The sequence below is a fragment of the Dermacentor variabilis genome, chromosome 9 (assembly GCF_050947875.1).
Source record: "Dermacentor variabilis isolate Ectoservices chromosome 9, ASM5094787v1, whole genome shotgun sequence".
Classification (NCBI taxonomy): domain Eukaryota; kingdom Metazoa; phylum Arthropoda; class Arachnida; order Ixodida; family Ixodidae; genus Dermacentor; species Dermacentor variabilis.
In genome coordinates this window covers 113,723,787-113,795,875 of record NC_134576.1, presented here as the reverse complement: position 1 = coordinate 113,795,875, position 72,089 = coordinate 113,723,787, and the positions used below count along the sequence as shown (strand labels likewise).

The window sequence follows — 72,089 nt, the reverse complement described above, 5'->3', positions numbered from 1 at the left end:
GTAAGTGGTGGGCATATTGTGTGCAGCATGCAGAGGGCCAAAATAACTCTCTTTGATAACTAATGACTGAGCTACTGAATGAAAACCAGGGTAATTGTTGTTGACTCCTATTAACGTTGTGTGGCCTGTTTGTGTATTAGCCAGTGTTTTCATTTCGTTTGTGTACCATGTCATTCTGTCACTGCGCAGTAAATAATGGACTATGCATACGACTTTAGCTTGGGGTAAGTTCGGCATTCCGCGACGAAGAGATGTACATGCGGACCCCGTAGTACCTCGTTGCAAGGTGCGTACTACAAATATAAAATGTACGTCTTATACAACGGTGTCTCTTATACGTGAACTTTTTCGTAAACATGGCTGCTTTGGGCACGTAGTGCGTCTTATACAAATGTGCGAATTATACACAGGAAAATGCGGCATGTTCTTACTTTAGCGCAAGCGCAACAAATTCAGCAATAGAGAATATCTTCACCGGAATGCCCTTCGCAACTACACATAAAATTTCAGACAACAAATAAGTAAGAGCTTCAAGTGGATGTATCATGTGTGTGGTTTGTCTGTATTATATCGTTTCAACAATGTGTAATTTCTAAGATTCTCAAAAGAGGCGATGCTACGAGGAATTACTGCTGAACCAACGCTGATTTTATTATCCAAAGGAAACGTATGAATGTTATAAAATGGCGAAAGCTTGAAACAATGTCGATAAATTTTACTGCACTTCGGTGAAACAAAAGCAGAAAACATATCCCTAGTCAAAAGCAATATTATTGCTCATATATTGAAAGGTTGTGCCAAAGCTCACGAAAATCTACAACCTAAAAAAAAAACTAGAGTGCAGTTTACCAATAAACTTGCTCAATAACACAACCAGCTACCGTAATTACGAAAGTTTAAGCGGATCCATTTAATCAAGAAAGGTACACCTTACTTAATATGTTTGCAATTCTCAGAGGGTACTGAAAATGCCCTGCTTACAAATCATAGGTGCTTATGAGAGTGTGTACAATATAACAGTTTTTGTCTGCGTCAGATTTCGTAATTGTGATAAAGAGTTATGCACTGGGCATTCAAGTATTTTTTGGAGCTTTCAACAATTTTCGAATAAAAATGACAATTCTGTAAAAACGAAAATTGCCTTGTACAATAACTCTATGTATGTACATGTATATATATATAGATATATATATATATATATATACATATATATATATATATGTATATATATATATGGTTTCTTTCTGGCGCTATGGGATTAATATAAGGTGCAGAGAAGAAGGACAAGAGTAATGGATAGGACAAACGTAGAACACGCGGCATGCAGGCGAATGTATTAAAGACTTGAATTGAGGAGAATTGAGGACAATGGTCCATGAGATCCCGCGTGGTTTCCAAAGTACTTCATTATATGCGCTGTCATCGTGGTTAGGTGAAGAAAAACGAACACCTTCCGCTGTTAACATAAAGACCGAGGCGGTGGAAATAGTCCATTTTTTAGGTACACGGTGAAGATTTTCACTGTGTTCTGCATCTGGTGAACGCATATAGGAAAGATGCGACGGAAATTTGAGAGTCGTAATTACGTGTAAACCATACGCTTAGAGCGCACAAGTTTAACATTTTGCGGCTTTAGTTGGTACAGCAGCCTCTCAAGTGCTAAATAAATCAATTTTCCTTTTGTATTTGTCAGGTCAAGACCCAAATGAATTATGAGGATGGGAACATCTTCGATGACGAATTGGTACGTCAACGTTTCTGAAGACAACAAAATGATGCAAGGGCTTAGAGCTCCGGTTTTCCTAATCACAGAGACGTGTGGCCGAATGCTGTACGATCGAATATGGCAGCAAAGATGTGCTTCCTTCGTTAGTCTTTAGTTATCTTCAATAATTTATGCTGTTTACGTCGCGACTCACCCTTGGTTGACTGTTTAAAAGTGTTCAACTATTCACTACAAGCATCCATGAATCAGAGGTTGTAATTACGATGAGAGACGATGACAATTGCAAGCGTCAAGCACTAAGGCGCATGCAAATGACCTTTTAGTTTTGTATTTCGCTGCTTTCTTCTCTAGTGATCCCTCAATCGACGATTTCTGTAACACGGCACAGAACGACATAACAACGTTTTCTGCGCTGAATCTTGACGTTTCTCAGTTGGCTTCATATTTAGAGCTCATAGTGCTTTCACTGTACTTGTCAGGTGTCTTTATCAGGACAAAAAAAAGAACATGCCTTGAAATTTTTCTGAACGGTAATTACTTATCATGTCAGGCTTGATAAAGCAAACTACACGTAGACTCCTGGTTTACTCTTGATAAAATAAAATTCAGTATCTATATTATTCTAGAAAGGAAAAGGTAACATTAAAAAACTTCCATTTACGCGTTATGCAGCTACGCCACAATAAAAGTACAAGTTGCTCATTCGTGCATCTCGCTTAGCCTTTCGAACTGCTCAGTATTTCTTTTGATCTTACTGATTTGAAATCATTTTTTTATCATGCTGCCCTTTTAAATTTTAATTTCGACCTACAACCTAACCTCCTTGGGTAGTATGTCAGGAATTTCTCTAGGGAAACACATTCAGTTTTATTTAAATCATTTGACACTTCTACTCGAAAAGTCAGGACTACCAAAAACGATCAACTTCAGAAGATGTATAGGCAAAATATGACGATCTCCTAAGTACCAGAAAGTAAATTAGACAGAGCTCAACATAGAGTATATCTAACCAGAAGTAGGCTTAAATGGTACAGCTGGTGAGTCTCGTGTAGTTATTTTCGTTTTCAGGTATCGGGATCTTTTTCGTTTTTCATTTTCCAGAAGCCCGCGGAAAAAGCCCTAACTTCTTGGAAGTTGTCCCTGCACTTCATTAACCTCGCTTGTGTAGGCGCTCTACACATTACAGGTAACAATCCAGCAGAACTTTCCCTCGGAGCCACTGCAAATGAAACGACAGGAACATCGACGTCACACATCTTCTAGGTAAGTAGCAAAAGTTATTGAGCATCAGCACATATAAGGCGCTGTAAAAAGGAAACTGACCCTTTCACGTAGTTTTCTAGCAAGGGAAGGTGGTTAAGACCGGAAGACATAAAAAAAAACACGAGGGAGTAAACCACTAGCAGTTGCCGCAGAGAAAGCTCATCAAACATTTTATACACTATGCATCACAATACTGAAGCCTAGGCACTATGGCCCTGTTCGGTAAACCAGTACACTTTTTTTAAGTTTTGAAATTAATGCACAACCCAAAAGCACCCCGTATACAATCTCCGTGTGAGCTCACGTCAGTGGTGGCGTTTAAACTTGGTCACGTTTATCATAGGGTAAAAAAATGGCCGCTCATTTCCGGGGTGCACGCTGGTCAGGTCCTCGCCCCGGTCCTTTCTAGCGGCGAGCTCGGCGACGCTCAGGATGGGGGCCTCCGGGGGCACGAAGGCGGACGTTCCGAACAGAACCGAGCGCGCCATCTCTCCAAAGGCATTGTCGACGTCTCGGATGTTCGTTTCGGTAAACGTAGCTCCGTGCAACGCATCGTATGGCAAACTCCATCGGAAGCGTGACAGAAGGTGTATGGCAAAAGCGTTCCGCCAATACGGGTAGGCGTGTGCCTTCTACAGGACGTCCAGCATGTCCATTCCGGTTTCCAGGCCATAGTGCATTCGATGGACGAGATGCGGATGCGGTTGGAACAGAACTTTGGCGGGCACCTCACCCGCGTTGTAATACCAGACTGAGTCATTGAACCTGCGCCATGGAAAGTAGGACCGCTGAAGTGATAACGCTGTCCTGCGTCTCTACATGCTTCACAACAAACTTGTTAGAGACTGGTGCGACGCATCTGCGGAGATCTGTACCTCCAGACTGCTACGCACTACCCCTTGGTTTACTTAACGCCGGGCAAGTGCTTATTTTCTTGCTGTAGTCTTGCCTTGTCCTCAGGCCAAAGGTGGCCCATAAGTTGCAAACTTACGCAAGACTTCGAGCCGAGGCAAGGCAGCCGGATGTTATGCCAACGATTACGCATGCGGGGCCTCCTTCAGCGGCCTGTACACTTGCCCCAACTTTAGGCAACCAGTACAACCCAAAACCGAGCACGTGATGTAGGAATGTCGAGTAGGCGGTGTGCTGTGGAAAAAATTTCAGTGTGTCACACACATGTAGGATCCCACCAGTGGGTAGCCTAAAGGAGTGTAACATGGCCCATGAGTCCCTGCTGGCTCTAGCCAGGATATTCGGGCTGTAATACCAGCTGTACATCCATATGCTTGCATTGTGCCTTACATCCCGGCACACATTCACATTCACATTGTTCGTATTAGGCAGAACAGGCATATCATCAATGAAACATCAATTCACCCAATCAATAAGGCTGTGCTAATAGTACTCTTTCAAATCGAGTAGCATACCAGATGTAATAGTACCGAAGCAATTTAAATAAATATCAAATACTTCTCGAATAACTGGCGAATTAAAAACAGTCGCCTTCGCTCAGAAATTTAAAACTGTGATCACAATGTAGATTATTCAAAACGTTAACAAGCTTCTGTCGTTACATTGCACAATATGAAATGTTGTTTATTTAAAGTACAAATGGAGCATTAGGCACAAATTATCAGCACAGTTGTTGCTTCCGGGGACGCACGAATGATCGTGGTTAACCTGGAAGCGTCCACGTCTTTGGGTGCAGTAATGGTGGAAACTATGAGCATTAGTGATAAGGCAAAGGCAATAAAGGCACTTTCAATTAAGGTAGAGATAATGAAGCCACTTGAACGAGCGACCTTTAAATGGAGTAAAGAAGTAATATGAAGTAACAACGCTTTCGAATGAGAATGTCAATGAACTTCTCGAATATCTCGTGATCACCCAGGCTTTCGCCTTCGTCGCCCTTAGCGTATGCTAAGGTGACTGCAAACCTCCTTTTTCTTCGGTCGCTTCTAAGTTATTGCTGCAAAGTATATTGCTTCGTACAACCATTGTTTATGTTATCTGCAGGGATATGCATTTCTTGCGACCAAGTTTTTGCAGTCTTACGCATTCGTAAGACTGCAAATGTACCTGCGAGAAGATGGTAAAATATTTGAAATGAAAAACAACCTTTAGATAACTACGTGAGTGGTCAAGAATGTTACACTCGCAAAGGCACCGCCATGATGGAATTCGCATTGTGGCATGCGCGATTATTCACACATATTCCAACTACTTCCATTGTAATGCAAAAATAAGCATCTGCACTTGATATTTGTATAGATTTTATGTGCGCTTCATCCCGTCTTTCTTTCCTAGAAAGACCCAATATTTTTCTTCTTCTTTATTTAATTATTTGTGTGTGTGAGGGTAAGTGTGCGGACCCCTAAACTAGCTAACTTATCGACTGCCTAAGCTTTTGTGCATTGGATCTTCTCTGAATAGCCTCTCGTCGTCCACGCCTGCTGTTGATTCACACTGAGAACTCAACTTCACCTGCACTGGGCCTTAGAAGACAACCTTCTCAAACACCAGGAGCCTTCATTGGTCCACCTCAATATACAATCCTGTTGCGTATGCTTTTTTTTTTTTTTTTTTGCTACGTTCACGCTTAAGTTGGGCATTCGTCTGCTGAATGGCACACATCAAATTGCTGTATCATGGCGCCGCGTTAGCGGTTTCCAGATCGAAGCATGAGCGCTGTGCGGAAGCCTTTGTTTTTGCTTTCTCCAGAGTCAGTTATGTTGGCTGTGGGCTCCTATACTAGGCCGATACAATTCGCTCCGAACCATCGAACCCGCTTCTCAGGGGGGAAAGTGGTATCAGTAGTAGTAAAGTAGCAAAGTAGTACTACTCGACTTACTGGCGGTAGGTCTCTAGGTAGAGACGAAGGAAGCGCGAATTCTTGTGAAAGAACATCACCATGTTTCCCATGTTGACCCCGTTCTCAAAGTTGAGGCTTGCCTCGTATCGCAGGAACCGTCGCAGGGATTGAATCACGAACACGTCTTTGTCGGAGTAGTATCCTCCGTAGCGCATCAGAGCTCTCAGGCGGAGCACGTCGGTAGCGTGGTGAGATACCTGCGTGAGAACTGCAGGTGTAGAGCACGGAATTCCGCATCGATTTCAGCCCTATACTGCGTCACATTCAAAAAGTAAGTCATATTTAGTCGCTAGTGGCTCGGGTACCATTCAGTCACTCATATAGATAATGTAATGGGGTCTATTGAACAGTTCAGATGGTAGCATCTGTTCGTAACCGAGAAGGTAGGTGACACTTAGCAGGAACAGGTGCTTGCCCTAAGGGCTCCCACTCGTGCTAAGCACTGGCGATCCGGCTGGCCCATTACTTGCACTGCAAGCATGGAAAAGACGATCTGGCCGACCTTGTCCTTGTGCTATTTTTCCTCATTATAATTACCCCCGGTGCAAAAGCGGAGCCATCCTTGCGACGTGCGACGTGGACACGAGCGGGTCATAAAATTGTTTCAGGCGGGGAACGTTAACAACCACGGCGGCGCTTATCGGATGTCGGTGAAAGCGACTGCATGACATGGTTGAGCGGGGAGGTTCGTTCGACGATGCGGTATGGTCCATAATACGGCGACAGAAGTTTTGTCGATAGTCCAGGCGTGGACAACAAGACAAGTGTGCCGGGAGCGAAGTTCGGATTCGTAGCGTCGCCATCACGGTTGGCTTTTTGTCGTTGTTGGTCGGCGGAGGTGAACTTTCGGGCCAATTGACGGCATTTCTCGGCGTATCGATTGACGGCTGAAACGGGAGCAAACTCTGATGTGTCTGGTTTATAAGGCAAAACAGTATCGACGGTATGGGAAGGATTGCGACCGCAAGAAAAAGTATGGAGAAAATCCTGTAGTACTTTGTGCAGCCGTATTATATGCGTACGTGACAAATGGGAGGATGATGTCCCAGCTTGTATGCTCCGATGAAACGTACACGGTGAGCATATCACCAAAAGTGCGGCTGAAACGCTCTATAAGCCCGTTAGATTGAGGATGGTACGCCGTAGTGGTCTGATGAACAATGTAGGATTGAGCAAGCAGAGCTTGAACCTCCTGCGACAAAAACACACGGCCTCTATCACTGAGCAAGTCCGGACGCGGGCCATGACGAAGAATGAAACGATGGAGCTGAAAGGATGCAGCGTCACTGATGGTCTCTGCAGGTAGAGCAGCAGCTTTAGCATAGCGTGTAATGTAATCAACTGTGACTGTAATCCACCATTTCCAAGCGGGTGTTAGTTGTAGTGGACCGTACAGGTCAATTCCCACACGGTCGAAGGCACGAGCAGGGCACGGAAGTGGCTGCAATAAACCGTGGCCCGGATGAGGCGGATATTTGCGGCGTTGTCATTGCTGGCATGAGCTGAAAACTTTTGGACAAAAGCAAACATTCCTAGCATATAGTAACGTTGCCGCATGCACTCATACGTCTTCAAAACGCCTGCGTGTGCACATTGTGGTTCAGTATGGAACGATGCGCAAATGTCGGAACGAAGAGTCCTAGGGATAACCAGGAGCCGCTTGCCAGCATTGGGCTGGTAGTTGCGTCGATACAATAGGTTATCCCGGACAGCAAAATGGGTAGCCTGACGACGCAGGGAGCGGGAGATGGGAGATGCAGGCGAGCCAGAAAGGAGATCCAAAAGAGGGGCCACCCAAGGATCCTTGCGCTGTTCTGATGCGAAAGTGTCGATGTCGACCGAGGATACCGCCTCAGTGGGGGAGAGGGAGTCGTGTCGGCTGGCAGTGGAGAGAGGCACAGAGCGTTAGCGTCAGTGAGCTTGCGACCTGAGCTGTAGATGAGGTGCATATCGTATTCTTGAATGCGCAGAGCCCAGCGGGCAAGGCGTCCAGACGGGCCTTTTAAGGAGTATAACCAACAAAGGGCGGGATGGTCAGTAACCACATTGAAACGCCTGCCGTATAAATAAGGGCGAAACTTCCCGAGTGCCCAAACGATGGCCAGGCATTCTTTCTCTGTGACGCTGTAATTGCGTTCCGCTTTGGTCAGCGCACGACTGGCGTAAGCAGCGACGTACTCGGAGTATCCAGGCTTGCGCTGCGCAAGGACAGCGACAAGACGCATACCACTCGCATCGGTATGCACTTCACTTGGGGCGGTGGAGTAGTAGTGTCGCAGTATAGGCGTAGACGTCAGGAGATGGCGTAAGGTCACGAAAGCGGTGCCGCATGCAGGAAACCGGGAGGATAGGTCGTTGCCGCCACTTAAGAGTTGTGTCAGAGGTGATATAATCGAGGCGAAATTGCGAACGAAGCGTCAGAAGCAAGAATAGAGGCCGATGAAGGCGCGAAGTTCTTTGAGTGCCTAAGGTTTACGAAACTCGGCCACAGCGCGAAGTTTTGATGGGTCGGGGTAAATGCGGTCTTGTGATACGACGTGACCTGGAATCATGAGCTTGCGGGCGGCGAAGTGGCACTTTTTCAGGTTCAGTTGCAGGCCTGCGCTGGTCAACGACGTCAGCACTTGCCAAAGGCGAAAAAGATGCGTGCTGAAATCAGAGGCGAACACAAGGATGTCGTCGAGGCAGCATAAACACGTGCTTCATTTTAGGCCCCGCATGATATTGTCCATCATTCGTTCAAACGTAGCAAGCCCATTGCATAGGCCGAATGGCATCACATTAAATTCGTATAAACCATCTGGAGTAATGAATGCAGTTTTAGGGAGACCAACTGCTGACATCGGGACCTGCAGTAGGATGCAATATGGATGAGCTAGTTCAAGCGGCTGAGGAGTTCTATAGAGATTTATACAGTACCAGTGGCACCCACGACGATAACAGAAGAGATAATAGTCCAGAGGAATTCGAAATCCCACAGGTAACGCAGCAAGAAGTAAAGAAAGCATTGGGAGCTATGCAAAGCGGGGAAGGCAGCTGGGGAGGATCAGGTAACAGCAGATTTGTTGAAGGATGGTGGGCAGATTGTTCTAGAGAAACTGGCCCCCCTCTATACGCAATGCCTCATGACTTCGAGCGCACCGGAATCTTGGAAAAACGCTAACATAATCCTAATCTATAAGAAAGGGGATGCCAATGACTTGAAAAATTATAGACCGATCAGCTTACTGTCCATTGCCTACAAAGTATTTACTAAGGTAATTGCAAATAGAATCAGGAACACCTTAGACTTCCGTCAACCAAAAGACCAGGCAGCATTCCGTAAAGGCTACACAACAATAGACCATATTCACACTATCAATCAGGTGATAGAAAAATGTGCGGAATAAAACCAACCTTTATATATAGCTTTCATTGATTACGAGAAAGCGTTTCATTCAGTCGAGACCTCAGCAGTCATGGAGGCATTGCGGAATCAGGGTGCAGACGAGCCGCATGTAAAAATACTGAAGAATATCTATAGCGGCTGCACAGCCATCGTAGTCCTGCATAAAGGAAGCATCAAAATCCCAATAAAGAAAGGCGTCAGGCAGGGAGATACGATCTCTCCAATGCTATTCACAGCGTGTTTACACGAGGTATTCAGAGACCTGGATTGGGAAGAATTGGGGATAAGTGTTAATGGAGAATTCCGTAGTAACTTGCGATTCTCTGATGATATTGCCTTGCTGAGTAACTCAGGGGACCAACTGCAATGTATGCTCGCTGACTTGGAGAGGCAAAGCCGAAGTGTGGGTCTAAAAATTAATATGCAGAAAACTAAAGTAATGTTTAACAGTCTCGGAAGAGAACAGCAGTTTACAATAGGCAGTGAGGCACTGGAAGTGGTAAGGGAATAAATGTACTTCGGACAGGTAGTGACTGCAGATCCGGATCATGAGACTGAAATAATCAGAAGAATAAGAATGGGCTGTGGTGCGTTTGGCAGGCATTCTCAGATCATGAACAGCAGGTTACCATTATCCCTCAAGAAGAAGGTTTATAACAACTGTGTCTTACCAGTACTCACGTAAGGTGCAGAAACATCTAGGCTTACGAAAAGGGTTCTACTTAAATTGAGGACGACGCAACGAGCTATGGAAAGAAGAATGATAGATGTTACGTTAAGGGATAAGAAAAGAGCTGATTGGGTGAGGGAACAAACGCGAGTTAATGATATCTTAGTTGAAATCAAGAAAAAGAAATGGGCATGGGCAGGACACGTAATGAGGAGGGAAGATGACCGATGGTCATTAAGAGTTACAGAATGGATTCCAAGGAAAAGGAAGCATAGCAGAGGGCGGCAGAAAGTTATGTGGGCGGATGAGATTAAGAAGTTTGCAGGGACAACATGGCCAAAATTAGTAGATGACCGGGGTAGTTGGAGAAGTATGGCACAGGCCTTTGCCCTGCAGTGGGGCGTAAGCAGGCTGATGATGATGATGAAAGATTTGCAACGTGCTCATGGCACTGGGGAACACATATTGCAAACATACGCTGGCCATTCATGAATTGCAAGTTTTAACCGCACGCTCAGAGCCCATTAATTTCTAATTTTGTTGCTACAGTTGGTAGAGCGGCCCCTCTACTACGAAATAAATCTATTTCCCTTTTACATTTTGAAGGCAAAGACCGGAACTAATTATGAGGACGCGAAGATCTTCGACGACGTAATGGCACGTCAACGTTTGTGAAGACAACTAAATGATGCTAAGGCTTACAGAGGACGTGTGGCCGGTCGCTTTGTGATCGAGTATGGAAGCAAACATGTGCTTCCTGTGTTAATGTTTACTTATCTTCGCGACTTATGCACTGGGCGTCATGACTCACTCCCTCTTGTCTTAGCTGCTTAAAAATGTTGAACTATTCACTAAAAAGATCCATGAATCAGAGGTGTTAATTTCTATGGCGATAAAAATGACAAGCGTGAAGCATTAAAGCGCATGAATTATATTTTTCAATTTTTTGCTCCCCTACTCTTGTCGAAAATGGTCCTGCAATCGGCGGTCTCAGTAGCACGTCACAGAAAGTCACAACTATGTTTTCTGAGCTCAATTTCTGCCTTCCTCAGTTCACTTCATGTTTAGCGCTCTTAGTGTGGACACTGTATTTGTGAGGTGTCCTTAAAAAGGCTAAAAATGATATGTCTTGAGAGTTTTTAACAGAAACTACTTATTATGTCATGCTTGATAAAGCAAATAACACTCAGACATCAGGTTTGCTCTGAGGAAAAGAAATTCCATGTCTTTATTATTTTAGAAAGAAAAAAAGATAACATTGAAAAACTTCTATTCATCCTTTGTGCAGCTATGCGGCGTTAAAAGCACAAGTTCGTCATTCGTACATATCACTTCTCCGTTCAATTTCTTGAGTATTTCTTTCCGTATTTCTTTTTCCCTTTTTCTTCGTTGTATTAGCCTTACTGATTTGTTGTGTTGTCTCTTCTTTCTTTTCTTGCCATATTAAAGTATTTGCAATCTGCAACCTAAACATCTTATGTAATACGTCAAGAACTTCGCTAGGGAAAAACCTTCAGGTTTATTTAAACGCTTTGACCCTTGTACTCGAAAGGCCAGATGTAGCAAAAACAAGCAACTTCAGAAGATGTATAGATGAAATACGACGATCACGAAAGTCTCGAAGACGACGACGATCCCGAAGAAAGTATATCAGACACAGATTTCAACAAAGTGTAGATAATTTCTAACCACAAGTAGGCTAAAATGGCAAAGGTAGTGGCTTGCCTTCTTTTTTTTTAGAGCGCAGCTCTTTGGCGTCCGTTCCTGGGTTTCGCGTCGTCGTCGGCCTCGTAACCAGCTCCGCCCCCCTTTCATCCCCCCAGCGCTAGCAGCGACCGACTGATACCGCTGGATGCCGCTGACGCCGCTAGAGAGTCAAGATAACGTGACTGCATAGAACACCGTCGCCGCCATGCAGAAAGAGGAGGAAAGGGTCCCCCCCCCCCTGTTCTTGTGTGGCGGATAGGGTGCTCTTCAGTTGCCGACGCGCCGGTTATTCGTTGTCCCTTAAACCAACTCCGCAGCTGGGGTTGACTCACTATCGGCGTCAGCGGCATCAGTCAGTCGCTGCTATCTCTTCCCTCCTCCCTTTATCGTGTTGTCCGCTTGCTGCGCGCGCTTCTGCCCCCATCGTTTGCCGCTGGGTGTACACGCCGCCCCCCTCCCCCCTCTTCCTGCGAGTCTCCTGTTGTCAAAGCGCCGGCTCGAACTTAATTCCTTTCTTCGCTCCTCCTCCAATGCAACCCCTGTGCGGTGGCAATCAGAGAGCCAGATCGGTGGCGGCTTGACATAAAGACAAACAGCAATTTCCTAACACTTATGCGGGAGAACATCCCGTTCCTCTCGCTCGAAACGCGTCCCACGGCTGTGACAACCTCGCGAGGCACTTGTATAGATCTCGTCGTTGAGAATCAAGCATTGGTGTACCAAGTCGAACATATATATCAGTCTATTTCTCCGACCACAAAGCTTCCTTCATGACTGTCAAGAACTGTTAGTGGAGTCTTTGTTAAAGGAATACGTGTGAAAAATAAAAAAAAAATTCTGTGATAGCGCATACATGTGTTGCTCGATTTCTTTGCCTCAATCTATCAAAAAGGTGAAACAGCTTATTTGCTGCGCTCAAATTTCGCATTAGGAAGTAACGTAATCGTCGGTAATTTTTTTCGTTTTCAGGAGTGCCTCAAGAAGTCACTGGGCTTTTGACTATCCCAGGAAAGCGCTTTAATTTGACAGCATTGGTCAAAAAACACGCAGCAAGATGAAATGAGTGGTGACGCTGAGAAGAAATTCGAGTAAACCACATTCGTGCCACCTATAGTTCCTTCACTGTAATGTATTTCACAGGAAGAACGTTTTGTTTTTTAAGAAACCTGCGGAAAAAGCCCTAACTTCTCGGACGTTGTTTCTGCCCTTGATTTGTCCCGCTTCTGTAGGTGGTCTACACGCTACAGAAAACAAACCAGGAGAACTGTCCACCGGAGTCACTGCAAATGCATCGATAGGAACATCGACGTTACATGTCTTGTACGCAAGTAGCAGAAGTTGCGTAGCTTCAGCACATATAAGGCCACAGGAAAAAGGAAATTGACCATTTCATGTAGTTTTTCGGCAATAGAAGGCGGTTAGCTCCGGTAGACATAAAAAAACGCGAGGGAGCCAACCACTAGCCGTTGTCGCTGCAAAAACTCATCAAACATTTTACACAATATACATCACAACACTTCAGTCTAGACACGCTGTCCCGGTTCGCTAAACCAGAACTCTTTTTTATGTTTTGAATTTATTCAAAATTAAAGAGCACCCCGTATCAATCTGCCTGTGAAGTTGCGTCAGCGGCGGCGTTTAAGCTTGGTGGCGTTTATCACAGGGTAAAAAAATGGCCGCTCATTTCCTGGGCGCACGCTGGTCAGGTCCTCGCCCCGGTCCTTTCTGGCCGCGAGCTCGGCGAGGCTCAGAATGGGCGCATCCGGGGGCACGAAGGCGGAGGTTCCGAACAGAACCGAGCGCGCCATCTCTCCAAAGGCATTGTCGACGTCTCGGATGTTAGTTTCGTTAAACGGAGCGGCGTGCAAGGGATCGTATGGCGACTCCCAGCGGAAACGCGCCAGAAGGTGTATGGCAAAAGCGTTCCGCCAGTACGGGTAGGCGTGTGGCTCGTACAGGGCGCCTAGCATGTCCGTTCCGGTTTCCAGGCCATAGTGCATTCGATGGACGAGATGCGGATGCGGTTGGTAGAGAACTTTGGCGGGCACCTCGCCCGCGTTGTAATACCAACGCGAGTCATTCAACCTGCGCAGTGAAAAGTAGAGCCGTTGAAGCGACAAGGCGCCCCCGCATCTCTACGTGCTTCGCAACAATTTCATTAAAGAGATATTGAATGTAGTTAAGATCCTCTGTAACTCGGAACTGCCGCGCACTTCCTCCTGGTTTACTTAACGGAGGGCAAGTGCTTCTCTTCTGTCTTCAATCTAGCTTTGTCCTCAGGCAAAAGGGGGTAGATAAGTGGCAAACATACGGAAGACTTCGAGCCGAGGCAAGGCAGCAGTGTGTTACGCTCACGACTACGCACATGGCGCCAGCTACAGCGGCCTGCACACCTGCCTCAACTTCATCTAACCAGTACAACATAACATTGAACACGTGACGTGGGAATGTCGAGCAGACGATGCGCTGTGAAAAAAGTACTTCCGTCAGGAACGCATACGAGAAGTGGATATGACCACTGGGCGGCCTAGACGACTCTAACATGGCCCATGAGCCTCTGCTGGCTGCAGCGAGGAAATTCTGGCTATAAAACCAGTTGTACATGCGTCTCCTTGCATTGCGCCTTGCACTCCGGGCACAGTATTCCCCATTGCCATTGTTAGTAATAGGCAAAACAGTGGCATCACTATTGAAAACGTTATTCAACCAATGAATAAGGCTGCGCGAATAGTACTCTTTCAACCCGCATTGAGTACCAAATGTATTATAACCATAACCTTATTAGAGGCTCGATTGCGCAACATTTGGACGACACACACAGAAGAGAAACACACACCACAGAGCGCTACTTGCAACTATCGCTTTATTTCCTTGTCAATGGAATAAATACTGGCAGATGCTCGGAGGGAGGGGGGGCAGGGTAACGACAAAACGAAAAGATTTTGCAAACACGGCCATCCACCAATGCCAAGCCCGCTTTGTGGTGTGATCATTTTTGGCATCGCAAAATGTTCGCAAATTTCTCTTCTGTATGTGTCGTCCAAATGTTGCGCAGTCGAGTCTCTAATATGGCATACTAACACGCCCAGTCTTCAACCTTCTTTGTTAAAAGTACAAATGGAGTATTAGGGAAAAATTATCAGCTTGTTCACATACCCGAAAATCTTCCCGGGAAGCGCGAATGATAGTGGTTAGGCTATAGGCGTCTAGATCCTCGTGGGAACTAATGGTGGAAACCACGACCGTTGGTGTTAAGGCAAAGGCGATTAAGGCACTTTCGATTAGGGTAGAGTTAATTAAGGCACTCGTAACAACGACCTTTGTATGGAGCAAACAAGTGATATGAAGTAACAACGCATTCGACAGAAAATGTCAATGAACTTCTCGAATGTCTCGTGATCGCCCAGGCTTTTGTCTCCATCCAGATTAGCGTATGCTAAAGTGACATGCAAACCTCCGTTTTCTTTGGTCGCTCTCAAGTTATTGCTGCAAAATCGATTATTAAGCACAACCATTCTTTATGTTATTTCCCGCGATATGCACTTCTTGCGACCAAGTATTTGTAGCCTTACATATTCTCAACTCCTGCCCAAGGCCCCTACTAGAAGGTAGTAGAATAATTGAAATGAAAAACAATCTTTAGATAATTACCTGGCCAAGAAAATTACACTCGTAAGAGCGTCGCCATGATGGAATTAGCATTGCGGCAAGCGCGATTATACACAGATATGCGGAAATAAACTTATAAAATGCTCCAACCACTTGCATTTTATTGCAAAAACAAGCATCTGCACTTGACATTTGCACAGATTTTATGTGCGCTCCATCCCGTAGTTCTTCCCTAGAAAGACCCAGCATTTTTTTTCTTCTTTATTTAATTATGTGTGTGTGTGAGGGTAAGTGTGTGGACCCGTAAACTAGATAACTTATCGAATGCCTAAGCTTTTGTGCATTGGATCTTCTCTGAATCGCCTCTCGTCATCCACGCCTGCTGTTGATTCACACTGAAAACTCAACTTCACCTGCACTGGGCCTTAGAAGACAACCTTCTTAAATACCAGGAGCCTTCATTGCTCCACCTCAATATACAATCCTGTTGCGTGTGGTTTGCTACGTTCGCACTTAAGTTGGGCATTCGTCTGGCGAACCGGCAGACAACAATTTGCTGTATCGTGGCGGCGTGCTAGCGGTTTCCCGATCCATGCATCAGCGCTGTGCGGTAGCCTTTTCTTGTCCTTTCTCCAGAGTCAGTTATGTTGGCTGTAGTCTCCTATACCAGGGAAATTATATTCGCCCCGAACCATCGAACCCGCTTCTCAGGGGGGAAAGTGGTATCAGTAGCAGTAAAGTAGTAAAGTAGTACGCCCGACTTACCGGCGGTAGGTGTCTAGGTAGAGACGAAGAAAGCGCGAATTCTTGTGAAAGAACATCACCATGTTTCCCATTAGGACACCGTCCGCAAAGTGGAGGGTTGCCTCGTATCGTAGGAAGCGTCGCAGTGACTGAATCACGAACACGTCTTTGTCGAAGTAGTATCCTCCGTAGCGCATCAGGGCCATCAGACGGAGCACGTCTGTAGCGTGGTGAGATACCTGCGTGAGAAATGCAGGTGTAGAGCAAGGAATCCACCCTCGATTTCCGCACAACACTGTGTCACATTCATAAGAGTAAGTTTATGAATGAAGTAGTAAGTTAGTAATATTTTTTAGCCAGGGTGCATGTTGAGCAGCAGGATTTCATGTTTGCCATCAACCCTCAACTTCTAATATATAGCTTAGCTATAAGTCAGGCTTGGCTTAATTTCTTTAGCTGGTTCTAACTTTGCGCATAACAACACGTTCTCAATGTAGAATAATGCGCTGAATGGCTTGTACGTTTACTGAAGTGTACATTGGGAAATCTACAGCAAAAACGAACACAGTTTTGTGCCGAACTGTCCGGCTACACGACATTCAGTAAGATGTGAATATTTTGAGGAACCTGAGCAATATAGGGTTAATATCTTCAAGTGCTTTTGAGCACATCGCCTAGGCACGCAGTTATTTTTAGTGTTCATCTGTACTGCTACATATTGATACATGCCTATTGCGTGTTTCTTGTGGCAGATGCACGCGGGCGCCCCGACGAAGACGACGAACGCCGTCTGGCTCTCGATTTGCCGGCTGAACTTGCCAGCGCTGTAGCTACGCCTTGTAAATATACTTTGTAAATAGTTTCCAGTCTCAATCCCTAGTTCGCTTAACATTTTGGTGGAGGGTGCCGTCCCCGTCCTCGCCACGGAGCTCCACAGCGGCCGCACCGTCCTGCTTTTCGCCATGGCTCCCGGTGACAAACTCGTCTCCTCCTACTCCAGCAACCCCGACGACAATGTACGTTACCGATCCCCGCGATCCTGGCTCATTTTCCGGCGAATATAATGTCGACGCTGAAGACTTGCTCACCCTGTATGAGCGTGTTAGCCAAAACAACCGCTGGGACTATACCATTATGCTAGCGAATGTCCTATTCTACTTGGGCGGCACTCCTCGTGTCTGGTTCCGAACACACGAGGACGAGATCTCTAGCTAGGATGCTTTCAAGAGAAGCTCACCGACTTCTTTGGAAATCCCACCGGTCGGCAGCGGGCTGCAAGAAAAGAGCTTGCTAGCGGAGTTAAGTCTTCTACTGAATCGTATGTCCCGTACATGCAAGAGGTTCTCGCTCTTTGCCGGAAAGTCGACGTCAAAATGGCTGTGGTTTAGAAAGTCGGCCACGTACTTAAGGGGATCACGGATGACGTGTTGAACCTGTTGATCTTTAACAATGTGTCCCCCATCAACGTCCTTGTAAAGGAATGCCGCCGCTTTGAACTAGCCGAAAGCCCCCGCGTCATTCCACAGTGCTCCCGGCTCCCTAACGCGGCTGCGACGTCGTCTTGCATCGACCGTACCACTACCCCACCCTTAAATGAGTGCGTAACTCGTATTGTTTACCGCGAGCTCGAGGCTACAAGGCCTGCGCCGTTCCATCCATGCCCACTTGACCCCACCATTGACCAATCAGCCCCAGCGATCTCTCTCATTCAGGCAGTTGTGCGGAAAGAATTTTCCAACATTGATTTTCCTGCTGCATGCTCCGTCCCCCGACCTGACGCCCGACCGGTGCCGACAGCTACGAATCACAGCGATCGGTATTCGACTCACAAATACCGCAACCCTACCGAGTGGATAACCCCGGACGACAAGCCCATTTGCTTCCGTTGCCTGCGCATTGGCCACGTCGCTCGCCACTGCCGGACCTCCTGGACGTCGCCGTATTCTAGCTCTTCTTTTCCCCGTCTCCTCGCCCATATGCCTACCCTTGCCGTTACTCGCCTCGCCGTATGCCTGCTACCTCAGGCGTATTCATCGATGCCAGTCGTCGTGCTCGCTCGCTGTCACCGCAGCGCCAACGGTCCCCGCCGTCCCAGTGGCGCCGCTATTCGTCGCCGACCAATTCTGGACCCTCGCGGACGGAAAACTAGACCATGAAGCTCCTGGGGGTAGTGCTGTATTGTCTTCGTCGTGTAGAAATGCTCGATTAACGTTCCCAACTAACCAGAACTTACTTCATGTTCACGGCGAAGAGGGGGGGGGGGGTGTCACTTTGACAGCGTTAATAAATACTGGAGTCCAGGTGACCATAATGAGTTCTAACCTCCCTCGTCGAGTGAGGAAGCTTCTCACGCCTCCTACTACTCGAGCCGTACGCGTGGCCGATGGTAGCATTGATTACGCCACTGGAATGTGTGCTTCCCTTATCAGTATCACCGACCGCCACGTTCCTGCTCTTTTTACAGTGCTGACCAATTGTCCCCATGACCAAATCCTCGGACTGGGCTTTCTTACGGCGCATTCAGTTTTGATCGACTGTTCCACCGGTACCGTTTGCCTCGAACTTCCTCTGCTCGCGCATATTCGTGCCGAACTGCCGAACAACTTTAGTACGACCATCTTCATCCGCCTGCCGCCTAAAGCCATGACTTTCGTCGATTTGCTATCATCTTTCCCTTTGCCCGATGGTGATTACGTTGTCACACCTGTACCTGATGTCCTTTTAATACGCAAAATCACTGTGCCCTTCTCCGTCATCACCGTCGCTGATAACCGGACATGCCTCCCCGTCGTCAATTTTGGCCTGACTAAGGAAATTATACCCCAAGGCATATCGATTGCAATTCAGCGTCCTATAGGTGATGACCACATCACGACGTTTTAAATTGACGTCTGCTCAGGTTCTTCACTATGTCCAGAGGGTGCTATTTGCCCTGACGCAACATTTCGTCCCATGATTGCTGCGTACCTATTGCCTGAACAAGCAGCGCCTCTGTGCCGCCTTTTGGGATCCTACCACGACATCTTCGACCTCAACAATCGCCAATTAGACCAGACTTCAATTGTTAAGCATCACATAAATACTGGTGATGCCATTGCTACTCATCGGCGGCCATATCGAGTTTCTACTTCAGAGCATAGCGTTATTCAAGATGAAGAGAACAAGATGCTTGCAAAGGTATTGTTCAACCGACGTCGAGCCCTTGGGCGTCTTCCATGGTACATGTAAAAAAGAAAGAGGCACAGGGCGTTTCTGCGTAGATTATCGTCACCTAAACCTCAATACAAAGAAAGACGCCTACCCTTTGACCCACATTGACGACGCCCTAGATTGTCTCCATGATGCCAAATACTTTTCATCAAGAGACCTTCGGTCTGTTTATTAGCAAACTTCTGCGGATGAAAAGGACCAAAAAAGGACCGCGTTCGTCGCCCCTGGTGGCTTATATCAATTCAAAGTTATGCCATTCGGTCTGTACAACGCCCCAGCAACGTTCGAACCTATGATGGACTCTTTACTTCACGGGTTCAAATGGTCAACATGTCTTTGCTACCTATATGACGTTCTCGTATGTTCACCTATATTTGAAACACACCTTGAGCGCTTATAAGCTGTTCTTCAAGTCTTCCGCGAGGCTGGGCTGCAACTAAATTCATCGAAATGTCACTTCGGTCGTCCGCAGGTTACAGTGCTGGGCCACTTCGCCCACGCTTCCGGTATTCAACGAGACAGGAAATTCGTGCTGCCACGTCTTTTCCTGTACCTCCGTTTGTCAAAGACGTCCGAAGTTTTGTAGGGCTCTGCTCCTGCATCCGACGCTTCGTTAAAGGCTTCTCAGCGATTGCCCGACCGCTTACTGATCTTCTGAAGAAGGACGTGCTGCTTACATGAGGCTCCGCTAAAACTGCCGTGTTTGCGCAGCTCACCAACATTCTCACCACGCCACCTAAAGTGGCCCACTTTGACCCGCCCTCTCCTACAGAGGTACGTACTGATGCCAGTGGTCACGGTATCGGAGCCGTCTTAGCCCAGCGCCAACACGCCGGGTCAAGATCGTATTATCGCCTACGCTAGCCGCCTCCTCGCAGCAACGGAGCGCAACTATTCGATCACAGATCGTGAATACCTGCCTCTAGTCTACGCGGTTTTCAAATTCCGCCCGTGATTGTATGGAACGCTCTTCTCTGTAATCACGGCCACCACGCGCTCTCCTGGCTTTCTTCACTCAAGGAACCTACCGGCCGGCTTGGTCGCTGGGCTCTGCGGCTGCAAGAATATTTCTATGCAGTAGTGTATAAGTCTTGCCGATTACATGAAGACGCCGAATGTTTCTCACGCTATCGGGTGGACGAACCACCGGCCGACCCTGACCCCGATGCCGACGCTTGCGTTTTCTCCGTTTCTCAGCTGCTACACGTTGCCGACAAGCAACGCCTTGATGCCGCCTTGCACGCCATCATTGCCGGCTTGGAATCTTCGTTTTGTGATTCGTCCCTTCCCCTGCCTGTTCTCCGGCATGGTGTATTATATCGCCATAATGTACGCCCCGACAGTGCTGCCCTATTCCTCGTCATTCCTTAGCACCCCCGGTCAGTTGTTCTCCAAGAACTTCATGATTTAACAATGGCAGGTCACCTTGGCGTCTCCCGCACCTTCGACCAGATTCGCCAACGCTTCTTTTAATCAGGCCTTGCCCGCTCCGTCCTGAAATACGTTGCGGCGTGTGAGAAAGGCCAGCGCCTAAAACATAATCGGCACTCCCTGCCAGATGCCTTCAATCGCTTGATCTAATTCACCAAGCATAAGTATAGGAGCTGGTTATGAAGAAATCAAATATACCCCAAATGTAAACAGACCGAATCCCTTCTTACATCACCATGGCTCCACATCGCGAGAGCTTTCACACTATTAGAAAGAGTACTAGCAGTCTGCTTTGAAAGAGTAAAATCTCTCGGTAATGAGTACAAGACCTCTGTTTTGGGGAGTAGAAACACTGGGCTTGGAGGAGTAGAAGTACTCGTTTTGTAGGAGTAGAAGCACTCTGTCTGGGAGAGTACTTAACAGCGCCATAGTTCTTTTTACTGTTCATTGTGGGAAACACATAAGAGGTAGGGGCATAAGGATTTCTGGCTGAAGAGAATTCATTTACCTTTACGGAAATGCTAACAATCTCAGTGGGGAAACCAGCGGGGAAGAAGGTGAAGTTGAGGCGTTTAAGAAAGCGAGTGTAGTTCCCTACAGAGCCGTAGGGACTACAGTGAACGTATATCTTTTCGGCCGGCGCTTCAAATTCATGGAGTTGAATGCCACCACATCAAAAAAGCCCACTTTGGCCGCGTTGTACCTGTCCTGGGGAGTACTGTTACTGATGTGGAGAGGGTATCGGAACTATGTGATAGTGCACTAGTACTCCCTTGCGGTGGGGTGATAAAACTCCGTCAGGAGGACTCCCCCTGAAAGGGGGTCTATCTACACTCGAAGAGGGAGCAAAATATGGGACAAACAGTTACTCCCTTGAAGAGAGTTCCCAGAACTCTCTTAGTTTTTACACTCTAAGAACAGTTGCACCCTTTCGGGTGCATATTTGTGACACAAGAATAGCCGTCATCTGTCTTGTCCGCATTTCCTTATTTTAACCCTGCGAGCCCGGTACTTCCAAGTGACGAACGACATGCGGGTTATCAGCACGAAAGAGCATTTTAGACAGGAAGGTAACGAGCACAGCGTTTTCACGAAAGGAAACGCAAGCAACACAGATGATGATTATTGTTGTGTTGCAAATTTACACCCTAAAGGTTGCAACTATTTAGACTGTAGAGTGTACACGTAATGCGTATTTTTCTTTCTAGCTTGAAGTGGCTTGGCGCCTTTGGAAATTGATAATTTTCGGTCGGCAAGTATTGCGCTAGAAGTACAATGCTTTCAAGGCTTCATGCGCGCGGAACATACTTCTTATGTGTTCTGAAAACTAATGCAGGCTAAAAATTCTACTGAAGAAATCGTGATAAACACCGCTGCAAGAACGTCGGAAGGCAAAATCACAAATACTAGACAGATACATTTACCAATATGAATCATTGCCATGGTAGCGACACTATAGCAACGCCACAGTTCCCTCTAGTGATCATTTTGGGAAACATATAGGTGGTAGGGGATTCACGCAGTCTGGCTGAAGCGATTTTGTTTACCTGTATGGGAATGCCAAAAATCTCAGTGGGGAAAACAGCAGGGATGAAGGTGAAGTTGATGCCTTCCAGAAAGCGAGTGTAGTTCCCTTGAAAGCCGCAAGGACTGCAGTGAACGTATATCTTTTCGGGCCGCTGGTTGAGATACATGGAGCGGAAGGCCACCACGTCAATAAAGTCCACTTCTACCTGATTGTACCTGCGCAGATACCGAGATGATTGCAGTTAACAGCGAATACCTTTCAAGAGGGCGTTACAAGCTTGGTAATCATGAAGAAAAAATCGCAGAGTAATACTTGACGTGTCATTCATGTTGAAGAGTTAACTGCATCAAATTTGCAACAAGAAAGTCGTGATTTGAGTTGAACCCGCAATTGATTTGATCGCGCTATAGAAAGTAGCCGCGAACTGCCGAAACATACATGCAAAAACAAAGACGCATCACGGCGGCCATTACGTAGTTCCATTTCCTGGAGCAATAAATTCCGATGCTTGCAGCAAAGAAAAGCATGGTGTTCGGTACCGGCATCGGTTCCTCGAGGGAGCCGTTAAGTGTGCCAATTAATTTTTCCACAATTCAGCGTTTCCAGCCTGCTTTGCGATTCAAGTGAGGTATTAAAAAAATTAGGGCAAATTTTCTACCACCCGTGATGCGCTCAAAATTTTCCAGCTATATGTGGGACCTGCAATGCACATTTAATGTCCGAAAACTTGGCGATATTGTCCCGTTTACTTAATAGATGTAATATTAGTAATAGTACATATAGTACATAGTAGTAATAGCAGTAGTAATAGTACATATTAGTAGTAGTAATAAGTGGTAGTATAGTACATAGTAGTACATATAGCACATAGTAGTTATAGTAATAATAGTACATATCAAACTACCGCCGCATGTTGCCAGATGCTTGAGATTGAGTAATGGTTGTCAGGTACACAGTGTAGTGCAGCCGACAAAAACAACATGCTCTGCATATTTCTCGGTCACGTGAACGTGAAGCTTTCGTCAAGCGGTTAAATAAATGCCACGCAACAAAGTATAAAACTCTGCACAGCGTTTTGCACAAACCATGTGGCGCGCGTGACCGCGCTTTACACTGTATTTGTGATTGGCCCGCTTAGCTTCGACAATACATCCTGGCTGGGCGCGCATACTTGACCCGGCCGATCCTGGAGACAGCGCAACAGTAAACAGCGGTTTGCTCGGCGGAAGACCGACTAAAGCGTATGTGCCAAACATAAACCCCGAAAATTCGCATAAAGAGGTTTGCTTTATTGAAGCAATTGTGTTCTTTATTGTGTATATTTCTTGCAATCAGAATACTTAGGTATCGTGCTTTTTGTCACTATGTAATTCCGTAAAAAAGCATGGCCAGCATCGTGGACATAAGCAAGGGTATTAAAGCTGAGAGCGGTGTCGTAGCTGTGAGCCATTACACAGACTGCATCATCACGCAGGCTCGGTCAGGAGAGTCCGGTAGGGGCCGCAAAGAATGATTTACTTTAAACCAAGCTGAAAAACGTTGATATCCCTTAAGTGTCTTCGGTTCTCAGCAGAACAGGGAGCGATAATTTCACTACCGGCCCCATTTGAATAGTATAGAGAGCTGTATCGTAGCCAGAAGTGTTCGGCTTGTCAAATTCGCTGACTTACCTAACCAAGTGCAGTATGTCTGGCACTATATCATAGTTGTACCCTGAAAGTTCGTCCGCGTCATAGAAGCTCTTTGGAAGATGCTCCTGTTTGGGGGTTCCAGTGCGGGAGAACTTCAAAAGGCCGTAGGTTGTCCCGCCAGCCACGAGGAAGGTTATGAGAGCCAGGTCCACGCTAAAACAAAAGAACGAGATTGGAATACATCACAGTCACTGCCCCAGTGTTTGAATAATCAAATTATTGCCGTGACATGTAACGCGTCCTAGATATCCCGAAGCTGGGGCACTTCAATTCATAAGGTCAAGCTATCTTGCCCGAATGCCATAGAAAGCATCGAATGCTCCCGACAAAGCCGCCGTGATTTTAGCGTCACTCTTTGGTCACGACCGGCTTTGGCAGCTGCTCATGCATAGCATACCTGTGCACACTGCTTTATAACATCGTGCTACCTAGACCCAAATTTCTATTGCCCGGTCCAGCCTGACCAGAGCATGGACGTCGAAACCACGGCGGCTTATCAACACCACATAGATTACAAAAGGCCTGTTGCCTTCGATTCATGACGTCGTGCTACCTCGCCCTTAATCTCGAATGCCAAGGCTGGTGTGACGATAGGGCTGACGTCAAAATCAACCCTAGCGTCACACCAGACGATACGATAGAGGGATGCTCCTGTTACTCGGGAGCATCCCTGTAGGATTGAGTGGCAGTGAACAGGCCTTGTGCAATATTGGTGGCGTTGGGCTTACTCAATAGCGTCCCAATTAGATTATTTGGTAAGCGGGAACCGTAGTATTGGCATCAGGGATCGAACTGCACCGGTCTTGTGCTATCTAAGAGGCATTGGCATTTAAGTGTAAATTTCTGTTCTAGGTAGCATGACGTCACAAAGCAGACTGCACAGGCCTGCTATATAAAAGGGTTTGCGTCGAAGCTGCGGCCCTAGTTGGGGATTGAGCAGCGATGGTCGGAAAATTAGTTTTTGCACTACGCTTTTGCCACCATTCTCTCCTTTTAACACAGCTAATTCATCTTTGTTCTTTCCGCACAAATTGAGAGACAAGGATGTTCGTACCTCAGAGGTGTTTTATTTTCAGTACGTTTATGGAAGACGATATGGACTGAAGTAAAGTACGAACATATAGCTAGCTTGCTGTGTACTTGTAGCCTATGAAATTATTTGGAAATATGACACAAGTTTTATATTTCTAATTTATACATAAACCGAATTGGTTACATCGAAAATTATCTTCACCGGAAACTTGAGGTTGAAAATGTGCATTAATGTGTTTATGCCAGTTGCGCTGAGACGTTCGACTACAGTGTTCATCATAAGCTCTAGAATCGTTGAACACTCAAAGTTAAGTAAAGTTGTTTACATTTAATGTACAACAATGTACATTAATACACAAGCCTCTTCGTTCTTTATTGTCTGAAACATGGCAAGGGTATCAGTTCGCCTGTTTGAGGTTGAAAGAACGAGAAACTTGAAAAGTAACTTGAGAATTTTCTCTCCATGGCGTTCTGGTTACATCATAGTGCAGCTTGTATAACATATTTCAGATTTATTCTTACTGTACACTAGCAGTTTATGCAGATAGGTCTGGAGGTATAATGCAACGTCTCCACCAAGTACATAAGTATTCCGGTTATAAACGAACAGTGATACTTCCAAAACTGGTATCTAAAGAACAAAGCAACAAACCGTTAGAGCTATGCATAGGCAAATCTTCGTTGGATTTACCGTTTCGCTCAATGTTTTCAAAATTAAGATTATCATATTCTTTTCAAGTCTGGGTGTTAATTATTTATATATTCAATGAAATATACACGTGTACTGTGTATTAGGACAATTTATGCATACAATGTGTAATTTCAAAATCAACCATCCATTACGTCAGTAGTCAATCACTATTTGTAAATTGAATTTCGTCTTCAGACTCCTGAAAGTACTCATGGCAACCTGTCAACTTCCACATTCGCAAAATTGCGCAAACAAGAACCGAACGAGATCTTTCCTGTTTTAAGCCTTTCTATAGCACTCTCCAGAACATTTTGAATCATACAGATGCGCTTTATTAACAATGATTTACCTTCTGAGGCACCACAACCGCAGTCACAAACTTGGTTTAACAATTAACGACAAGGATGATATTTTTTTTAGGTGACACCGACTTCTTGAGCAACTTTCTTTTTTCTCATACTAACCTTTATGGGAACTTCTCGGTATCAGCTTGTTCGATGAAAGTGTCTCTGGCGTTTTCTTTATAATCACAAGGCTTCCAAATCAATTTTCTAAGAACGACAAGTTGACGTTATTCGCAAACTGAATTTACTATACGTAACACGTTATAGAAAATTCAGTATAATCGCAAAACTAGTTGAAATTGGTATGGGTTGCGAAAAATTTGGGAGACTTGTCAGGCATGCTGAAAGCTAGAAAATTACTAAAGAAATAATTACAAAAAGACCGTCAACAGTAATGCGCAAGGCATTTGACTAAAGTAGGGACACAAATAGATAGATAGATAGATAGATAGATAGATAGATAGATAGATAGATAGATAGATAGATAGATAGATAGATAGATAGATAGATAGATAGATAGATACATAGATAGATAGATAGATAGATAGATAGATAGATAGATAGATAGATAGATAGATAGATAGATAGATAGATAGATAGATAGATAGATAGATAGATTGATCGATCGATCGTCGAAGATCATTTTTAATATGAACAAAAAAGCTTTCTCCCATCTTTACATGAGAATTTAGAGCTAAAAATAGCAATTTTATTATAGCGATTGAGTTAGTTGTGTAAACTTGATGGCTGATGTTCTTTTAAAGTTTTACGACTTCAGGAAACTGTCGCGTAAAAATAGGTGTTTCAAATAAAAATTTATTGCCACCGCTTGCAGTAGGTAGATATTAACTTGTACTCATCAATCTTCCAGGAAAACCTGGAAGATTGATGACCATATCTTCCAGGAAAACCAGTCGAAAACATTACGCATTAAAGAATTCCCCGGAGCGCAGCACAAATTAAACGGCCGGAAGAACGGAAACTTCCATAAATCCTACTCGTTTAGAATCTGACGCGGCTGCGACAAAGCCAGCAACACTTATTCGGAAAGAAGCCTGTGCGCGCGAAAGTTGCTGCCTTGCGCTTGCATAAAATGCAGCCTCCGTAGACTGTCATCGCACGCGTGTCCTCGTGCTGAGTGGCAGAATGCCCTAACGACAAAGCCACTTTGCGTTGTGTAAACAGCTAATAGAGAGAGAGAGAGAGAGAGAGAAGAAAAAAGCGTTTCATGGTATATGACGATGTTGACTTCTCTAATGCACAGTCCTTGTCAAAAGTATACGAGCCATGTCGGTATGCCCGAAGTTTTACCACACTAGGGATTGAGAAGAGCTCCGGCACTCAGTACGCAGAGATAGAGTGTGTCAGGAGCGCCAAGAAAATTGAATCCTAAAAATGCATGGGGAAGGCTCTGCGTAACCCAAATTTTGACGCAAGCTGAACGACCCCGTCAACCTGTGATTGCCACAGTGTTGATTCAATCTGGGTAAATTGGTCAGCTGCTCCCGATTAGGTTAAAGCACGTTTAGGTTTCTCTATATTAGGTGTCTGCAAGTTTGCATCCCATATGACTCTGTTTCCCATCGTTTTTGCATGGGAATCACCACAAAGGGAAAGATGAAGGACAGGTAGCGGCGATTCGATCTTTTCCTTCTTGCTCATCGTCAGTCGTCAGAGTGGCTCTCCGCTTCAATTACCGCAAGTTTCTGCCCTTAACGTTCCTCGACTATAAGAATCAAACAGAACTGAGAAGAACGAATCTTAGTAAACACCGGAAAGGATTTCAGACATACCACAGTAAGAGTACGACCAAACGACTGTAGAGGCCGGCCGGACAAGTCATTCCTTTCGGGAGTCGAGGCAGCTGATTTCGCGGCTCCATGATGGCTACGTGTACTTGTTCTGAACAATTACTGGCACATGCCCACTGCCGGCGCAAACCAGCATGCACGCGGGAAGAGAAAGAAGAAGAAAAAGCAAATATAAATAAGGTCCTAGGATTCAATGGCGTCCGAATACACAGCGAAGTATACAAAGCAACATTGTAAACTTTGAAAACCACACTTCACTGTAATGCTTGCAAAAGAAGTACGTGGATTTTTTAAATTTTTTTTACGTTACCCGAGCAGATGACGCAAAACCGAAAGTAGCACTAAAGGAGCATCGTCCGGAACGCTTTTCTTGCTTGTTTTCATTCATCTAAAGGCTGATACCCTCTAAGAGGCATCAAACTAGAATGGTGTGGAGATAGCTAAACGACCACACAAATGAAATTAGACTTGTTCTTAAAAAGAAACTCCTCTAAACGGGTCAAATTTAACAGTACAATCCTTATAATGAAATCCATCGGGGGGTATGGTCTGAAAAAAAGTATATGGATAAGGTGGAAATTAAAATGTATTTAAATTACAATGGTTTTAAATATTCGCCAATAGAATTTATACTCGCTGATCTTTGTTTCGCTCCAGACGTATGTGCGATGGCATTTTAACAGAAATCTTTTTTTAAATGACCCTGGCAGAATTACGACACGTCGTCATAGCTGTCTCTCACTAAGCTCTTACCTCTCACCACGATGGCTGCTTTGAATAAAAACTTGTTCAATTCCTTCCGCAGTCAACACCTTGATATTGTAAACAGCTCTCTCCAACGAACGTGATCACCAATTTCTTAGAAACTTCTCAAAATTGCGCCTACATTTGCCAAGATTGCTCAATTTCTTGATGGTCGACACGTACTTCCCATGGCCTTCGAGATCCTGCAGCCAACAGGGAGATCTCGAAGGACATGCCGTCGTTTCTGTAGTTAGAACTGCTTCCAGGAGGAGGATGCTGTCTTGTGATGTTCTGCGTTCGTTGATGCGTCGTTGCCATCGTCGGAATACCTTATAGCCGCCGCCGGGCGAAAATTAGGCGGTGCTTAACTTAAACTTACAAAGCGCAATTTCGCAGTGTTTTGCGCTGTGCTAGTAATAACACACGGACGAAAATCGCACACTGAATTTTTAACCTCTTCTGGTTGACCTGTTTTCACGGTTCCGTAACACAACAAATCTCACCTCATGAATCCCCACTGGAGGGCTAAGCGAGATAAATCCTGATATTCAAGTGATGTGGTGTCACCGAGGGAAAACTGAGTAAGCGCATCTCGACTTGGGTTACTGAGTAAACAACCATCCGCGTATGAGGATTCTAACAAAAATGAACATTCCAACAAGCTCATGCGGATACGTGCAATGAAGCACGTATGTTGTACCCAAAATCAAGTCGATACTGTCTGCTTTTCAGCCCAATAAGGTACAAGACGGCTCACCTGCCAAGTATTAATTTGTTCAGTGCGAAAACATTCTAAGGCACTGCTTTGGGCTGAATTCGCGTTTGCGCTGAGCTTTTGGGACTAGGTGACCTGTAGTCAGAACGCCGCTGCTAAAATTAAGGTGCGTGGCAACATCAGTGGGGTGCGGAGTACATATGTTGCGCGCGAGAGTAACTGATATCCCTTCAAGTTGGCGTGACGTGGGTGAAGCCGCGAGGCAAGTGAACGAGGGAAGCGCCTGCATGCAAAGAAAATCGCGTACCGGGTACAGTACGAGGGAGCGATTGCGTGACAAAGCAGCGCCACCTAGAGGACGGTGTAGGTAACCTTGAGCGAAGTGGAGATGGAGACACGAGGCGAAGCGTCGGGGATGAGGAAGGTAGGTGGATGCGCTCTGCGTTGACCTCGTCTGGCAGTCGCTAGAGTTTCTTTGCGATGCATGCGTATCGCGTTCGTCTCCTGATAACATCGTCCTCCTGCCCTGTACGCTGTGTGTTCGAGTGAATGCGTGCGACGGTGGGCCGACGTTGGCGGCTAAGTCTCGCCTGCGCAAAGGTAAGAAGCGCGCCGTAATCCCTCACGCGCATGTTACCTGAGCAGGGGAAGGAGGTAGAGGGGCGTTGTACTTCAGCCGTGAGTGGTCGCGCGGGCTTTATCTTGAAAGCGGTATCTTTTAGGGGCACAGTCTACGTAATCCCACGGCTATGTTCTCACCAATTAGTGTCTGTTGAAGCGACAGACAGAGCGAGTGTCACTTCGCTCGCTGTTGCTGCCGCGATTCCTCACGCCAGCGTTTTGCAGGCGAGTGTCCGGGGTGATCGAGGGTGAAGCGCTCATGTTTGCTTGTACGCGCTGACGCGATGCTGGGTGATTAGATATTATGTGAATGTTAAAAATGGCGCGTTCTACTCCGGCGGCTGCTTGGTATGGTGCAGCGTTGCGAACATGCCATTGAGTACGATACGTGATGCGGACAGTGTAAGCGTCTAGGTGCACCGAATTCCGATAGCGTCGTGTGCACTGTAGAACCCATACGCTTACTCGTCACCGGCGTTCGCGAAGGATAACGTCACTGTAACTTTTCTTATATTCCGTCTTTAGGATGCGAGCTGAACGCTATACTCGCGTCAAAGAGGCACAAGATGTTCTCTGTCGAGTTACTGATGTTTCAGCTTTGCGTGTAAGTGGTGGGCATATTGTGTGCACCATGCAGAGGGCCAAAATATCTCTCTTTGATAACTAATGACTGAGCTACTGAATGAAAACCAGGGTAATTCTTGTTGACTCCTATTAACGTTGTGTGGCCTGTTTGTGTATTAGCCAGTGTTTTCATTTCGTTTGTGTACCATGTCATTCTGTCACTGCGCAGTAAATAATGGACTATGCATACGACTTTAGCTTGGGGTAAGTTCGGAATTCCGCGACGAAGAGATGTACATGCGGACCCCGTAGTACCTCGTTGCAAGGTGCGTACTACATTATAAAATGTACGTCTGATACAACGGTGTCTCTTATACGTGAACTTTTTCGTAAACATGGCTGCTTTGGGCACGTAGTGCGTCTTATACAAATGTGCGAATTATACACAGGAAAATGCGGCATGTTCTTACTTTAGCGCAAGCGCAACAAATTCAGCAATAGAGAATATTTTCACCGAAATACCCTTCGCAACTACACATAAAATTTCAGACAACAAATAAGTAAGAGCTTCAAGTGGATGTATCATGTGTGTGGTTTGTCTGTATTATATCGTTTCAACAATGTGTAATTTCTAAGATTCTGAAAAGAGGCGATGCTACGAGGAATTACTGCTGAACCAACGCTGATTTTATTATCCAAAGTAAACGTATGAATGTTATAAAATGGCGAAAGCTTGAAACGATGTCGATAAATTTTACTGCACTTCGGTGAAACAAAAGCAGAAAACATATCCCTAGTCAAAAGCAATATTATTGCTCATATATTGAAAGGTTGCGCCAAAGCTCATGAAAATCTACAACCTAAAAAAAAAACTAGAGTGCAGTTTACCAATAAACTTGCTCAATAACAGAACCAGCTATCGTAATTACGAAAGTTTAAGCGGATCCATTTAATCAAGAAAGGTACACCTTACTTAATATGTTTGCAATTCTCAGAGGGTACTGAAAATGCCCTGCTTACAAATCATAGGTGCTTATGAGAGTGTGTACAATATAACAGTTTTTGTCTGCGTCAGATTTCGTAATTGTGATAAAGAGTTATGCACTGGGCATTCAAGTATTTTTTGGAGCTTTCAACAATGTTCGAATAAAAATGACAATTCTGTAAAAACGAAAATTGCCTTGTACAATAACTCTATGTATGTACATATATATATATATATATATATATATATATATATATATATATATATATATATATATATATATATATATATATATATATATATATATATGGTTGCTTTCTGGCGCTATGGGATCAATATAAGCTGCAGAAAAGAAGGACAAGAGTAATGGATAGGACAAACGTAGAACACGCGGCATGCAGGCGAATGTATTAAAGACTTGAATTGAGGAGAATTGAAGACAATGGTCCATGAGATCCCGCGTGGTTTCCAAAGTACTTCATTATATGCGCTGTCATCGTGGTTAGGTGAAGAAAAACGAACACCTTCCGCTGTTAACGTAAAGACCGAGGCGGTGGAAATAGTCCATTTTTTAGGTACACGGTGAAGATTTTCACTGTGTTCTGCATCTGGTGAACGCATATTGGAAAGATGCGACGGAAATTTGAGAGTCGTAATTACGTGTAAACCATACGCTTAGAGCGCACAAGTTTAACATTTTGTGGCTTTAGTTGGTACAGCAGCCTCTCAAGTGCTAAATAAATCAATTTTCCTTTTGTATTTGTCAGGTCAAGACCCAAATGAATTATGAGGACGGGAACATCTTCGATGACGAATTGGTACGTCAACGTTTCTGAACACAACAAAATGATGCAAGGACTTAGAGCTCCGGTTTTCGTAATCACAGAGACGTGTGGCCGAATGCTGTGAGATCGAATATGGCAGCAAAGATGTGCTTCCTTCGTTCGTCTTTAGTTATCTTCAATAATTGATTCTGTTTACGTCGCGACTCACCCTTGGTTGAGTGTTTAAAAGTGTTCAACTATTCACTACAAGCATCCATGAATCAGAGGTTGTAATTTCGATGAGAGACGATGACAATTGCAAGCGTCAAGCACTAAGGCGCATGCAAATGACCTTTTAGTTTTGTATTTCGCTGCTTTCTTCTCTAGTGATCCCTCAATCGGCGATTTCTGTAACACGGCACAGAAAGACATAACAATGTTTTCTGCGCTGAATCTTGACGTTTCTCAGTTGGCTTCATATTTAGAGCTCATAGTGCTTTCACTGTACTTGCCAGGTGTCTTTATCAGGACAAAAAAAAAAAAAGAAACACGACTTGAAATTTTTCTGAACGGTAATTACTTATCATGTCAGGCTTGATAAAGCAAACTACACGTAGACTCCTGGTTTACTCTTGATAAAATAAAATTCAGTATCTATATTATTCTAGAAAGGAAAAGGTAACATTAAAAAACTTCCATTTAGGCGTTATGCAGCTACGCTACAATAAAAGTACAAGTTGCTCATTCGTGCATCTCGCTTAGCCTTTCGAACTGCTCAGTATTTCTTTTGATCTTACTGATTTGAAATCTTTTTTTATCATGCTGCCCTTTTAAATTTTAATTTCGACCTACAACCTAACCTCCTTGGGTAGTATGTCAGGAATTTCTCTAGGGAAACACATTCAGTTTTATTTAAATCATTTGACACTTCTACTCGAAACGTGAGGACTACCAAAAACGATCAACTTCAGAAGATGTATAGGTAAAATATGACGATCTCCTAAGTACCAGAAAGTAAATTAGACAGAGCTCAACATAGAGTAAATCTAACCAGAAGTAGGTTAAATGGTACAGCTTGTGAGTCTTGTGTATTTATTTTCGTTTTCAGGTATCAGGATCTTTTTCGTTTTTCATTTTCCAGAAGCCCGCGGAAAAAGCCCTAACTTCTTGGAATTTGTCCCTGCACTTCATTAACCTCGCTTGTGTAGGCGCTCTACACATTACAGGTAACAATCCAGCAGAAATTTCCCTCGGAGCCACTGCAAATGTAACGATAGGAACATCGACGTCACACATCTTCTAGGTAAGTAGCAAAAGTTATTGAGCATCAGCACATATTAGGCGCTGTAAAAAGGAAACTGACCCTTTCACGTAGTTTTCTAGCAAGGGAAGGTGGTTAAGACCGGAAGACAAAAAAAAAAAAAAACACGAGGGAGTAAACCACTAGCAGTTGCCGCTGCGAAAACTCATCAAACATTTTATACACTATGCATCACAATACTGAAGCCTAGGCACGATGGCCCTGTTCGGTAAACCAGTACATTTTTTTTAAGTGTTGAAATTAATGCGCAACCCAAAAGCTCCCCGTATACAATCTCCGTGTGAGCTCACGTCAGTGGTGGCGTTTAGACTTGGTCACGTTTATCATAGGGTAAAAAAATGGCCGCTCATTTCCGGGGTGCACGCTGGTCAGGTCCTCGCCCCGGTCCTTTCTAGCGGCGAGCTCGGCGACGCTCAGGATGGGGGCCTCCGGGGGCACGAAGGCGGACGTTCCGAACAGAACCGAGCGCGCCATCTCTCCAAAGGCATTGTCGACGTCTCGGATGTTCGTTTCGGTAAACGTAGCTCCGTGCAACGCATCGTATGGCAAACTCCATCGGAAGCGTGACAGGAGGTGTATGGCAAAAGCGTTCCGCCAATACGGGTAGGCGTGTGGCTTGTACAGGACGTCCAGCATGTCCATTCCGGTTTCCAGGCCATAGTGCATTCGATGGACGATATGCGGATGCGGTATGAACAGAACTTTCGCGGGCACCTCACCCGCGTTGTAATACCAGACTGAGTCATTGAACCTGCGCCATGGAAAGTAGGACCGCTGAAGTGATAACGCTGTCCTGCGTCTTTACATGCTTCACAACAAACTTGTTAGAGACTGGTGCGACGCATCTGCGGAGATCTGTACCTCTAGACTGCTACGCACTACCCCTTGGTTTACTTAACGCCGGGCAAGTGCTTATTTTCTTGCTGTAGTCTTGCCTTGTCCTCAGGCCAAAGGTGGCCCATAAGTTGCAAACTTACGCAAGACTTCGAGCCGAGGCAAGGCAGCCGGATGTTATGCCAACGATTACCCATGCGGGGCCTCCTTCAGCGGCCTGTACACTTGCCCCAACTTTAGGCAACCAGTACAACCCAAAACCGAGCACGTGATGTAGGAATGTCGAGTAGGCGGTGTGCTGTGGAAAAAATTTCCGTGTGTCACACACATGTAGGATCCCACCAGTGGGTAGCCTAAAGGAGTGTAACATGGCCCATGAGTCCCTGCTGGCTCTAGCCAGGATATTCGGGCTGTAATACCAGCTGTACATCCATATGGTTGCATTGTGCCTTACATCCCGGCACACATTCACATTCACATTGTTCGTATTAGGCAAAAGCGGCATATCATCAATGAAACATCAATTCACCGAATCAATAAGGCTGTGCTAATAGTACTCTTTGAAATCGAGTAGAATACCAGATGTAATAGTACCGAAGCAATTTAATTATATACCAAATACTTCTCGAATAACTGGCGAATTAAAAACAGTCGCCTTCGCTCAGAAATTTAAAACTATGATCACAATGTAGATTATTCAAAACGTTAACAAGCTTCTGTCGTTACATTGCACAATATGAAATGCTGTTTATTTAAAGTACAAATGGAGCATTAGGCACAAATTATCAGCACAATTGTTACTTCTGGGGACGCACGAATCATCGTGGTTAACCTGGAAGCGTCCACGTCTTTGGGTGCAGTAATGGTAGAAACTATGAGCATTAGTGTTAAGGCAAAGGCAATAAAGGCACTTTCAATTAAGGTAGAGTTAATGAAGTCACTCGAACTAGCGACCTTTAAATGGAGCAAAGAAGTAATATGGAGTAACAACGCTTTCGAATCAGAATGTCAATGAACTTCTCGAATATCTCGTGATCACCCAGGCTTTCGCTTTCGTCGCCCTTAGCGTATGCTTAGGTGACTGCAAACCTCCTTTTTCTTCGGTCGCTTCTAAGTTATTGCTGCAAAGTATATTTTTTCGTACAACCATTGCTTATGTTATCTGCCGGGATATGCATTTCTTGCGACCAAGTTTTTGCAGTCTTACGCATTCGTAAGACTGCAAATGTACCTGCGAGAAGATGGTAAAATATTTGAAATGAAAAACAACCTTTAGATAACTACGTGCGTGGTCAAGAATGTTACACTCGCAAAAGCACCGCCATGATGGAATTAGCATTGCGGCTAACGCGCGATTATACACAGATATGCGGAAATAAACGTATAAAATGCTCCAACCACTTGTATTTTATTGCAAAAATAAGCATCGGCACTTGATATTTGTATAGATTTTATGTGCGCTTCATCTCGTCTTTCTTTCCTAGAAAGACCCAATATTTTTCTTTTTCTTTATTTAATTTTTTGTGTGTGTGAGGGTAAGTGTGTGGACCCCTAAACTAGCTAACTTATCGACTGCCTAAGCCTTTGTGCATTGGATCTTCTCTGAATCGCCTCTCGTCGTCCACGCCTGCTGTTGATTCACACTGAGAACTCAACTTCACCTGGACTGGGCCTTAGAAGACAACCTTCTCAAATACCAGGAGCCTTCATTGGTCCACCTCAATATACAATCCTGTTGCGTATGCTTTTTTTTGCTACGTTCACGCTTAAGTTGGGCATTCGTCTGCTCAATGGCAAACATCAAATTTCTGTATGGTGGCGGCGCGTTGACGGTTTCCGGATCGATGCATGAGCGCTGTGCGGAAGCCTTTGTTTTTGCTTTCTCCAGAGTCAGTTATGTTGGCTGTGGGCTCCTATACTAGGCCGATTCAATTCGCTCCGAACCATCGAACCCGCTTCTCAGGGGGGAAAGTGGTATCAGTAGTAGTAAAGTAGCAAAGTAGTACTACTCGACTTACTGGCGGTAGGTCTCTAGGTAGAGACGAAGGAAGCGCGAATTCTTGTGAAAGAACATCACCATGTTTCCCATGTTGACCCCGTTCTCAAAGTTGAGGCTTGCCTCGTATCGCAGGAACCGTCGCAGGGATTGAATCACGAACACGTCTTTGTCGAAGTAGTATCCTCCGTAGCGCATCAGAGCTCTCAGGCGGAGCACGTCTGTAGCGTGGTGAGATACCTGCGTGAGAACTGCAGGTGTAGAGCACGGAATTCCGCATCGATTTGAGCCCTATACTGCGTCACATTCAAAAAGTAAGTCACATTTAGTCGCTAGTGGCTCGGGTACCATTCAGTCACTCATATAGATAATGTAATGGGGTCTATTGAACAGTTCAGATGGTAGCATCTGTTCGTAACCGAGAAGGTAGGTGACACTTAGCAGGAACAGGTGCTTGCCCTAACGGCTCACACTCGTGCTAAGCACTGGCGATCCGGCTGGCCCATTACTTGCACTGCAAGCATGGAAAAGACGATCTGGCCGACCTTGTCCTTGTGCTATTTTTCCTCATTATAATTGGTGCAAAAGCGGAGCCATCCTTGCGACGTACGACGTGGACACGGGCGGGTCATAAAATAGTTTCAGACGGGGAACGTGAACAACCACGGCGGCGCTTATCGGATGTCGGTGTAAGCGTCTGCATGACATGGTTGAGCGGGGAGGTTCGTTCGACGATGCGGTATGGTCCATAATGCGGCGAGAGAAGTTTAGTCGATAGTCCAGGCGTCGACAACAAGACAAGTGTGCCGGGAGCGAAGTTCGGATTCGTAGCGTCGCCATCACGGTTGGCTTTTTGTCGTTGTTGGTCGGCGGAGGTGAACTTTCGGGCCAATTGACGGCATTCCTCGGCGTATCAATTGACGGCTGAAACGGGAGCAAACTCTGACGTGTCTGGTTTATAAGGCAAAACAGTATCGACGGTATGGGAAGGATTGCGACCGCAAGAAAAAGTATGGAGAAAATCCTGTAGTACTTTGTGCAGCCGTACTATATGCGTATGTGACAAATGGGAGGATGATGTCCCAGCTTGTATGCTCCGATGAAACGTACATGGTGAGCATATCACCAAAAGTGCGGCTGAAACGCTCTATAAGCCCGTTAGATTGAGGATGGTACGCCGTAGTGGTCTGATGAACTATGTAGCATTGAGCAAGCAGAGCTTGAACCTCCTGCGACAAAAACACACGGCCTCTATCACTCAGCAAGTCCGGACGTGGGCCATGACGAAGAATGAAACGATGGAGCAGAAAGGAGGCAGCGTCACTGATGGTCTCTGCAGGTAGAGCAGCAGCTTTAGCATAGCGTGTAATGTAATCAACTGTGACTATAATCCATCATTTGCAATCGGGTGTTAGTTGTAGCGGACCGTACAGGTCAATTCCCACACGGTCGAAGGCACGAGCAGGGCACGGAAGTGGCTGCAATTAACCGTGGCACGGATGAGGCGGATATTTGCGGCGTTGTCATTGCTGGCACGAGCGGAAAACTTTTGGACAAAAGCAAACATTCCTCGCCTGTAGTAACGTTGCCGCATGCGCTCATACGTCTTCAAAACGCCTGCGTGTGCACATTGTGGTTCAGTATGGAACGATGCGCAAATGTCGGAACGAAGAGTCCTAGGGATAACCAGGAGCCGCTTGCGAGCATTGGGCTGGTAGTTGCGTCGATACAAGAGCTTATCCCGTACAGCAAAATGGGTAGCCTGACGACGCAGGGAGCGGGAGATGGGAGATGCAGGCGAGCCAGAAAGGAGATCCAAAAGAGGGGCCACCCAAGGATCCTTGCGCTGTTCTGATGCGAAAGTGTCGATGTCGACCGAGGATACCGCCTCAGTGGGGGAGAGGGAGTCGTGTCGGCTGGCAGCGGAGAGAGGCACAGAGCGTTAGCGTCAGTGAGCTTGGGACCTGAGCGGTAGATGAGGTGCATATCGTATTCTTGAATGCGCAGAGTCCAGCGGGCAAGGCGTCCAGACGGGTCTTTTAAAGAGGATAACCAACAAAGGGCGGGATGGTCAGTAACCACACATTGAAAGGCCTGCCGTAAAAAGAAGGGCGAAACTTCCCGAGTGCCCAAGCGATGGCCAGGCATTCTTTTTCTGTGACGCTGTAATTGCGTTCCGCTTTGGTCAGCGCACGACTGGCGTAAGCAGCGACGTACTCGGAGTATCCAGGCTTGCGCTGCGCAAGGACAGCGACAAGACGCATACTACTGGCATCGGTATGCACTTCACTTGGGGCGGTGGGGTCGTAGTGTCGCAGTATAGGCGTAGACGTCAGGAGATGGCGTAAGGTCACGAAAGCGGTGCCGCATGCAGGAAACCAGGAGGATAGGTCGTTGCCGCCACTTAAGAGTTGTGTCAGAGGTGATATAATCGAGGCGAAATTCCGAACGTAGCGTCAGAAGTAAGAATAGAGGCCGATGAAGGCGCGAAGTTCTTTGAGTGCCTAAGGTTTACGAAACTCGGCCAGAGCGCGAACTTTTGATGGGTCGGGGTAAATGCGGTCTTGTGATACGACGTGACCCAGAATCATGAGCTTGCGGGCGGCGAAGTGACACTTTTTCAGGTTCAGTTGCAGGCCTGCGCTGGACAAGGACGTCAGCACTTGCCAAAGGCGAAGAAGATGCGTGCTGAAATCAGAGGCGAACACAAGGATGTCGTCGAGGCCGCATAAACACGTGCTTCATTTTAGGCCGCGCATGATATTGTCCATCATTCGTTCAAACGTAGCAAGCCCATTGCATAGGCCAAATGGCATCACATTAAATTCGTATAAACCATCTGGAGTAATGAATGCAGTTTTAGGGAGACCTACTGCTGACATCGGGACCTGCAGTAGGATGCAATATGGATGAGCTAGTTCAAGCGGCTGAGGAGTTCTATAGAGATTTATACAGTACCAGTGGCACCCATGACGATAATGGAAGAGAGAATAGTCCAGAGGAATTCGAAATCCCACAGGTAACGCAGCAAGAAGTAAAGAAAGCCTTGGGAGCTATGCAAATGGGGGAAGGCAGCTGGGGAGGATCAGGTAACAGCAGATTTGTTGAAGGATGGTGGGCAGATTGTTCTAGAGAAACTGGCCCCCCTCTATACGCAATGCCTCATGACTTCGAGCGCACCGGAATCTTGGAAAAACGCTAACATAATCCTAATCCATAAGAAAGGGGACGCCAATGACTTGAAAAATTATAGACCGATCAGCTTACTGTCCATTGCCTACAAAGTATTTACTAAGGTAATTGCAAATAGAATCAGGAACACATTAGACTTCCGTCAAACAAAGGACCAGGCAGGATTCCGTAAAAGCTACTCAACAATAGACCATATTCACACTATCAATCAGGTGATAGAAAAATGTGCGGAATAAAACCAACCTTTATATATAGCTTTCATTGATTACGAGAAAGCGTTTGATTCAGTCGAAACCTCAGCAGTCATGGAGGCATTGCGGAATCAGGGTGCAGACGAGCCGCATGTAAAAATACTGAAGAATATCTATAGCGGCTGCACAGACATCGTAGTCCCCCATAAAGGAAGCAACAAAATCCCAATAAAGAAAGGCGTCAGGCAGGGAGATACGATCTCTCCAATGCTATTCACAGCGTGTTTACACGAGGTATTCAGAGGCCTGGAGTGGGAAGAATTGGGGATAAGAGTTAATGGAGAATTCCCTAGTAACTTGCGATTCGCTGATGATATTGCATTGCTTAGTAACTCAGGGGACCAACTGCAATGTATGCTCGCTGACTTGGAGAGGCAAAGCCGAAGGGTGGGTCTAAAAACTAATATGCAGAAAACTAAAGTAATGTTTAACAGTCTCGGAAGAGAACAGCAGTTTACAATAGGCAGTGAGGCACTGGAAGTGGTGAGGGAATACATGTACTTCGGACAGGTAGTGACTGCAGATCCGGATCATGAGACTGAAATAATCAGAAGAATAAGAATGGGCTGGGGTGCGTTTGGCAGGCATTCTCAGATCATGAACAGCAGGTTACCATTATCCCTCAAGAAAAAAGTTTATAACAACGGTGTCTTACCAGTACTCACGTATGGTGCAGAAACATGGAGGCTTACAAAAGGGTTCTACTTAAATTAAGGACGACGCAACGAGCTATGGAAAGAAGAATGATAGATGTAACGTTAAGGGATAAGAAAAGAGCTGATTGGGTGAGGTAACAAACGCGAGTTAATGATATCTTAGTTGAAATCAAGAAAAAGAAATGGGCATGGGCAGGACACGTAATGAGGAGGGAAGATAACCGATGGTCATTAAGAGTTACAGAATTGATTCCAAGGAAAGGGAAGCGTAGCAGAGGGCGGCAGAAAGTTAGGTGGGCGGATGTAATTAAGAAGTTTGCAGGGACAACATGGCCAAAATTAGTAGATGACCGGGGTAGTTGGAGAAGTATGGGAGAGGCCTTTGCCCTGCAGTGGGCGTAAGCAGGCTGATGATGATCATGAAAGATTTGCAACGTGCTCATGGCACTGGAGAACACATATTGCAAACATACGCTGGCCATTCATGAATTCAAGTTTTAACCGCACGCTCAGAGCCCATTAATTTCTAATTTTGTTGCTACAGTTGGTAGAGCGGCCTCTCTACTACGAAATGAATCTGTTTCCCTTTTACATTTTGAAGGCAAACACCGGAACTAATTATGAGGACGCGAAGATCTTCGACGACGTAATGGCACGTCAACGTTTGTGAAGACAACTAAATGATGCTAAGGCTTACAGAGGACGTGTGGCCGGTCGCTTTGTGATCGAGTATGGCAGCAAACATGTGCTTCCTGTGTTAATGTTTACTTATCTTCGCGACTTATGCACTGGGCGTCATGACTCACTCCCTCTTGTCTTAGCTGTTTAAAAATGTTGAACTATTCACTACAAAGATCCATGAATCAGAGGTGTTAATTTCTATGGCGATAAAAATAACAAGCGTAAAGCATTAGGGCGCATGAAGATCATATATTTTTCAATTTTTTACTCCCCTACTCTCGTCGAAAATGGTCCTCCAATCGGCGGTTTCAGTAACACGTCCTAGAAAGTCACAACTATGTTTTCTGAGCTCAATTTTTGCCTTCCTCAGTTCACTTCATGTTTAGCGCTCTTAGTGTGGACACTGTATTTGTGAGGTGTCCTTAAAAAGGCTAAAAATTATATGTCTTGAGAGTTTTTAACAGAAACTACTTATTATGTCATGCTTGATAAAGCAAATAACTCTCAGACTTCAGGTTTGCTCTGAGGAAAAGAAATTCTGTCTTTATTATTGCAGAAAAAAAAAGATAACATTGAAAAACTTCTATTCATACTTTGTGCAGCTATGCGGCGTTAAAAGTACAAGTTCGTCATTCGTACATATCATTTCTCCGTTCAATTTCCTGAGTATTTCTTTCCGTATTTCTTTTTCCTTTTTTCTTCGTTGTATTACCCTTACTGATTTGTTGTGTTGTCTCTTCTTTCTTTTCTTGCCATATTAAAGTATTTGCAATCTGCAACCTAAACATCTTATGTAATACGTCAAGAACTTCGCTAGGGAAAAACCTTCAGGTTTATTTAAACGCTTTGACCCTTGTACTCGAAAGGCCAGATGTAGCAAAAACAAGCAACTTCAGAAGATGTATAGATAAAATACGACGATCACGACAGTCTCGAAGACGACGACGATCCCGAAGAAAGTATATTAGACACAGATTTCAACAAAGTGTAGAATATTTCTAACCACAAGTAGGCTAAATAGGCAAAGGTAGTGGCTTGCGTTTTTCTTCTTCGTTTTCAGGAGTGCCTCAAGAAGTCACTGGGCTTTTGACTATCCCTGGAAAGCGCTTTAGTTTGACAGCATTGGTCAAAAAACGCGCAGCAAGACGAAATGAGTGGTGATGCCGAAAAGAAATTCGAGTAAACGACATTCGCGCCACCTATAGTTCCTTCACTGTAATGTATTTCACAGGAAGAACGCTTCCTTTTTTAAGAAGCCTGCAGAAAAAGGCCTAACTACTCGGACGTTGTTTCTGCCCTTGATTTGTATCGGTTCTGTAGGTGGTCTACACGCTACAGAAAACAAACCAGGAGAACTGTCCACCGGAGTCACTGCAAATGCATCGATAGCAACATCGACGTTACATGTCTTGTACGCAAGTAGCAAAAGTTGCGTAGCTTCAGCACATATAAGGCCACAGGAAAAAGGAAACTGACCATTTCATGTAGTTTTTCGGCAATAGAAGGCGGTTAGCTCCGGTAGACATAAAAAAACGCGAGGGAGTCAACCACTAGCCGCTGTCGCTGCAAAAACTCAAACATTTTACACTATATACATCACAACACTTCAGTCAAGGCACGCTGGCCCGGTTCGCTAAACCAAAACACTTTTTTTAGTTTTGAAGTTATTCAAAATTAAAGAGCACCCCGTATCAATCTGCCTGTGAAGTTGCGTCAGCGGTGGCGTTTAAGCTTGGTGGCGTTTATCACAGGGTAAAAAAATGGCCGCTCATTTCCTGGGCGCACGCTGGTAAGGTCCTCGCCCCGGTCCTTTCTGGCCGCGAGCTCGGCGAGGCTCAGAATGGGCGCATCCGGGGGCACGAAGGCGGAGGTTCCGAACAGAACCGAGCACGCCATCTCTCCAAAGGCATTGTCGACGTCTCGGATGTTAGTTTCGTTAAACGGAGCGGCGTGCAAAGCATCGTATGGCGACTCCGAGCGGAAACGCGACAGAAGGTGTATGGCAAAAGCGTTCCGCCAGTACGGGTAGGCGTGTGGCTCGTACAGGGCGCCTAGCATGTCCGTTCCGGTTTCCAGGCCATAGTGCATTCGATGGACGAGATGAGGATGCGGTTGGAACAGAACTTTGGCGGGCACCTCGCCCGCGTTGTAATACCAACGCGAGTCATTCAACCTGCGCAGTGAAAATTAGAACCGTTGAAGCGACAAGGTGCCCCCGCATCTCTACTTGCTTCGCAACAATTTCTTTAAAGAGATATTGAATGTAGTTAATATACTCTGTAACTCGGAACTGCCGCGCACTACCTCCTGGTTTACTTAACGGAGTGCAAGTGCTTCTTTTCTGTCTGCAATCTAGCTTTGTCCTCAGGCAAAAGGGGGTAGATAAGTGGCAAACATACGGAAGACTTCGAGCCGATTGCGAAACGTGCAGTAAGCGTAACGCTGCTTGAACAAATTGATCAGCATGAAAGTTTGTTGTTGCACGTTACTGCGCATGGTCTCACTTTTTTTCTTTGCGCTGTGTATCGTGCACCTGATGCAGCGGATTCTTTCATGTATAGTTTATTTGACCGCTTGCTGCCTTACCAAAACCGGAACTTAATTATTACCGGTGATTTTAATTTCCCTGCTATTGATTGGGATAAACCGTATTATGGCCTGTCTGCCTCATGTGATATTATTCTTGATCTGATGTTTTCTTTAAACCTTAAGCAAACCGTTCATGCATACACCAGAGAGACATCTGTCTTGGACCTTTTCTTTGTTAGTCAAACCTTTTTTGATGGAGTGCTTAGTGTTGAAGCTGGAATCTCGGACCATCGTCTGTTGTTCTTCAGTTGTGTTTCGTCAGTTGTTGCCGGGATGCGACCAGTTAAAATGATCAAGGACTACGCACGCGCTGACGATAACGCAGTCATCGACTCTTTACAATCACAGTTAGATAACCCTTGCAGCAATGACCTTCACAGTTTATGGCAGCACTTTAAGAATACAGTACAGTATACTATTGAACATTTTGTTCCCCTTAGAAAGGTTTGTATTAATCGCCGCAATCCTTGGATAAGTCGTGAAATCATTCACATGAAACGTAAAGTGAGGCGCTGTAGGAAGAAAAAAAAATACCTTGTCCGCAACAGTTCCAGGTTCTAAAAGAGGAACTTGCCTATAAGTTAGAACTAGCAGAGTCCCGTTATTTTGACACGACGCTCCCCGAATTTATCAGAAGTGATCCACAAAAATTTTGGAATTTTCTAGGTCGCAGGACTGAGCACTTGACCGAAATTCGAGTTAATAACAGCGTTGTAACCGACTCCATGATCATAGCGCAAGGTTTTAACCCGTATTTTCAAAGCGTGTTCCTTATGGAACGGACAACCGCAGCTAGAATTCCAGTTGAAGATCCCAGGGACGTACCAACTATCTCTGTGAACGGTGTTGTGTCTATGCTGCGTAAACTCGCAGAAAAAAATCCGAGGGTCCCGATGGGCTTCCAAATGCCTTTCTGAAGCGTTTTGCAGCACAGGTATCTGTTTTCTTAACGAGGATCTTTCAAGTCTCGTTCGATGGGGGCGAAATGCGAAAACACCCGTGTGCTTACATTTAGGTGCACGTTAAAGAACCCCAGGTGGTCAAAATTTCCGGAGTCCTCCACTACGGCGTGCCTCATAATCAGAAAGTGGTTTTGGCACGTAAAACCCCAAATATTATTATTCAAGTCTCGTTACTTTCGGGAGATGTGCCGGAGGACTGGAGGATGGCCCGCGTCGTGCCAATTCTAAAAAAAGGGGACAAGCTAAGCATTTCTAATTATCGACCAATCTCAATCACTTCCTCTTGTTGCAAGCTGCTTGAACACATAGTATCGGGTTATCTTAACTCCTATCTTGCTGAAAATAACATTTTATCACCTGCACAGCATGGCTTTCGGAAAGAAATGTCCCCTGTGACACAGACAGTTACAACAATTCATGATTTTTCTGTTGTGCTTGATAAATCAGGGCAGATTGGTGTACTTATTTTAGATTTCCGCAAGGCATTTGACACAGTTCCCCACAGTAAACTTATTTATAAACTGGAAAGTATTGGCGTCCCTACTTACCTTGGTAATTGGATTAATGCTTATTTAAAACACAGGACACAGTACGTAGAGGTTAATGGTTGTAACTCTGAAGTGCTTCCAGTTACGTCAGGAGTACCCCAAGGAAGCGTTTTAGGCCCGCTGCTCTTCTTAATTTATATTAATGATTTGCCGGCTGCTATTTCCGAAAATGTCTCTGTCAAGCTTTTTGCAGATGACTGCATTCTCTTCAAGAGCATAAACGAGCGTAATGATCATTAGCTCTTACAAAACTCACTATTAGCTGTTCATCAATGGTGCCTTAAATGGAATATGCAACTTAACCTAGGTAAAACTGTCCTTTTGCGAATTTCGCGCGAAAAACAGGTTTCTCCTTTCTCTTACAGTCTTCTAAATCATTCTATTATGGAGGTCACACATCATAAATGCTTAGGGGTTACAATAACAAATGATTTAACCTGGTCTGCGCCTATTGCAGACATTTGTTCCTCATCATTTTCCAAGCTGTGCTTTCTGAGGCGGAAGCTTAGAGGCGCTCCAAGTAAGCTTAAACGTCTTGCATACATAACATTCATCAGATCAAAATTAGAGTACGCGTCGGTCTTATGGGACCCGTTCATAAAGAAGGACATTTACCAGCTTGAGATGGTGCAAAGGAAAGCGATTAGGTTCATTTATAACAAATAGAGAAGGCTTGATTCACCTACGACACTAATGAAAACAAATAACATCCAACTACTTCAAGTACGTAGGAAAATGTCCTGTTTGTTGTTCCTGTTTAACCTTTTAGCACATAAACTAAACATTTCGCATCCCGCAGAACTTAAACAGTTATCGTCTAGACGAACACACCACACAGGAAGTCATTTACTGGAACCAATTTTTGCAAGAACTGAAACATTCAAACACAGTTTTTTCCCGAGGACCGTTTCCGACTGGAACTGTCTTCCAGGGGCCATCTTCCAGTCCCCTAATTTTGTTAAAGCTCTAGAAGAGCATTTGTTTGAGTGAATGAGTGCTGTATATGTACGTATGCGTATATATATGAATGAATATGTACATGTTGTATATATATTTTTCTGCTTGTCTATTAGCGGCAATCTGTTAAAGTGCCGTTCTTTCTTTTTATTTTTCCTTTTTTATGTCACAGTGTATTTACATGCCTTTTGTAGCCCCTCCTGCATGGGCCATAACTGTTGGCCTGCAGTATTCTGAAATAAATAAATAAATAAATAAATAAATAAATAAAGTACAAGTTCGTCATTCGTACATATCATTTCTCCGTTCAATTTCCTGAGTATTTCTTTCCGTATTTCTTTTTCCTTTTTTCTTCGTTGTATTACCCTTACTGATTTGTTGTGTTGTCTCTTCTTTCTTTTCTTGCCATATTAAAGTATTTGCAATCTGCAACCTAAACATCTTATGTAATACCTCAAGAACTTCACTAGGGAAAAACCTTCAGGTTTATGTAAACGCTTTGACCCTTGTACTCGAAAGGCCAGATGTAGCAAAAACAAGCAACTTCAGAAGATGTATAGATGAAATACGACGATCACGAAAGCCTCGAAGACGACGACGATCCCGAAGAAATTATATTAGGCACAGATTTCAACAAAGTTTAGAATATTTCTAACCACAAGTAGGCTAAAATGGCAAAGGTAGTGGCTTGCTTTTTTCTTCTTCGTTTTCTGGAGTGCCTCAAGAAGTCACTGGGCTTTTGACTATGCCTGGAAAGCGCTTTAGTTTGAGAGCATTGGTCAAAAAAACGCGCAGCAAGATGAAATGAGTGGTGATGCTGAAAAGAAATTCGAGTAAACGACATTCGCGCCACCTATAGTTCCTTCACTGTAATGTTTTTCACAGGTAGAACGCTTTGTTTTTTAAGAAACCTGCGGAAAAAGCCCTAACTTCTCGGACGTTGTTTCTGCCCTTGATTTGTCTCGCTTCTGTAGGTGGTCTACACGCTACCGAAAACAAACCAGGAGAACTGTCCACCGGAGTCACTGCAAATGCATCGATAGGAACATCGACGTTACACGTCTTGTACGCAAGTAGCAAAAGTTGCGTAGCTTCAGCATATATAAGGCGACAGAAAAAAGGAAATTGACCATTTCATGTAGTTTTTCGGCAATAGAAGGCGGTTAGCTCCGGTAGACATAATAAAACGCGAGGGAGTCAACCACTAGCCGTTGTCGCTGCAAAACCTCATCAAACATTTTACACAATATACATGACAACACTTCAGTCTAGACACGCTGTCCCGGTTCGCTAAACCAAAACTCTTTTTTATGTTTTGAATTTATTCAAAATTAAAGAGCACCCCGTATCAATCTGCCTGTGAAGTTGCGTCAGCGGCGGCGTTTAAGCTTGGTGGCGTTTATCACAGGGTAAAAAAATGGCCGCTCATTTCCTGGGCGCAGGCTGGTCAGGTCCTCGCCCCGGTCCTTTCTGGCCGCGAGCTCGGCGAGGCTCAGAATGGGCGCATCCGGGGGCACGAAGGCGGAGGTTCCGAACAGAACCGAGCGCGCCATCTCTCCAAAGGCATTGTCGACGTCTCGGATGTTAGTTTCGTTAAAGGGAGCGGCGTGCAAGGGATCGTATGGCGACTCCCAGCGGAAACGCGCCAGAAGGTGTATGGCAAAAGCGTTCCGCCAGTACGGGTAGGCGTGTGGCTCGTACAGGGCGCCTAGCATGTCCGTTCCGGTTTCCAGGCCATAGTGCATTCGATGGACGAGGTGCGGATGCGGTTGGTAGAGAACTTTGGCGGGCACCTCGCCCGCGTTGTAATACCAACGCGAGTCATTCAACCTGCGCAGTGAAAAGTAGAGCCGTTGAAGCGACAAGGCGCCCCCGCATCTCTACGTGCTTCGCAACAATTTCTTTAAAGAGATATTGATTGTAGTTAAGATAATCTGTAACTCGGGACTGCCGCGCACTTCCTCCTGGTTTACTTAACGGAGGGCAAGTGCTTCTTTTCTGTCTTCAATCTAGCTTTGTCCTCAGGCAAAAGGGGGTAGATAAGTGGCAAACATACGGAAGACTTCGAGCCGAGGCAAGGCAGCAGTGTGTTACGCTCACGACTACGCACATGGCGCCACCTCCAGCGGCCTGCACACCTGCCTCAACTTCATCTAACCAGTACAACATAACATTGAACACGTGACGTGGGAATGTCGAGCAGACGATGCGCTGTGAAAAAAGTACTTCCGTCAGGAACGCATACGAGAAGTGTATATGACCACTGGGCGGCCTAGACGACTCTAACATGGCCCATGAGCCTCTGCTGGCTGTAGCGAGGAAATTCTGGCTATAAAACCAGTTGTACATGCGTCTCCTTGCATTGCGCCTTGCACTCCGGGCACAGTATTCCCCATTGCCATTGTTAGTAATAGGCAAAACAGTGGCATCACTATTGAAAACGCTATTCAACCAATCAATAAGGCTGCGCGAATAGTACTCTTTCAAACCCCATTGAGTACCAAATGTATTATAACCATAAGCGTATTAGAGGCTCCATTGCACAACATTTGGACGACACACACGGAAGAGAAACACACACCACAGAGCGCTACTTGCAACTATCGCTTTATTTCCTTGTCAATGGAATAAATACTGGCAGATGCTCGGAGGGAGGGGGGCAGGGTAACGACAAAACAAAAAGATTTTACAAACACGGCCATCCACCAATGCCAAGCCAGCTTTGTGATGTGATCATTTTTGGCATCGCAAAATGTTCGCAAATTTGTCTTCTATATGTGTCGTCCAAATATTGCGCAGTCGAGTCTCTAATATACTATACCAACACGCCCAGCCTTCAACCTTCTTTGTTAAAAGTACAACTGGAGTATTAGGGAAAAATTATCAGCTTCTTCACATACCCGGAAATCTTCCCGGGAAGCCCGAATTATAGTGGTTAGGCTATAGGCGTCTAGATCCTCGTGTGAACTAATGGTGGAAACCACGACCGTTGGTGTTAAGGCAAAGGCGATTACGGCACTTTCAATTAGGGTAGAGTTAATTAAGGCACTCGTAACAACGACCTTTGTATTGAGCAAACAAGTGATATGAAGTAACAACGCATTCCACTGAAAATGTCAATTAACTTCTCGAATGTCTCGTGATCGCCCAGGCTTTTGTCTCCATCCCCATTAGCGTATGCTAAAGTGACATGCAAACCTCCATTTTCTTTGGTCGCTCTCAAGTTATTGCTGCAAAATAAATTATTAAGCACAACCATTTTTTATGTTATTTGCCGCGATATGCATTTCTTGCGACCAAGTATTTGTATTCTTACATATTCGCAACTCCTGCCCAAGGTCCCTACGAGAAGATAGTAGAATAATTGAAATGAAAAACAATCTTTAGATAATTACCTGGCCAAGAAAATTACACTCGTAAGAGCGTCGCCATGATGGAATTAGCATTGCGGCTAACGCGCGATTATACACAGATATGCGGAAATAAACGTATAAAATGCTCCAACCACTTGCATTTTATTGCAAAAACAAGCATCTGCACTTGACGTTTGCACAGATTTTATGTGCGCTTCATCCCGTATTTCTTTCCTAGAAAGACCCAGTATTTTTCTTCTTTATTTAATTATGTGTGTGTGTGTGAGGGTAAGTGTGTGCACCCCTAAACTAGCTAACTTATCGACTGCCTAAGCTTTTGTGCATTGGATCTTCTCTGAATCACCCCTCGTCGTCCACGCCTGCTGTTGATTCACACTGAGAACTCAACTTCACCTGCACTGGGCCTTAGAAGACAACCTTCTTAAATACCAGGAGCCTTCATTGCTCCACCTCAATATACAATCCTGTTGCGTGTGGTTTTTATTGCTACGTTCGCACTTCAGTTGGGTATTCGTCTGGCGAACCGGCAAACAACAAATTGCTGTATCGTGGCGGCGTGCTAGCGGTTCCCCAATCCATGCATCAGCGCTGTGCGGTAGCCTTTTCTTGTCCTTTCTCCAGAGTCAGTTATGTTGGCTGTAGTCTCCTATACCAGGGAAATTATATTCGCCCCGAACCATCGAACCCGCTTCTCAGGGGGGAAAGTGGTATCAGTAGTAGTAAAGTAGCAAAGTATTACTACTCGACTTACTGGCGGTAGGTGTCTAGGTAGAGACGAAGGAAGCGCGAATTCTTGTGGAAGAACATCACCATGTTTCCCATTAGGACACCGTCCGCAAAGTGGAGGGTTGCCTCGTATCGTAGGAAGCGTCGCAGTGACTGAATCACGAACACGTCTTTGTCGAAGTAGTATCCTCCGTAGCGCATCAGGGCTAGCAGACGGAGCACGTCTGTAGAGTGGTGAGATACCTGCGTGAGAAATGCAGGTGTAGAGCAAGGAATCCACCCTCGATTTCCGCACAACACTATGTCACATTCATAAGAGTAAGTTTATGAATGAAGTAGTAAGTTAGTAATATTTTTTAGCCAGGGTGCATGTTGAGCAGCAGGATTTCATGTTTGCCATCAACCCTCAACTTCTAATATATAGCTTAGCTATAAGTCAGGCTTAGCTTAATTTCTTTAGCTGGTTCTAACTTTGCGCATAACAACACGTTCTCGCTGTAGAATAATGCGCTGAATGGCTTGTACGTTTACTGAAGTGTACATTCTGAAATCTACAGCAAAAACGAACACAGTTTTGTGCCGAACTGTCCGGCTACACGACATTCAGTAAGATGTGAATATTTTTAGGAACTTGAACAATATAAGATAAATATCTTCAAGTGCTTTTGAGCACATCGTCTACGCACGCAGTTATTTTTAGTGTTCATCTGTACTGCTGCATATTGATACATGCCTATTGCGTGTTTCTTGTGGCAGATGTACGCGGGCGCCCCGACGAAGACGACGAACGCCGTCTGGCTCTGGATTTGATGGCTGAACTTGCCAGCGCTGTAGCTACGCCTTGTAAATATACTTTGTAAATAGTTTCCAGTCTCAATCCCTAGTTCGCTTGACATTTTGGTGGAGGGTGCCGTTCCCCGTCCTCGCCACGGAGCTCCACAGCGGCCGCACCGTCCTGCTTTTCGCCATGGCTCCCGGTGACAAACTCGTCTCCTTCTACTCCAGCAACCCCGACGACAATGTACGTTACCGTTACCGATCCCGGCGATCCTGGCTCATTTTCCGGCGAATATAATGTCGACGCTGAAGACTTGCTCACCCTGTATGAGCGTGTTAGCCAAAACAACCGCTGGGACTATACCATTATGCTAGCGAATGTCCTATTCTACTTGGGCGGCACTCCTCGTGTCTGGTTCCGAACACACGAGGACGAGATCTCTAGCTAGGATGCTTTCAAGAGAAGCTCACCGACTTCTTTGGAAATCCCACCGGTCGGCAGCGGGCTGCTAGAAAAGAGCTTGCTAGCGGAGTTAAGTCTTCTACTGAATCGCATGTCCCGTTCATGCAAGAGGTTCTCGCTCTTTGCCGGAAAGTCGACGTCAAAATGGCTGTGGTTTAGAAAGTCGGCCACGTACTTAAGGGGATCACGGATGACGTGTTCAACTTGTTGATCTTTAACAATGTGTCCCCCATCAACGTCCTTGTAAAGGAATGCCGCCGCTTTGAACTAGCCGAAAGCCCCCGCGTCATTCCACAGTGCTCCCGGCTCCCTAACGTGGCTGCGATGTCGTCTTGCAACGACCGTACCACTACCCCACCCTTAAATGAGTGCGTAACCCGTATTGTTTACCTCGAGCCCGAGGCTACAAGGCCTGCGCCGTTCCATCCATGCCCACTTGAGCCCACCATTGACCAATCAGCCCCAGCGATCTCGCTCATTCAGGCAGTTGTGCGGAAAGAATTTTCCAGCATCGGTTTTCCTGCTGCATGCTCCGTCTCCCGACCTGACGCCCGACCGGCGCCGACAGCTACGAATCACAGCGATCGGTATTCGACTCACAAATACCGCAACCCTACCGAGTGGAGAACTACGGACGACAAGCCCATTTGCTTCCGTTGCCTCCGCATTGGCCACGTCGCTCGCCACTGCTGGACCTCCTGGACGTCACCGTATTCTAGCTCTTCTTTTCCCCGTCTCCTCGCCCATATGCCTACCCGCGCCGTTACTCGCCTCGCCGTATGCCTCCTACCTCAGGCGTATCAATCGATGCCAGTCGTCGTGCTCGTTCGCCGACACCTCAGCGCCAACGGTCCCCGTCGTCCCAGTGGCGCCGCTATTCGTCGCCGATCAATTCTGGACCCTCCCGGACGGAAAACTAGACCATGAAGCTCCTGGGGGTAGTGCTGTATTGTCTTCGTCGTGTAGAAATGCTCGATTAACGTTCCCAACTAACCAGAACTTACTTCATGTTCACGGCGAAGAGGGGGGGGGGGTGTCACTTTGACAGCGTTAATAAATACTGGAGTTCAGGTGACCATAATGAGTTCTAACCTCCCTCGTCGAGTGAGGAAGCTTCTCACGCCTCCTACTACTCGAGCCGTACGCGTGGCCGATGGTAGCATTGATGACGCCACTGGAATGTGTGCTTCCCTTATCACTATCACCGACCGCCACGTTCCTGCTCTTTTTACAGTGCTGACCAATTGTCCCCATGACCAAATCCTCGGACTGGACTTTCTTACGGCGCATTCAGTTTTGATCGACTGTTCCGCCGGTACCGTTTGCCTCGAACTTCCTCTGCTCGCTCATATTCGTGCCGAACTGGCGAACAACTTTAGTACGACCATCTTCATCCGCCTGCCGCCTAAAGCCACGACTTTCGTCGATTTGCTATCATCTTTCCCTTTGCCCGATGGTGATTACGTTGTCACACCTGTACCTGATGTCCTTTTAATACGCAAAATCACTGTGCCCTTCTCCGTCATCACCGTCGCTGATAACCGGACATGCCTCCCCGTCGTCAATTTTGGCCTGACTAAGGAAATTATACCCCAAGGCATATCGATTGCAATTCAGCGTGCTATAGGTGATGACCACATCACGACGTTTTAAATTGACGTCTGCTCAGGTTCTTCACTATGTCCAGAGGGTGCTATTTGCCCTGACGCAACATTTCGTCCCATGATTGCTGTGGACCTATTGCCTGAACAAGCAGCGCCTCAGTGCCGCCTTTTGGGTTCCTACCACGACATCTTCGACCTCAACAATCGCCAATTAGACCAGACTTCAATTGTTAAGCATCACATAAATACTGGTGATGCCATTCCTACTCATCGGCGGCCATATCGAGTTTCTACTTCAGAGCATAGCGTTATTCAAGATGAAGAGAACAAGATGCTTGCCAAAGGTATTGTTCAACCGACGTCGAGCCCTTGGGCGTCTTCCATGGTACATGTAAAAAAGAAAGAGGCACAGGGCGTTTCTGCGTAGATTATCGTCACCTAAACCTCAATACAAAGAAAGACGCCTACCCTTTGACTCACATTGACGACGCCCTAGATTGTCTCCATGATGCCAAATACTTTTCATCAAGAGACCTTCGGCCTGTTTATTAGCAAACTTCTCCGGATGAAAAGGACCAAAGAAGGACCCCGTTCGTCGCCCCTGGTGGCTTATATCAATTCAAAGTTATGCCATTCGGTCTGTACAACGCCCCAGCAACGTTCGAACCTATGATGGACTCTTTACTTCACGGGTTCAAATGGTCAACATGTCTTTGCTACCTATATGACGTTCTCGTATGTTCACCTATATTTGAAACACACCTTGAGCGCTTATAAGCTGTTCTTCAAGTCTTCCGCGAGGCTGGGCTGCAACTAAATTCATCGAAATGACACTTCGGTCGTCCGCAGGTTACAGTGCTGGACCACTTCGCCCACGCTTCCGTTATTCAACGAGACAGGAAATTCGTGCTGCCACGTCTTTTCCTGTACCTCCGTTTGTCAAAGACGTGCGAAGTTTTGTAGGGCTCTGCTCCTGCATCCGACGCTTCGTTAAAGGCTTCTCAGCGATTGCCCGACCTCTTACTGATCTTCTGAAGAAGGACGTGCTGCTTACATGAGGCTCCGTTAAAACTGCCGTGTTTGCCCAGCTCACCAACATTCTCACCATGCCACCTAAACTGGCCCACTTTGACCCGCCCTCTCCTACAGAGGTACGTACTGATGCCAGTGGTCACGGTATCGGAGCCGTCTTAGCCCAGCGCCAACATGCCGGGTCAAGATCGTATTATCGCCTACGCTAGCCGCCTCCTCGCAGCAGCGGAGCGCAACTATTCGATCACAGATCGTGAATACCTGCCTCTAGTCTACGCGGTTTTCAAATTCCGCCCGTGATTGTATGGAACGCTCTTCTCTGTAATCATGGCCACCACGCGCTCTCCTGGCTTTCTTCACTCAAGGAACCTACCGGCCGGCTTGGTCGCTGGGCTCTGCGGCTGCAAGAATATTTCTATGCAGTAATGTATAAGTCTTGCCGATTACATCAAGACGCCGAATGTTTATCACGCTATCGGGTGGACGAACCACCCGCCGACCCTGACCCCGATGCCGACGCTTGCGTTTTCTCCGTTTCTCAGCTGCTACACGTTGCCGACAAGCAACGCCTTGATGCCGCCTTGCACGCCATCATTGCCGGCTTGGAATCTTCGTTTTGTGATTCGTCCCTTCCCCTGCCTGTTCTCCGGCATGGTGTATTATATCGCCATAATGTACGCCCCGACAGTGCTGCCCTATTCCTCGTCATTCCTTAGCACCTCCGGTCAGTTGTTCTCCAAGAACTTCATGATTTAACAATGGCAGGTCACCTTGGCGTCTCCCGCACCTTCGACCAGATTCGCCAACGCTTCTTTTAACCAGGCCTTGCCCGCTCCGTCCAGAAATACGTTGCGGCGTGTGAGAAAGGCCAGCGCCTAAAACATAATCGGCGCTCCCTGCCAGATGCCTTCAATCGCTTCATCTAATTCACCAAGCATAAGTATAGGAGCTGGTTATGAAGAAATCAAATATACCCCAAATGTAAACACCCCGAATCCCTTCTTACATCACCATGGTTCCACATCGCGAGAGCTTTCACACTATTAGAAAGAGTACTAGCACTCTGCTTTGAAAGAGTAAAATCTCTCGGTAATGAGTACAAGACCTCTGTTTTGGGGAGTAGAAACACTGGGCTTGGAGGAGTAGAAGTACTCGTTTTGTAGGAGTAGAAGCACTCTGTCTGGGAGAGTACTTAACAGCGCCATAGTTCTTTTTACTGATCATTGTGGGAAACACATAAGTGGTAGGGGCATAAGGATGTCTGGCTGAAGAGAATTCATTTACCCTTACGGAAATGCTATCAATCTCAGTGGGGAAACCAGCGGGGAAGAAGGTGAAGTTGAGGCGTTTAAGAAAGCGAGTGTAGTTCCCTACAGAGCCGTAGGGACGACAGTGAACGTATATCTTTTCGGGCCGGCGCTTCAAATTCATGGAGTTGAATGCCACCACATCAAAAAGCCCACTTTGGCCGCGTTGTACCTGTCCTGGGGAGTACTGTTACTGATGTGGAGAGGGTATCGGAACTATGTGAAAGTGCACTAGTACTCCCTTGCGGTGGGGTGATAAAACTCCGTCAGGAGGACTCCCCCTGAAAGGGGGTCTATCTACACTCGAAGAGGGAGCAAAATATGGGATAAACAGTTACTCCCTTGGAGAGAGTTCCCAGAACTCTCTTAGTTTTTACACTCTAAGAATAGTTGCACCCTTTTGAGTGCATATTTGTGACACAAGAATAGCCGTCATCTGTCTTGTCCGCATTTCCTTATTTTAACCCTGCGAGCCCGGTACTTCCAAGTGACGAACGACATGCGGGTTATCAGCACGAAAGAGCATTTTAGACAGGAAGGTAACGAGCACAGCGTTTTCACGAAAGGAAACGCAAGCAACACAGATGATGATTATTGTTGTGTTGCAAATTTACACCCTAAAGGTTGCAACTATTTAGACTGTAGAGTGTACACGTAATGCGTATTTTTCTTTCTAGCTTGAAGTGGCTTGGCGCCTTTGGAAATTGATAATTTTCGGTCGGCAAGTATCGCGCTAGAAGTACAATGCTTTCAAGGCTTCATGCGCGCGGAACATACTTCTTATGTGTTCTGAAAACTAATGCAGGCTAAACATTCTACTGAAGAAATCGTGATAAACACCGCTGCAAGAACGTCGGAAGGCAAAAGCACAAATACTAGACAGATACATTTACCAATATGAATCATTGCCATGGTAGCGACACTATAGCAACGCCACAGTTCCCTCTAGTGATCATTTTGGGAAACATATAGGTGGTAGGGGATTCACGCAGTCTGGCTGAAGCGATTTTGTTTACCTGTATGGGAATGCCAAAAATCTCAGTGGGGAAAACAGCAGGGATGAAGGTGAAGTTGATGCCTTCCAGAAAGCGAGTGTAGTTCCCTTGAAAGCCGCAAGGACTGCAGTGAACGTATATCTTTTCGGGCCGCTGGTTGAGATACATGGAGCGGAAGGCCACCACGTCAATAAAGTCCACTTCTACCTGATTGTACCTGCGCAGATACCGAGATGATTGCAGTTAACAGCGAATACCTTTCAAGAGGGCGTTACAAGCTTGGTAATCATGAAGAAAAAATCGCAGAGTAATACTTGACGTGTCATTCATGTTGAAGAGTTAACTGCATCAAATTTGCAACAAGAAAGTCGTGATTTGAGTTGAACCCGCAATTGATTTGATCGCGCTATAGAAAGTAGCCGCAAACTGCCAAAACATACATGCAAAAACAAAGACGCATCATGGCGGCCATTACGTAGTTCCATTTCCTGCAGCAATAAATTCCGATGCTTGCAGCAAAGAAAAGCATGGTGTTCGGTACCGGCATCGGTTCCTCGAGGGAGCCGTTAAGCGTGCCAATTTATTTTTCCACAATTCAGCGTTTCCAGCCTGCTTTGCGATTCAAGTGAGGTATTAAAAAAAATTAGGACAAATTTTCTACCACCCGTGATGCGCTCAAAATTTTCCAGCTACATGTGGGACCTGCAATGCACACTTAATGTCCGAAAACTTGGCGATATTGTCCCGTTTACTTAATATATGTAATATTAGTAATAGTACATATAGTACATAGTAGTAATAGCAGTAGTAAGAGTACATATTAGTAGTAGTAATAAGTGGTAGTATAGTACATAGTAGTAGATATAGCACATAGTAGTAATAGTAATAATAGTACATATCAAACTACCGCCGCATGTTGCCAGATGCTTGATATTGAGTAATGGTTGTCAGGTACACAGTGTAGTGCAGCCGACAAAAACAACATGCTCTGCATATTTCTCGGTCACGTGAACGTGAAGCTTTCGTCAAGCGGTTAAATAAATGCCACGCAACAAAGTATAAAACTCTGCACAGCGTTTTGCACAAACCATGTGACGCGCGTGACCGCGCTTTACACTATATTTGTGATTGGCCCGCTTAGCTTCGACAATACATCCTGGCTGGGCGCGCATACTTGACCCGGCCGATCCTGGAGACAGCGAAACAGTAAACAGCGGTTTGCTCGGCGGAAGACCGACTAAAGTATATGTGCCAAACATAAACCCCGAAAATTTGCATAAAAAGGTTTGCTTCATTGAAGCAATTGTGCTCGTTATTGTGTATATTTCTTGCAATCAGAATACTTAGGTATCGTGCTTTTTGTCACTATGTAATTCCGTAAAGAAAGCATGGCCAGCATCGTGGACATTGTGGGGATGCGTGACTCTCACGCCTCCCCTGAGGTCTAGTTTTCCCGCATAGCTCGTCTCCTGCAGGGCGGCTTCGCCCGCAGCGTAGCTTGGCGCCCGCGGCGGTTGGAGTGGATGAAGCGCAGTGCGAGAGATGGCGCGAGTGTTGCGCTGCTAACACCGCCTCACGGCAAGGTTACTTGGGGGCGCAGGGCAGAACGGGCTGGCTCTTCCCCGGCTGGTCGACGCGCGCGTGGATATCCCGGGCGCGCGCGCGGCGACCGATGCTTCTGCGAGACCGCCTCGCGTGGCCGCCTTCGAACGCGCCACCGTTGGCGTGACCGAACACGCGAACAACCAGGCGTTGGGATCCAGCATGGGGCGAACATATTCGCTCGCTTCCGGTCGCGGTGAGTCAGACTTCTAGATTTGTCGCGCACCCATCGGCATGTTATGTGGATAGCAACTCGGCTAGCAGGCACTGATCTATGAAAGGTGCAATAAATGCCCTTGTGATTGTTTGCACTACTGTGTTGTCGTTCCTTTGTCCCAAAAGCACGGGTGAGAGACCCCACAACATAAGCAAGGGTATTAAAGCTGAGAGCGGTGTCCTAGCTGTGAGCCATTCCACAGACTGCATCATCAAGCAGGCTCCGTCAGGAGAGTCCGGTAGGGTCCGCAAAGAATGATTTACTTTAAACCAAGCTGAAAAACGTTGGTATCCCTTAAGTGTCTTCGGTTCTCAGCAGAACAGGGAGCGATAATTTCACTACCGGCCCCCTTTGAATAGTATAGAGAGCTGTATCATAGCCAGAAGTGTTCGGCTTGTCAAATTCGCTGACTTACCTAACCAAGTGCAGTATGTCTGGCACTATATCATAGTTGTACCCTGAAAGTTCGTCCGCGTCATAGAAGCTCTTTGGAAGATGCTCCTGTTTGGGGGTTCCAGTGCGGGAGAACTTCAAAAGGCCGTAGGTTGTCCCGCCAGCCACGAGGAAGGTTATGAGAGCCAGGACCACGCTAAAACAAAAGAACGAGATTGGAATACATCACAGTCACTACCCCAGTGTTTGAATAATCAAATTATTGCCGTGACATATAACGCGTCCTAGATATCCAGAAGCTGGGGCACTTCAATTCATAAGGTCAAGCTATCTTGCCCGAATGCCATAGAAAGCATCGAATGCTCCCGACAAAGCCGCCGTGATTTTAGCGTCACTCTTTGGTCACGACCGGCTTTGGCAGCTGCTCATGCATAGCATACCTGTGCACACTGCTTTATAACATCGTACTACCTAGACCGAAATTTCTATTGCCCGGTCCAGCCTGACCAGAGCATGGACGTCGAAACCACGGCGGCTTATCAACACCACATAGATTACAAAACCCCTGTTGTCTTCGATTCATGACGTCGTGCTACCTCTCCCTTAATCTCGAATGCCAAGGTTGGTGTGACGATAGGGTTGACGTCAAAATCAACCCTAGCGTCACACCAGACGATACGATAGAGGGATGCTCCCGTTACTCGGGAGCATCCCTGTAGGATTGAGTGGCAGTAAACAGGCCTTGTGCAATATTGTTGCCGTTGGGCTTACTCAATAGCGTCCCAATTAGATTATTTGGTAAGCGGGAAACGTAGTATTGGCATCAGGGATCGAACTGCACCGGTCTTGTGCTATCTAAGAGGCATTGGCATTTAAGTGTAAATTTCTGTTCTAGGTAGCATGACGTCACAAAGCAGACTGCACAGGCCTGCTATATAAAAGGGTTTGCGTCGAAGCTGCGGCCCTAGTTGGGGATTGAGCAGCGATGGTCGGAAAATTAGTTTTTGCACTACGCTTTTGCCACCATTCTCTCCTTTTAACACAGCTAATTCATCTTTGTTCTTTCCGCACAAATTGAGAGACAAGGATGTTCGTACCTCAGAGGTGTTTTATTTTCAGTACGTTTATGGAAGACGATATGGACTGAAGTAAAGTACGAACATATAGCTAGCTTGCTGTGTACTTGTAGCCTATGAAATTATTTGGAAATATGACACAAGTTTTATATTTCTAATTTATACATAAACCGAATTGGTTACATCGAAAATTATCTTCACCGGAAACTTGAGGTTGAAAATGTGCATTAATGTGTTTATGTCAGTTGCGCTGAGACGTTCGACTACAGTGTTCATCATAAGCTCTAGAATCGTTGAACACTCAAAGTTAAGTAAAGTAGTTTACATTTAATGTACAACAATGTACATTAACACACAAGCCTCTTCGTTCTTTGTTGAAAGAACGACAAACTTGAAAAGTAACTTCAGAATTTTCTCTCCATGGCGTTCTGGTTACATCATAGTGCAGCTTGTATAACATATTTCAGATTTATTCTTACTGTACACTAGCAGTTTATGCAGATAGGTCTGGAGGTATAATGCAACGTCTCCACCAAGTACATAAGTATTCCGGTTATAAACAAACAGTGATACTTCCAAAACTGGTATCTAAAGAACAAAGCAACAAACCGTTAGAGCTATGCATAGGCAAATCTTCGTTGGATTTACCGTTTCGCTCAATGTTTTCAAAATTAAGATTATCATATTCTTTTCAAGTCTGGGTGTTAATTATTTATATATTCAATGAAATATACACGTGTACTGTGTATTAGGACAATTTATGCATACAATGTGTAATTTCAAGATCAACCATCCATTACGTCAGAAGTCAATCACTATTCGTAAATTGAATTTCGTCTTCAGACTCCTGAAAGTACTCATGGCGACCTGTCAACTTCCACATTCGCAAAATTGCGCAAACAAGAACCGAACGAGATCTTTCCTGTTTTAAGCCTTTCTATAGCACTCTCGAGAACATTTTGAATCATACAGATGCGCTTTATTAAAAATGATTTACCTTCTGAGGCACCACCACCGCGGTCACAAACTTGGTTTTACAATTAACGACAAGGATGATATTTTTTTTAGGTGACACCGAATTTTTGAGCAACTTTCTTTTTTCTCATACTAACCTTTATGGGAACTTCTCGGTATCAGCTTGTTCGATGAAAGTGTCTCTGGCGTTTTCTTTATAATCACAAGGCTTCCAAATCAATTTTCTAAGAACGACAATGTTGACGTTATTCGCAAACTGAATTTACTATACGTAACACGTTATAGAAAATTCAGTATAATCGTAAAACTAGTTGAAATTGGTATGGGTTGCGAAAAATTTGGGAGACTTGTCAGGCATGCTGAAAGCTAGAAAATTACTACAGAAATAATTACAAAAAGACCGTCAACAGTAATGCGCAAGGCATTTGACTAAAGTAGGGACACAAATAGATAGATAGATAGATAGATAGATAGATAGATAGATAGATAGATAGATAGATAGATAGATAGATAGATAGATAGATAGATAGATAGATAGATAGATAGATAGATAGATAGATAGATAGATAGATAGATAGATAGATAGATAGATAGATAGATAGATAGATAGATAGATAGATAGATAGATAGATAGATAGATAGATAGATAGATAGATAGATAGATAGATAGATAGATAGATAGATAGATAGATAGATAGATAGATAGATAGATAGATAGATAGATAGATAGATAGATAGATAGATAGATAGATAGATAGATAGATAGATAGATAGATAGATAGATAGATAGATAGATAGATAGATAGATAGATAGATAGATAGATAGATTCATCGATCGATCGTCGAAGATCATTTTTAATATGAACAAAAAAGCTTTCTCCCATCTTTACATGAGAATTTAGAGCTAAAAATAGCAATTTTATTATAGCGACTGAGTTAGTTGTGTAAACTTGATGGCTGATGTTCTTTTGAAGTTTTACGACTTCAGGAAACTGTCGCGTAAAAATAGGTGTTTCAAATAAAAATTTATTGCCACCGCTTGCAGTAGGTAGATATTAACTTGTACTCATCAATGCAATATCTTCCAGGAAAACCAGTCGAAAACATTACGCATTAAAGGATTCCCCGGAGCGCAGCACAAATTAAACGGCCGGAAGAACGCAAACTTCCATAAATCCCACTCGTTTAGAATCTGACGCGGCTGCGACAAAGCCAGCAACACTTATTCGGAAAGAAGCCTGTGCGCGCGAAAGTTGCTGCCTTGCGCTTGCATAAAATGCAGCCTCCGTAGACTGTCATCGAACGCGTGTCCTTGTGCTGAGTGGCAGAATGCCCTAACGACAAAGCCACTTTGCGTTGTGTAAACAGCTAATAGAGAGAGAGAGAGAGAGAGAGAGAGAGAGAGAGAGAGAAGAAAAAAGCGTTTCATGGTATATGACGATGTTGACTTCTCTAATGCACAGTCCTTGTCAAAAGTATACGAGCCATGTCGGTATGCCCGAAGTTTTACCACACTAGGGATGGAGAAGAGCTCCGGCACTCAGTACGCAGAGATAGAGTGTGTCAGGAGCGCCAAGAAAATTGAATCCTAAAAATGCACGGAGAAGGCTCTGCGTAACCCAAATTTTGACGCAAGCTGAACGATCCCGTCAACCTGTGAGTGCCACAGTGTTCATTCAATCTTGGTAAATTGGTCAGCTGCTCCCGATTAGGTTTAAGCACGTTTAGGTTTCTCTATATTAGGTGTCTGCAAGTTTGCATCCCATCTGACTCTGTTTCCCATCGTTTTGCATGGGAATCACCACAAAGGGAAAGATGAAGGACAGGTAGCGGCGATTCGATCTTTTCCTTCTTGCTCATCGTCAGTCGTCAGAGCGGCTCTCCGCTTCAATTACCGCAAGTTTCTGCCCTTAACGTTCCTCGACTATAAGAATCAAACAGAACTGAGAAGAACAAATCTTAGTAAACACCGGAAAGGATTTCAGACATACCACAGTAAGAGTACCAGAAAACGACTGTAGAGGCCGGCCGGACAAGTCATTCCTTTCGGGAGTCGAGGCAACTGATTTCGCGGCTCCATGATGGCTACGTGTACTTGTTCTGAACAATTACTGGCACATGCCCACTGCCGGCGCAAACCAGCATGCACGCGGGAAGAGAAAGAAGAAGAAAAAGCAAATATAAATAAGGTCCTAGGAATCAATGGCGTCCGAATACACAGCGAAGTATGCAAAGCAACATTGTAAACTTTGAAAACCACACTTCACTGTGATGCTTGCAAAAGAAGTACGTGGATTTTTTAAATTGTTTTTACGTTACCCGAGCAGATGACGCAAAACCGAAAGTAGCACTAAAGGAGCATCGTCCGGAACGCTTTTCTTGCTTGTTTTCATTCATCTAAAGGCTGATACCCTCTAAGAGGGATCAAAATAGAATGGTGTGGAGATAGCTAAACGACCACACAAATGAAATTAGACTTGTTCTTAAAAAGAAACCCCTCTAAACGGGTCAAATTTAACAGTACAATCCTTATAATGAAATCCATCGGGGGGTATGGTCTGAAAAAAAGTATATGGATAAGGTGGAAATTAAAATGTATTTAAATTACAATGGTTTTAAATATTCGCAAATAGAATTTATACTCGCTGATCTTTGTTTCGCCCCAGACGTACGTGCGATGAGATTTTAACAGAAATGATTTTTCCAATGACCCTGGCAGAATTACGACACGTCGTCATAGCTGTCTCTCACTAAGCCCTTACCTCTCACCACGATGGCTGCTTTGAATAAAAACTTGTTCAATTCCTTCCGCAGTCAACACCTTGATATTGTAAACAGCTCTCTCCAACGAACGTGATCACCAATTTCTTAGAAACTTCTCAAAATTGTACCTACATTTGCCAAGGTTGCTCAATTTCTTGATGATCGACACGTACTTCCCATGGCCTTCGAGATCCTGCAGCCAACAGGGAGATCTCGAAGGACATGCCGTCGTTTCTGTAGTTAGAACTGCTTCCAGGAGGAGCGCTGGGCGAAAATTAGGCGGTGCTTAACTTAAACTTACAAAGCGCAATTTCGCAGTGTTTTGCGCTGTGCTGGTAATAACACACGGACGAAAATCGCACACTGAATTTTTAACCTCTTCTGGTTCACCTGTTTTCACGGTTCCGTAACACAACAAATCTTACCTCATGAATCCCCACTGGAGGGCTAAGCGAGATAAATCCTGATATTCAAGTGATGTGGTGTCACCGAGGGAAAACCGAGTAAGCGTATCACGACTTGGGTTACTGAGAAAACAACCATCCGCGTATGACGATTCTAACAAAAATGAACATTCCAACAAGCTCATGCGGATACGTGCAGTGAAGCACGTATGTTGTACCCAAAATCAAGTCGATACTGACTGCTTTTCAGCCCAATAAGGTACAAGACGGCTCACCTGCCAAGTATTAATTTGTTCAGTGCGAAAACATTCTAAGGCACTGCTTTGGGCTGAATTCACGTTTGCGCTGAGCTTTTGGGACTAGGTGACCTGTAGTCAGAACGCCGCTGCTGAAATTAAGGTGCGTGGCAACAACAGTGGGGTGCGGAGTACATATGTTGCGCGCGAGAGTAACTGATCATCCCTTCAAGTTGGCGCGACGTGTGTGAGGCCGCGAGGCAAGTGAACGAGGAAGGCGCCTGCATGCAAAGAAAATCGCGTACCGGGTAAAGTACGAGGGTGCGATTGCGCGACAAAGCAGCGCCTCCTTGAGGACGGTGTAGGTAACCTTGAGCGAAGTGGAGATGCAGACACGAGGCGAAGCGTCGCGGAGGAGGAAGGTAGGTGGATGCGCTCTGCGTTGACCTCCTCTGGCAGTTGCTAGATTTTCTTTGCGATGCATGCGTATCGCGGTCGCGCGAGCTTTATCTTGAAAGCGGTATCCTTTAGGGGCACAGTCTGCGTAATCCCACGGCTATGTTCTCACCAATTAGTGTCTGTTGAAGCGACTGACAGAGCGAACGTCATTTCGCTCGCTGTTGCTGCCGCGATTCCTCACGCCAGCGTTTTGCAGGCGAGTGTCCGGGGTGATCGAGGGTGAAGCGCTCATGTTTGCTTGTACGCGCTGACGCGATGCTGGGTGATTAGATATTATGTGAATGTTAAAAATGGCGCGTTCTACTCCGGCGGCTGCTTGGTATGGTGCAGCGTTGCGAACATGGCCTTGAGTACGATACGTGATGCGGACAGTGTAATCGTCAAGGTGCACCGAATTCCGATAGCGTCGTGTGCACTGTAGAACCCATACGCTTACTCGTCACCGGCGTTCGCGAAGGATAGCGTCACTGTAACTTTTCTTATATTCCGTCTTTAGGATGCGAGCTGAAGGCTATACTCGCGTCAAAGAAGCACAAGATGTTCTGTGTCGCAGTACTTATGTTTCAGCGTTGCGTGTAAGTGGTGGGCACATTGTGTGCAGCATGCAGAGGGCCAAAATAACTCTCTTTGATAACTAATGACTGAGCTACTGAATGAAAACTAAGGTAATTCTTGTTGACTCCTATTAACGTTGTGTGGCCTGTTTGTGTATTAGCCAGTGTTTTCATTTCGTTTGTGTACCATGTCATTCTGTCACTACGCAGTAAATATTGGACTTTGCATACGACTTTAGCTTGGGGTAAGTTCGGCATTCCGCGACGAAGAGATGTACATGCGGACCCCGTAGTACCTCGTTGCAAGGTGCGTACTACATTATAAAATGTACGTCTTATACAACGGTGTCTCTTATACGTGAACTTTTTCGTAAACATGGCTGCTTTGGGCACGAAGTGCGTCTTATACAAATGTGCGAATTATACACAGGAAAATGCGGCATGTTCTTACTTTAGCGCAAGCGCAACAAATTCAGCAATAGAGAATATTTTCACCGGAATACCCTTCGCAACTACACATAAAATTTCAGACAACAAATAAGTAAGAGCTTCAAGTGGATGTATCATGTGTGTGGTTTGTCTGTATTATATCGTTTCAACAATGTGTAATTTCTAAGATTCTCAAAAGAGGCGATGCTACGAGGAATTACTGCTGAACCAACGCTGATTTTATTATCCAAAGGAAACGTATGAATGTTATAAACTGGCGAAAGCTTGAAACGATGTCGATAAATTTTACTGCACTTCGGTGAAACAAAAGCAGAAAACATATCCCTAGTCAAAAGCAATATTATTGCTCATATATTGAAAGGTTGCGCCAAAGCTCACGAAAATCTACAACCTAAAAAAAAAAACTAGAGTGCAGTTTACCAATAAACTTGCTCAATAACAGAACCAGCTATCGTAATTACGAAAGTTTAAGCGGATCCATTTATTCAAGAAAGGTAGACTTTACTTTATATGTTTGCAATTCTCAGAGGGTACTGAAAATGCCCTGCTTACAAATCATAGGTGCTTATGAGACTGTGTACAATATAACAGTTTTTGTCTGCGTCAGATTTCGTAATTGTGATAAAGAGTTATGCACTGGGCATTCAAGTATTTTTTGGAGCTTTCAACAATTTTCGAATAAAAATGACAATTCTGTAAAAACGAAAATTGCCTTGTACAATAACTGTATGTATGTACATATATATATATATATATATATATATATATATATGGTTTCTTTCTGGCGCTATGGGATTAATATAAGGTGCAGAAAAGAAGGACAAGAGTAATGGATAGGACAAACGTAGAACACGCGGCATGCAGGCGAATGTATGAAAGACTTGAATTGAGGAGAATTGAGGACAATGGTCCATGAGATCCCGCGTGGTTTCCAAAGTACTTCATTATATGCGCTGTCATCGTGGTTAGGTGAAGAAAAACGAACACCTCCCGCTGTTAACATAAAGACCGAGGCGGTGGAAATAGTCCATTTTTTAGGTACATGGTGAAGATTTTCACTGTGTTCTGCATCTGGTGAACGCATATAGGAAAGATGCGACGGAAATTTGAGAGTCGCAATTACGTGTAAACCATACGCTTAGAGCGCACAAGTTTAACATTTTGTGGCTTTAGTTGGTACAGCAGCCTCTCAAGTGCTAAATAAATCAATTTTCCCTTTGTATTTGTCAGGTCAAGACCCAAATGAATTATGAGGATGGGAACATCTTCGATGACGAATTGGTACGTCAACGTTTCTGAAGACAACAAAATGATGCAAGGGCTTAGAGCTCCGGTTTTCCTAATCACAAAGACGTGTGGCCGAATGCTGTGCGATCGAATATGGCAGCAAAGATGTGCTTCCTTCGTTAGTCTTTAGTTATCTTCAATAATTGATTCTGTTTACGTCCCGACTCACCCTTGGTTAACTGTTTAGAAGTGTTCAACTATTCACTACAAGCATCCATGAATCAGAGGTTGTAATTTCGATGAGAGACGATGACAATTGCAAGCGTCAAGCACTAAGGCGCATGCAAATGACCTTTTAGTATTGTATTTCGCTGCTTTCTTCTCTAGTGATCCCTCAATCGACGATTTCTGTAACACGGCACAGAACGACATAACAATGTTTTCTGCGCTGAATCTTGACGTTTCTCAGTTGGCTTCATATTTAGAGCTCATAGTGCTTTCACTGTACTTGTCAGGTGTCTTTATCAGGACAAAAAAAAACACGCCTTGAAATTTTTCTGAACGGTATTTACTTATCATGTCAGGCTTGATAAAGCAAACTACACGTAGACTCCTGGTTTACTCTTGATAAAATAAAATTCAGTATCTATATTATTCTAGAAAGGAAAAGGTAACATTCAAAAGCTTCCATTTAGGCGTTATGCAGCTACGCTACAATAAAAGTACAAGTTGCTCATTCGTGCATCTCGCTTAGCCTTTCGAACTGCTCAGTATTTCTTTTGATCTTACTGATTTGAAATCTTTTTATCATGCTGCCCTTTTAAATTTTAATTTCGACCTACAACCTAACCTCCTTGGGTGGTATGTCAGGAATTTCTCTAGGGAAACACATTCAGTTTTATTTAAATCATTTGACACTTCTACTCGAAAAGTCAGGACTACCAAAAACGATCAACTTCAGAAGATGTATAGGTAAAATATGACGATCTCCTAAGTACCGGAAAGTAAATTAGACAGAGCTCAACATAGAGTATATCTAACCTGAAGTAGGCTTAAATGGTACAGCTGGTGAGCCTCGTGTATTTATTTTCGTTTTCAGCTATCAGAATTTTTTTCGTTTTTCATTTTCCAGAAGCCCGCGGAAAAAGCCCTAACTTCTTGGAAGTTGTCCCTGCACTTCATTAATCTCGCTTGTGTAAGTGCTCTACACATTACAGGTAGCACTACAGAACTTTCCCTCGGAGCCACTGCAAATGAAACGACAGGAACATCGACGTCACACATCTTCTAGGTAAGTAGCAAAAGTTATTTAGCATCAGCACATATAAGGCACTGCAAAAAGGAAACTGACCCTTTCACGTAGTTTTCTAACAAAGGAAGGCGGTTAAGACCGGAAGACATAAAAAAAAACACGAGGGAGTAAACCACTAGCAGTTGCCGCTGCGAAAACTCATCAAACATTTTATACACTATGCATCACAATACTGAAGCCTAGGCACGATGGCCCTGTTCGGTAAACCAGTACACTTTTTTAAGTTTTGAAATTAATGCACAACCCACAAGCACCCCGTATACAATCTCCGTGTGAGCTCACGTCAGTGGTGGCGTTTAAACTTGGTCACGTTTAACATAGGGTAAAAAAATGGCTGCTCATTTCCGGGGCGCATGCTGGTCAGGTCCTCGCCCCGGTCCTTTCTAGCGGCGAGCTCGGCGACGCTCAGGATGGGGGCCTCCGGGGGCACGAAGGCGGACGTTCCGAACAGAACCGAGCGCGCCATCTCTCCAAAGGCATTGTCGACGTCTCGGATGTTCGTTTCGGTAAACGTAGCTCCGTGCAACGCATCGTATGGCAAACTCCATCGGAAGCGTGACAGGAGGTGTATGGCAAAAGCGTTTCGCCAATACGGGTAGGCGTGTGGCTTGTACAGGACGTCCAGCATGTCCATTCCGGTTTCCAGGCCATAGTGCATTCGATGAACGAGATGCGGATGCGGTATGAACAGAACTTTGGCGGGCACCTCACCCGCGTTGTAATACCAGACTGAGTCATTGAACCTGCGCCATGGAAAGTAGGACCGCTGAAGTGATAACGCTGTCCTGCGTCTCTACATGTTTCACAACAAACTTGTTAGAGACTGGTGCGACGCATCTACGGGGATCTGTACCTCCAGACTGCCACGCACTACCCCTTGGTTTACTTAACGCCGGGCAAGTGCATATTTTATTGCTGTAGTCTTGCCATGTGCTCAGGCCAAAGGTGGCCCATGAATTGCAAACTTACGCAAGACTTCGAGCCGAGGCAAGGCAGCCGGATGTTGTGCCAACGATTACGCACGCGGGGCCTCCTTCAGCGGCCTGTACACTTGCCCCAACTTTAGGCAACAAGTACAACCCAAAACCGAGCACGTGATGTAGGAATGTCGAGTAGGCGGTGTGCTGTGGAAAAAAATTTCCGTGTGGAACACACATGTAGGACCCCAGCAGTGGGTGGCCTAAATGACTGTAACATGGCCCATGAGTCCCTGCTGGCTCTAGCCAGGATATTCGGGCTGTAACACCAGCTGTACATCCATATGCTTGCATTGTGCTTTACATCCCGGCACAGTATTCCACATTCACATTGTTCGTATTAGGCAAAAGAGGCATATCATCAATGAAACATCAATTCACCCAATCAATAAGGATGTGCTAATAGTACTCCTTGAAATCGAGTAGAATACCAGATGTAATAGTACCGAAGAAATTTAAATAAATATCAAATACTTCTCGAATAACTGGCGAATTAAAAACAGTCGCCTTCGGTCAGAAATTTAAAACTATGATCACAATGTAGATTATTCAGAACGTTAACAAGCTCCTGTCGTTACATTGCACATTATGAAATGTTGTTTATTTAAAGCACAAATGGAGCATTAGGCACAAACTATCAGCACAACTGTTACTTCCGGGGACGCACGAATCATCGTGGTTAACCTGGAAGCGTCCACGTCTTTGGGTGCGGTAATTGTGGAAACTATGAGCATTAGTGTTAAGGCAAAGGCAATAAAGGCACTTTCAATTAAGGCAGAGTTAATGAAGCCACTCGAACGAGCGACCTTTAAATGGAGCAAACAAGTAATATGAAGTAACAACGCTTTCGAATGAGAATGTCAATGAACTTCTCGAATATCTCGTGATCACCCAGGCTTTCGCCTTCGTCGCCCTTAGCGTATGCTAAGGTGACTGCAAACCTCCTTTTTCTTCGGTCGCTTCGAAGTTATTGCTGCAAAGTATATTGCTTCGTACAACCATTGTTTATGTTATCTGCCGGGATATGCATTTCTTGCGACCAAGTTTTTGTAGTCTTACGCATTCGTAAGGACTCTTGCCCAATGTACCTGCGAGAAGATGGTAAAATATTTGAAATGAAAAACAATCTTTAGATAACTACGTGCGTGGTCAAGAATGTTACACTCGCAAAGGCACCGCCATGATGGAATTCGCATTGTGGCATGCGCGATTATTCACACATATGCAGAAATAAACTTATAATATGCTCCAACTACTTCCATTGTAATGCAAAAATAAGCATCTGCACTTGATATTTGTATAGATTTTATGTGCGCTTCATCCCGTATTTCTTTCCTAGAAAGACCCAATATTTTTCTTCTTTATTTAATTATTTGTGTGTGTGAGGGTAAGTGTGTGGACCCCTAAACTAGCTAACTTATCGACTGCCTAAGCCTTTGTGCATTGGATCTTCTCTGAATCGCATTTCGTCGTCCACGCCTGCTGTTTATTCACACTGAGAACTCAACTTCCCCGGCACTGGACCTTAGAAGACAACCTTCTTAAATACCAGGAGCCTTCATTGGTCCACCTCAATATGCAATCCTGTTGCGTATGCTTTTTTTTTTTTGCTACGTTCACGCTTAAGTTGGGCATTCGTCTGCTCAATGGCAAACATCAAATTTCTGTATGGTGGCGGCGCGTTGACGGTTTCCGGATCGATGCATGAGCGCTGTGCGGAAGCCTTTGTTTTTGCTTTCTCCAGAGTCAGTTATGTTGGCTGTCGGCTCCTATACTAGGCCGATTCAATTCGCTCCGAACCATCGAACCCGCTTCTCAGGGGGGAAAGTGGTATCAGTAGTAGTAAAGTAGCAAAGTAGTACTACTCGACTTACTGGCGGTAGGTCTCTAGGTAGAGACGAAGGAAGCGCGAATTCTTGTGAAAGAACATCACCATGTTTCCCATGTTGACCCCGTTCTCAAAGTTGAGGCTTGCCTCGTATCGCAGGAACCGTCGCAGGGATTGAATCACGAACACGTCTTTGTCGAAGTAGTATCCTCCGTAGCGCATCAGAGCTCTCAGGCGGAGCACGTCTGTAGCGTGGTGAGATACCTGCGTGAAAAATGCAGGTGTAGCGCAGGGAATTCGGCATCGATTTCAGCCCTACACTGTGTCACATTCAAAAAGTACGTCACATTTAGTCGCTAGTGGCTCGGGTACCATTCAGTCACTCATATAATGTAATGGGGTGTATTGAACAGTTCAGATGGTAGCGTCTGTTCGTAACCGAGAAGGTAGGTGACGCATAGCAGGAACAGGTGCTTGCCCTAACGGCTCACACTCGTGCTAAACACTGGCGTACCGGCTAGCCCATTACTTGCACTGCAGGCATGGAACAGACGATCTGGCTGGCCTTGTCCTTGTGCTATTTTTCCTCATTATAGTTACCCCCGGTGCAAAAGCGGAGCCATCCTTGCGACGTACGACGTGGACACGAGCGGGTCATAAAATTGTTTCAGGCGGGGAACGTTAACAACCACGGCGGCGCTTATCGGATGTCGGTGTAAGCGACTGCATAACATAGTTGAGCGGAGAGGTTCGTTCGACAACGCGGTATGGTCCATAATACAGCGAGAGAAGTTTTGTCGATAGTGCAGGCGTGGACAACAATGCAAGTGTGCCGGGAGCGAAATTCGGATTCGTAGCGTCGCCATCACCGTTGGCTTTTCGTCGTTGTTGGTCGGCGGAGGTGAACTTTCGGGCCAATTGACGGCATTCCTCGGCGTACGGATTGACGGCTGAAACGGGAGCACACTCTGACGCGTCTGGTTTATAAGGCAAAACAGTATGAGACGGTATGGGAAGGATTGCGACCGCAAAAAGAAGTATGTAGAAAATCCTGTAGTGCTTTGTGCAGCCGTACTTTATGCGTACGTGACAAATGGGAGGATGATGTCCCAGCTTGTATGCTCCGATGAAACGTACATGGTGAGCATATCACCGAAAGTGCGACTGAAACGCTCCATAAGCCCGTTAGTTTGAGGATGGTACGCTATAGTGGTCCGGTGAACTATGTAGCATTGAGCAAG

General features: G+C 45.3%; 2 protein-coding genes across 2 annotated transcripts; both read right to left on the bottom strand.

Moving 5' to 3' along the window:
- Window positions 1-12,603: 12,603 nt before the first annotated feature.
- LOC142558503 (uncharacterized) lies at window positions 12,604-27,838 on the bottom strand. The gene is made up of 5 exons (XM_075670631.1): window positions 27,700-27,838; window positions 23,819-23,992; window positions 22,168-22,363; window positions 16,001-16,218; window positions 12,604-13,711 (listed from the first exon to the last, which is right to left on the bottom strand). The coding sequence occupies exons 1-5, from the start codon at window positions 27,786-27,788 to the stop codon at window positions 13,252-13,254; spliced, it is 1,137 nt and encodes a 378-aa protein (XP_075526746.1). The 5' UTR covers window positions 27,789-27,838; the 3' UTR covers window positions 12,604-13,251.
- Window positions 27,839-47,380: 19,542 nt separating this feature from the next.
- Window positions 47,381-62,733, bottom strand: LOC142558144 (uncharacterized). Its single transcript, XM_075670303.1, has 5 exons — window positions 62,630-62,733; window positions 58,610-58,783; window positions 56,397-56,592; window positions 50,223-50,440; window positions 47,381-47,927 (listed from the first exon to the last, which is right to left on the bottom strand). The coding sequence occupies exons 1-5, from the start codon at window positions 62,716-62,718 to the stop codon at window positions 47,468-47,470; spliced, it is 1,137 nt and encodes a 378-aa protein (XP_075526418.1). The 5' UTR covers window positions 62,719-62,733; the 3' UTR covers window positions 47,381-47,467.
- Between the last annotated feature and the right edge of the window lie 9,356 nt (window positions 62,734-72,089).

Bases quoted from the DNA above. Each gene is read 5' to 3' on its own strand.
- LOC142558503 (XM_075670631.1), bottom strand. From the start codon at position 27,788: ATGGAGCCGCGAAATCAGCTGCCTCGACTCCCGAAAGGAATGACTTGT. The intron at 22,364-23,818 runs GTAAGTCAGCGA...GTATCTGCGCAG, and splicing joins GACATACTGCACTTGGTTAG to GTACAATCAGGTAGAAGTGG. The intron at 13,712-16,000 runs GTAAGTCGGGCG...TTCACTGCGCAG, and splicing joins TACCTAGACACCTACCGCCG to GTTGAATGACTCGCGTTGGT.
- LOC142558144 (XM_075670303.1), bottom strand. From the start codon at position 62,718: ATGGAGCCGCGAAATCAGTTGCCTCGACTCCCGAAAGGAATGACTTGT. The intron at 56,593-58,609 runs GTAAGTCAGCGA...GTATCTGCGCAG, and splicing joins GACATACTGCACTTGGTTAG to GTACAATCAGGTAGAAGTGG. The intron at 47,928-50,222 runs GTAAGTCGAGTA...TTCACTGCGCAG, and splicing joins TACCTAGACACCTACCGCCA to GTTGAATGACTCGCGTTGGT.